At 43.5% G+C, this 72,089-nt stretch overlaps 2 long non-coding RNA genes across 4 annotated transcripts; both read right to left on the reverse strand.

Annotated features, from left to right (window-relative positions):
* Positions 1 to 6,463: 6,463 nt before the first annotated feature.
* LOC148378423 (uncharacterized) lies at positions 6,464 to 9,009 on the reverse strand. 2 transcript variants are annotated; one of them, XR_015855897.1, is made up of 4 exons: positions 8,564 to 9,009; positions 8,340 to 8,382; positions 8,139 to 8,216; positions 6,464 to 6,574 (listed from the first exon to the last, which is right to left on the reverse strand). It is a non-coding gene; the product is annotated as an uncharacterized LOC148378423 (long non-coding RNA). The 2 variants fall into 2 exon arrangements; XR_015855896.1 differs by lacking the exon at positions 8,340 to 8,382 and having other exon boundaries at positions 8,564 to 8,990.
* A 21,156-nt stretch (positions 9,010 to 30,165) lies between these two features.
* Positions 30,166 to 32,712, reverse strand: LOC148378424 (uncharacterized). Of its 2 annotated transcripts, XR_015855900.1 has the most exons (4): positions 32,266 to 32,712; positions 32,042 to 32,084; positions 31,841 to 31,918; positions 30,166 to 30,276 (listed from the first exon to the last, which is right to left on the reverse strand). It is a non-coding gene; the product is annotated as an uncharacterized LOC148378424 (long non-coding RNA). The 2 variants fall into 2 exon arrangements; XR_015855899.1 differs by lacking the exon at positions 32,042 to 32,084 and having other exon boundaries at positions 32,266 to 32,692.
* Positions 32,713 to 72,089: the final 39,377 nt, after the last annotated feature.

The following is a 72,089-nucleotide window of genomic DNA, read 5'->3' on the forward strand; positions in this document are numbered from 1 at the left end:
AGTGCGGCATGGTGTTCAGTGCGGGATGGTGTCTTTCAGTGCGGCATGGTGTCGTTCAGTGCGGCATGGTGTCTTTCAGTGCGGCATGGTGTCGTTCAGTGAGGCATGGTGTTGTTCAGTGCGGCATGGTGTTGTTTAGTGCGGCATGGTGTTGTTCAGTGCGGGATGGTGTTGTTCAGTGTGGCATGGTGTTCAGTGCGGCATGGTGTTGTTCAGTGCGGTATCGTGTTGTTCAGTGCGGTATCGTGTTTCTCAGTGCGGTATCGTGTTGTTCAGTGCAGTATCGTTGTGTTGTTCGTATTGTGTTTAACACTTAGCCTCTAACACTTAGCCTCTAACACTTAGCCTCTAGCATCTAGAAGGTAAATAAATAGGAAGGAAGGACTCACCGGTGACGTCTTCGCCCACGTCCAAGCGTTGTACTTTGTATTTTCATCCTTCTGACAGTGGAAAACATAGCCAACAAACACCGTGGAACCTAAACGAATGAAAGAAAACTATCATTTGGCCACAACCAACATTCACAGATACAACACAATGTGACGTGCGGGGTTGAGGTTAAAGGTTGAGTGAAGGGCCCTCGTTTTAAACTACTTTTTTGAAAAGGATTGGGAACAAGTAAGACGTATTTAATTTATTTAATGGGAAGTAGTAAGAGCTATTGAATTTAATCTATGTATTATATTCTATTGTATTGTATTCTGTTGTATTCTTTTGGATTGTATTCACACTAACCCCACTAAAACTTCAGCCCACAAAAACTCGCCTCTGGCGCCTAGCCTCTGGCACTTAGCCTCTAACACTTAGCCTTTAACACTTAGCCTTTAACACTTAGCCTTTAACACTTAGCCTAGAAGGTGAATAAATAGGGTTAAAGGTTGAGTGAAGGGACCTCGTTTTAAACTACTTTTTTGTAAAGGAGTGGGAACAAGTAAGACGTATTTAATTTATTTAATGGGAAGTAGTAAGACTTATTAAATTTATTTAATCTACTTTTCTTCCCAGGCAAAATTTGATGTGCTGCAATTCCAAATTTCCAAAGTGAATGAAGGAATGAAGTCCTTTAAATTATGATTTTGTATAAATACTAGGCATTAACACAAAATCGACGGCACAAAATGGGCAGACTTTACTTGTTTGAAAAGGACTGGTTACAAGACAGACTTTTTTAATTTATTTAATGGGAAGAAGACTTATTTAGTTTAATTGATCTATTTTTGTTCCCTGGCAAAATTCGATTTGCTGCAATTCCAAATTTCCAAAGTGAATGAAGGAAAGAAGTCGTTTAAATTATGATTTTGTTTAAATACTAGGCATAGACACAAAATCTACGGCACAAAATGGGCAGACTTTACTTGTTTGAAGAGGACTGGTTACAAGACAGACTTTTCTGATTTATTTAATGGGAAGAAGACTTATTTAGTTTATTTAATCTATTTTTGTTCCCTGGCAAAATTGGATTTGCTGAAATTGTATTTTGCCAAATCTTGCCTTGAGACCTGATAGGAAGTATTAAACGCTTAGTTAAATCAATACAAGTTGGTAATAAGAGCGAGTAATGTTGGTTGAACCGATGAATGAAGGTTGAAAGCAATTTAAATTATGACTTTGTATAAATACTAGATATTAACAGAACATCTACTGCGCGAAATGGGCAGAGTTTACTTGTTTGAGAAGGAGTGGCTTATTCAAAACTAAGATTTATTTAATCTGTTTGTTCCCAGGCAAAATTGGATGTGATGCAATTCCAAATTTCACCACATGATGGTGCCCAATTTTGACTTCATAGGACATATTAAACACTTAGCTTGTTATTATGTTCAAGGTAATCAGATTTGTTTATTATTCTAATGGCCTCTTCAAAACTATTCTGGATTACTACTTTGGATCTATTCTACATTACTTGGCAACAACATACTCTGTAACAGATTAGGCAGTATAATCATATCTGTTAACTTGAGAGTGCCCACACTCAATCTACTTATCGTGATGTGTTAAATCAATTACTGTTAGACATTATTTGTCTGATAATCTACCAAATCTTTGAATTGAAGAATTTGTGATTTAATTAATAGCTTGTTGTTATGTTAAGGGTAATCAGACTTGTATATAATTCTAATGGCCTTCTTTTGAAAACTATTCTGAATTACAACTTTGGATCTTATATTACTTTGCAACAATCTACTCCGTGACAGATTAGGCAGTATAATCACATATGTTAACTTCAGTGCCCACACTGTATTTATTTATGGTTATTTGTTAAATCAAGTACTGTTAGACATGAAATAGGAAGTGTTTAACATAAATGTTATGGCTACTCACCATTGTAGCTCGCTCCTGGTCAATGATACGAGCCTCTTCTTGCAGTGGAAAACTTGCAGCCAACAAACACCGTGGAACCTAAAGGAATGAAATTAAACATTAACATTTCGCCTCGACCAATTTTCACACGTACAACGCAACGCGGCTACACTTCTGCTATTACAAACGTAAATCTCCTTAACCACAATGAGTGTTACTTACCGTGTACGCTCTAGACGGTCCAGTTGCAAGCAGAAAATAAAGATATTTCTGTTGATAATCGTCGCTGCTCAGTGGCTCACGGCCATCGCGCCAACAGATTTGAATTTTGGCGGAGGTTCGGGCAATTACGTCATATCCACGGCACATGACTGCGACGTAATACCCGCTTATCTGAAACGGCAGTTAAAAGTAGAGTTACATCAAGTTTTCTTGGAACCTAAACGAATGAAAGAAAACTATCATTTGGCCACAACCAACATTCACAGATACAACACAACGTGCGGGGTTGGGGTTAAAGATTGAGTGAAGGGCCCTCGTTTTAAACTACTGTTTTGAAAAGGAGTGGGAACAAGTAAGACGTATTTAATTTATTTAATGGGAAGTAGTAAGATTTATTAAATTTATTTAATCTACTTTTCTTCCCAGGCAAAATTTGATGTGCTGCAATTCCAAATTTCCAAAGTGAATGAAGGAATGAAGTCCTTTAAATTATGATTTTGTATAAATACTAGGCATTAACACAAAATCGACGGCACAAAATGGGCAGACTTTACTTGTTTGAAAAGGACTGGTTACAAGACAGACTTTTTTAATTTATTTAATGGGAAGAAGACTTATTTAGTTTAATTGATCTATTTTTGTTCCCTGGCAAAATTCGATTTGCTGCAATTCCAAATTTCCAAAGTGAATGAAGGAAAGAAGTCGTTTAAATTATGATTTTGTTTAAATACTAGGCATAGACACAAAATCTACGGCACAAAATGGGCAGACTTTACTTGTTTGAAGAGGACTGGTTACAAGACAGACTTTTCTGATTTATTTAATGGGAAGAAGACTTATTTAGTTTATTTAATCTATTTTTGTTCCCTGGCAAAATTGGATTTGCTGAAATTGTATTTTGCCAAATCTTGCCTTGAGACCTGATAGGAAGTATTAAACGCTTAGTTAAATCAATACAAGTTGGTAATAAGAGCGAGTAATGTTGGTTGAACCGATGAATGAAGGTTGAAAGCAATTTAAATTATGACTTTGTATAAATACTAGATATTAACAGAACATCTACTGCGCGAAATGGGCAGAGTTTACTTGTTTGAGAAGGAGTGGCTTATTCAAAACTAAGATTTATTTAATCTGTTTGTTCCCAGGCAAAATTGGATGTGATGCAATTCCAAATTTCACCACATGATGGTGCCCAATTTTGACTTCATAGGACATATTAAACACTTAGCTTGTTATTATGTTCAAGGTAATCAGATTTGTTTATTATTCTAATGGCCTCTTCAAAACTATTCTGGATTACTACTTTGGATCTATTCTACATTACTTGGCAACAACATACTCTGTAACAGATTAGGCAGTATAATCATATCTGTTAACTTGAGAGTGCCCACACTCAATCTACTTATCGTGATGTGTTAAATCAATTACTGTTAGACATTATTTGTCTGATAATCTACCAAATCTTTGAATTGAAGAATTTGTGATTTAATTAATAGCTTGTTGTTATGTTAAGGGTAATCAGACTTGTATATAATTCTAATGGCCTTCTTTTGAAAACTATTCTGAATTACAACTTTGGATCTTATATTACTTTGCAACAATCTACTCCGTGACAGATTAGGCAGTATAATCACATATGTTAACTTCAGTGCCCACACTGTATTTATTTATGGTTATTTGTTAAATCAAGTACTGTTAGACATGAAATAGGAAGTGTTTAACATAAATGTTATGGCTACTCACCATTGTAGCTCGCTCCTGGTCAATGATACGAGCCTCTTCTTGCAGTGGAAAACTTGCAGCCAACAAACACCGTGGAACCTAAAGGAATGAAATTAAACATTAACATTTCGCCTCGACCAATTTTCACACGTACAACGCAACGCGGCTACACTTCTGCTATTACAAACGTAAATCTCCTTAACCACAATGAGTGTTACTTACCGTGTACGCTCTAGACGGTCCAGTTGCAAGCAGAAAATAAAGATATTTCTGTTGATAATCGTCGCTGCTCAGTGGCTCACGGCCATCGCGCCAACAGATTTGAATTTTGGCGGAGGTTCGGGCAATTACGTCATATCCACGGCACATGACTGCGACGTAATACCCGCTTATCTGAAACGGCAGTTAAAAGTAGAGTTACATCAAGTTTTCTTGGAACCTAAACGAATGAAAGAAAACTATCATTTGGCCACAACCAACATTCACAGATACAACACAAGGTGCGGGGTTGGGGTTAAAGATTGAGTGAAGGGCCCTCGTTTTAAACTACTGTTTTGAAAAGGAGTGGGAACAAGTAAGACGTATTTAATTTATTTAATGGGAAGTAGTAAGACTTATTAAATTTATTTAATCTACTTTTCTTCCCAGGCAAAATTTGATGTGCTGCAATTCCAAATTTCCAAAGTGAATGAAGGAATGAAGTCCTTTAAATTATGATTTTGTATAAATACTAGGCATTAACACAAAATCGACGGCACAAAATGGGCAGACTTTACTTGTTTGAAAAGGACTGGTTACAAGACAGACTTTTTTAATTTATTTAATGGGAAGAAGACTTATTTAGTTTAATTGATCTATTTTTGTTCCCTGCCAAAATTCGATTTGCTGCAATTCCAAATTTCCAAAGTGAATGAAGGAAAGAAGTCGTTTAAATTATGATTTTGTTTAAATACTAGGCATAGACACAAAATCTACGGCACAAAATGGGCAGACTTTACTTGTTTGAAGAGGACTGGTTACAAGACAGACTTTTCTGATTTATTTAATGGGAAGAGGACTTATTTAGTTTATTTAATCTATTTTTGTTCCCTGGCAAAATTGGATTTGCTGAAATTGTATTTTGCCAAATCTCGATTTGAGACCTGATAGGAAGTATTAAACGCTTAGTTAAATCAATACAAGTTGGTAATAAGAGCGAGTAATGTTGGTTGAACCGATGAATGAAGGTTGAAAGCAATTTAAATTATGACTTTGTATAAATACTAGATATTAACAGAACATCTACTGCGCAAAATGGGCAGAGTTTACTTGTTTGAGAAGGAGTGGCTTATTCAAAACTAAGATTTATGTAATCTGTTTGTTCCCAGGCAAAATTGGATGTGATGCAATTCCAAATTTCACCACATGATGGTGCCCAATTTTGACTTCATAGGACATATTAAACACTTAGCTTGTTATTATGTTCAAGGTAATCAGATTTGTTTATCATTCTAATGGCCTCTTCAAAACTATTCTGGATTACTACTTTGGATCTATTCTACATTACTTGGCAACAACATACTCTGTAACAGATTAGGCAGTATAATCACATATGTTAACTTGAGAGTGCCCACACTCAATCTACTTATCGTGATGTGTTAAATCAATTACTGTTAGACATTATTTGTCTGATAATCTACCAAATCTTTGAATTGAAGAATTTGTGATTTAATTAATAGCTTGTTCAGGGTAATCAGACTTGTATATAATTCTAATGGCCTTCTTTTGAAAACTATTCTGAATTACAACTTTGGATCTTATATTACTTTGCAACAATCTACTCCGTGACAGATTAGGCAGTATAATCACATATGTTAACTTCAGTGCCCACACTGTATTTATTTATGGTTATTTGTTAAATCAAGTACTGTTAGACATGAAATAGGAAGTGTTTAACATAAATGTTATGGCTACTCACCATTGTAGCTCGCTCCTGGTCAATGATACGAGCCTCTTCTTGCAGTGGAAAACTTGCAGCCAACAAACACCGTGGAACCTAAAGGAATGAAATTAAACATTAACATTTCGCCTCGACCAATTTTCACACGTACAACGCAACGCGGCTACACTTCTGCTATTACAAACGTAAATCTCCTTAAACACAATGAGTGTTACTTACCGTGTACGCTCTAGACGGTCCAGTTGCAAGCAGAAAATAAAGATATTTCTGTTGATAATCGTCGCTGCTCAGTGGCTCACGGCCATCGCGCCAACAGATTTGAATTTTGGCGGAGGTTCGGGCAATTACGTCATATCCGCGGCATTTGACTGCGACGTAATACCCGCTTATCTGAAACGGCAGTTAAAAGTAGAGTTACATCAAGTTTTCTTGGAACCTAAACGAATGAAAGAAAACTATCATTTGGCCACAACCAACATTCACAGATACAACACAACGTGCGGGGTTGAGGTTAAAGATTGAGTGAAGGACCCTCGTTTTAAACTACTGTTTTGAAAAGGAGTGGGAACAAGTAAGACGTATTTAATTTATTTAATGGGAAGTAGTAAGACTTATTAAATTTATTTAATCTACTTTTCTTCCCAGGCAAAATTTGATGTGCTGCAATTCCAAATTTCCAAAGTGAATGAAGGAATGAAGTCCTTTAAATTATGATTTTGTATAAATACTAGGCATTAACACAAAATCGACGGCACAAAATGGGCAGACTTTACTTGTTTGAAAAGGACTGGTTACAAGACAGACTTTTTTAATTTATTTAATGGGAAGAAGACTTATTTAGTTTAATTGATCTATTTTTGTTCCCTGCCAAAATTCGATTTGCTGCAATTCCAAATTTCCAAAGTGAATGAAGGAAAGAAGTCGTTTAAATTATGATTTTGTTTAAATACTAGGCATAGACACAAAATCTACGGCACAAAATGGGCAGACTTTACTTGTTTGAAGAGGACTGGTTACAAGACAGACTTTTCTGATTTATTTAATGGGAAGAGGACTTATTTAGTTCATTTAATCTATTTTTGTTCCCTGGCAAAATTGGATTTGCTGAAATTGTATTTTGCCAAATCTCGATTTGAGACCTGATAGGAAGTATTAAACGCTTAGTTAAATCAATACAAGTTGGTAATAAGAGCGAGTAATGTTGGTTGAACCGATGAATGAAGGTTGAAAGCAATTTAAATTATGACTTTGTATAAATACTAGATATTAACAGAACATCTACTGCGCAAAATGGGCAGAGTTTACTTGTTTGAGAAGGAGTGGCTTATTCAAAACTAAGATTTATGTAATCTGTTTGTTCCCAGGCAAAATTGGATGTGATGCAATTCCAAATTTCACCACATGATGGTGCCCAATTTTGACTTCATAGGACATATTAAACACTTAGCTTGTTATTATGTTCAAGGTAATCAGATTTGTTTATTATTCTAATGGCCTCTTCAAAACTATTCTGGATTACTACTTTGGATCTATTCTACATTACTTGGCAACAACATACTCTGTAACAGATTAGGCAGTATAATCACATATGTTAACTTGAGAGTGCCCACACTCAATCTACTTATCGTGATGTGTTAAATCAATTACTGTTAGACATTATTTGTCTGATAATCTACCAAATCTTTGAATTGAAGAATTTGTGATTTAATTAATAGCTTGTTCAGGGTAATCAGACTTGTATATAATTCTAATGGCCTTCTTTTGAAAACTATTCTGAATTACAACTTTGGATCTTATATTACTTTGCAACAATCTACTCGGTGACAGATTAGGCAGTATAATCACATATGTTAACTTCAGTGCCCACACTGTATTTATTTATGGTTATTTGTTAAATCAAGTACTGTTAGACATGAAATAGGAAGTGTTTAACATAAATGTTATGGCTACTCACCATTGTAGCTCGCTCCTGGTCAATGATATGAGCCTCTTCTTGCAGTGGAAAACTTGCAGCCAACAAACACCGTGGAACCTAAAGGAATGAAATTAAACATTAACATTTCGCCCGGACCAACATTCACACGTACAACGCAACGCGGCTACACTTCTGCTATTACAAACGTAAATCTCCTTAAACACAACGAGTGTTACTTACCGTGTACGCTCTAGGCAAAATTGGATGTGATGCAATTCCAAATCTATCTGAAACGGCAGTTAAAAGTAGAGTTACATCAAGTTTTCTTTTTTAATCAACACAATCATTTACAACCGTTGACCAGAAAGAATCGTCGAAATTCGACGTCCCCCACAAACGCCACGCTCACTCGCTTTTCAGGGCAACAAAAGTACTTCTTTTTAAAAACGATGAGTTGTACTTACCGTGTACGCTCTGGACGGTCCAGTTGCAAGCAGAAAATAAAAATATTTCTCTTGTTAGTCGTATGTTACCATCCGCTGTGTCTTTGTCAACATCGCCGCCATTTTCCTACTTCCTGCTGCGAGCCACGCCCACGGATTTAAATTTGGGCGGAAGCTCTTTCCATTGGCGTCGTTTTCGCGTATAGCAAATCCGATTGGTTGGGAAGGGGGCACGGTTATGCAGCCGAGGGGTCCTGTGATCGGTGGGATGTAAAGTAGGCGTCGACGTCACGTCCGCGTCACGTGACCACGACGTGGCAGACGTCAAATAGCAACCGCTGTTTTGTTTAGTAGACTTACAGTTGTTATGCATTGACATAATGGCGCACACACCAAATAGATTTAAATAAATTAAATAATTCTTCTGCCCACTCTCTTTTAAACAAGTTAACTCTCCCCGCGGATTTGAATTCCGGCGAAAGTTACGCCCATCGACGTCACGTATGTCACGTGACCACGACGTGGCAGATGTCATATAGCAACCGCTGTTTTGTTTAGTAGATTTACAGTTGTTATGCATTGGCATAATGGTGTGCACTCAAAATAGATTTAAATAAATTAAATATTTCTTCTGCCTACTCCCTTTTAAACAAGTTAACTCTGCCCACGTCCATTGACGTCTTGTCTGCGTCACGTGACCACGACGTAGCGACGTCATATAGTAACCGCTGTTTTGACCAGTAGACTTAGTTATTATGCGTTGACATAATGGCGCACTGGTTAGCATGGCCACCTCTTAAGCATGATGATGCGGGTTCGACGCCTGATCAATGTTAGCATGGAGTGAGCTGAAGTGCATGGCGCTGAAGATTTGAATCTTTGAAATGCGCTGAGGTCTGACATATCAGGCAGAATGGTTTGCCATCACGTTCAACAAAAAATAGAAACTTTCCCACTCTGATTAAAACGTCCTGTGTTCATCTACGTATTTTCGTTTTGCTGTGCATCTTTTCCCTGCCATTTCGAGAGCCCAATTGACACTCATAGTTTAAAGAAATGTGTTTGCCCATCCTACTTTGTGGAATTTCACCACATGCGCTTTTGACCAAAATACCAAATTGAACTCAAGTGAAGCCAACACGCACAACCCCCCCCCCCCCCACACACACACACACACACACAAATGTTGATATGAACATAAAAGAGCCGCATGCGGTTCGGGAGTTGCGGCTTGGCCAAACCTGTACTATACAACTTTATTTGTATAAAATTTTCACAACAGCTGTCACACAAACAAAGCGGGAAAAACCGAAGACGTGCGTGTTCCGCCCACGCTGGATTTATTTGCACCTTTGAAAAGACACCGTATTGCCGCAGATGTGGCAAAGAGTACTTTTGGGCATCTGAGACGGAAGGATGTCCAAAGCATCACGTCACCTGCTCTGGTAGGCATGGTGGTGGGACGTTGAGGTCAACCGCTTTGGGGTTGGCTGACTCTTTGATCGCAGGATGCCACACACTTGAAGACAGAAGCAGAAAAGCAGAGCTAAATGCAAAATGTACTCACCGGTGACTCCAATTTTTTTCCCCCCTGAAGAAACAGCTGGACGGGTGGCCCCGGCTGGCCAGTGGGACTCTTGTTATTCTGACCCTTTTTAGTGCGCGTTTGGGGCAACAACCGTTTTTTTGTGGCGCTCTCTTCTGGTTCAAAAGTGCCCTGCATGTGAATTTGCTTTTCCTGCCTTCTGATTGGATGAGCGCCGGTGTGACGCGGTGCCTCTGTCACCGTGGCGGGGGGTATACGTTGGCATCGGAGCGTCTGCCAACGTCTGAGACCGGCTGGCAGTGTATCGGAGGTGTCGAGTGCGGTGCCGCTGGAGCTCACTCACCAGCTGGTGTTAGGGCCACAGAATGAAGGCCAAGGAGAAGAATAGAAAGAGAAACAGAAACTTCTCCTCCAATTGTTTGATTTGTCTCTTCTGAGCTTCGATGAATTCTTTCAGCTCTTTGTTCCTCTAGGACGGACAAATGGAAAGTGGCATTCAAAAGCCAGTAAGCGTGCAAGTAAGTGCCGGGCTGGCTTTGGGCCCTTACCTGTTGCGCGCTGTGCAGCAGATCCATTCTCTCTTGGAGGATGCAAGCGTCGCGCTCCCTCAACTCGCACATCAGGGCTCGCTTCCATTGGTCCACGGCGCTCCTAAGCTCTTCTCTCTGATCCGCCGTCAGCACGTCATTCACGCCAGCGTGGCTGGCTTTTTCGCCGTCCGTGGCGGGGCAGTCCCGCTGCGGTAGCGCCTCGTACAACATGGCCTCCAGCTCCAGGATCCTCTGGGCCGCAATCCTCGTCCATCAGTGGTCCGGCGGGAGATTTGAGGGCGGCTTACCTTATGAGCCTGGTCCATGGAACACTTCCTGAAGTCCAACTCTTCATCCAGGTAGCCCTTCTGCTTGCAGAACATATCCTAGCACAGCTCAAGGTCAGAATTGTTGGGGCACATTGCCGGAGTTCCCCTTGGCTGATGTCGCGTGTCTGTCTACCTTCTCACTTTCAATGTCCAACATCTTCTGTTGAAGTGCTGACTTGGTCACTTTGATGTATTCTAACCACTGAGGAAAGGCTGCTGTCACATAAGCAGAATGCGAGAGCGTGCGTGGACGTGCGCGTTACCTTCTCGGCTAGGGTGAGAAGGGTCCTGGCGTGAATCACGACCACCTGCTCCTCGTTGGTGAGATTCTGCAAGAGCCCAAAGGCGCAGCGTCAACAAGCTTCTTTCAGCGCAAAGCCTTCCAAAAGTCACATTTGAGCCGCCGAGTCTCGTGGAGTGCGAACATAAGGAGTTCGACATACACTTACGGCGTTATAGCCCAGGATGTCCAGCTTCTTCATCAGATCACTGATGACGATGTCCGGGGGAAAGGCGCAAGGAGCAATGTAAGGTGTTCTGGGACCTCGGGTTAAGGTTAGGGTTGCGAGGGACGCCTTACGTACGCTCACGCCCTCGGCCTCGCAGTAGATCTGCAAAGGGCTGAGGCCGTCTGGGAAACGGACTTGCAGAAACTTCAAGACGGGGGAGCGCCACTCCCTCTCCTGAAAGGCAGAGGCATGCATCCGTCCGTCCGTCCGTCCGTCCGTCCGTCACATCTCTGGCCTCAACACGCTTGTGCGAGTCTTCCCACCTCCAGCTCCAGGATGCGGAACTCAAGGAGTTCGTTTTGGTCTCGGATATCCTGGATGTGCTCTTTCAGACGCGCTTCTTCCGCCTCCATCCGCCTGACCTGAAAAGACAGTCAGACCTCATCTGCGGGGCTTCCCGACAAGTGTGACGCCAAGCGACTCCGCCCAGCGCCTTTCTTTCCGTCACCTTTTCGGCCAACTGCTGATTGCTCTGACGCAGCAGCTGCTTCTCCTCCACCCACTTGACATTCTAGAAGAGACAAACGCGTGGACAGCTTTGGAATGTTGTGTCATTTTCATCCACAAATTCTTTGGTTGACTGGAAAATGACATTTGCTTTTCTCCGCATTTTCCCAGCCACGTTCGGGGGGGGGGGGGGGGGGTTGGTCCAGTAATGCCAGACGGATGAGTGACTGAAGAATGTAGCTATTTTGTCTGAGAAAAAGGTGTGCTCATTGATGAGCTTACCTGTCCTTGTTGCTTCAGCGCTGACTCCAGATCTGCTACTCTGCTTTGATAGTGACCCATTTCTACCATCAGCTTTTCTCTGGTCTGAAAGGAGGAGGAGGGAGGCTCCTCCTCCTCCTTTCAGACCAGAGAACACCCGAGGCTGGGTGAGAACGGGGAGGCTGCGACCCGGCCGGGGGTTGCGGGAAGGGGCGCCACCTTGATCTCCTTCTCGGCGTCGTAGTCCCCTTCGCTGGTCTGGGCTAGCAGAGCGTAGGCTCGTTGCAGCGCTTGATATTCTTGCGTCAGCTGGCGGTAGCGAAGCTCTGCCTCTTCATGCACACACCAATGCAACACAGCACTAGTACCAGAATCAGTCAGACCGGCGACAAAGCACCCGCGACGCAAAGACGAGTCCGATTCCAGGCTGAAGAGGAATGTTTGGTGCCAATACGCTGGCAGAAATGGCGGGCTACCTCTTCGGGTTCCGTGTCGGGGGTTCTGTCGGTGTGAAAAGACAAGGACGATCCGTCCGAGTCCACCAACACGTCTTCGTCGTAGCCGTAAAATGTTTCGATGACCTGCGGGCGCGGAAGCAAACATCTCTCTGAACAAACTGAAGCGACACCTCACGATGAATCGACGAGAGGAACGATAGCGAGAAAAAGGCCATTTCATCTTGCGCAACACCAAGCAGCCGCAAACAAACAGACTCACCTTGCAGGACCTCACGCTTTGTTCCTCCTCAGAGATTCTCGACGTCGGTATCGTAGCATCAAATCTCTCTCCTGTCGACACAAATAATCCGCCTTTGAGATTCTTTGGATGCAAAGGGAACGAACGGCTCCGGCGCAGAAACAAACGCGACTCACAATGACATTTCTGACATGAGCTCCTGTCTCCAGAGCCTGAAAAACACGTCACCGGCGATGATTGGAGGGACGCTCGTCTTTTCCAAAAGTGACAACTACAGGGTGTGTCAGGGTTTTCCAGATTATCTTTATCGTATCATTGTGTTGCTTTGACTTTGACTGCGACCTGTAATAAATAATATTATTTATCCCTTATTTATCCCTATCGCTTATCCCTTCCTACACAAAGTCGTAAAACACCCCTTGCTATGTTTTGACTAGAGGTCAAGGGCTTCCTCTATTCAATCCACTCTTACACCCACCCTGTTTCTCTTAATTAAAATGCTCGTGCAGGAGCCGAGAGTCAGACTTCATTCGTACAACGGATGGACTCTCCACCTGCAGGTGTCCAAAAGAACTTACTTGTCTCCCGTGTGGTTCTTGCAAAATAAGTTGGAGCGAGCGCAACTCTAACAGGGTGCATTTTGCCACTAGCTGCCTACGGACAATGACGTCGCGCTCGCGGCTCATGGTTGACGGGCTGAGCAGCCGGGCAAGTCCGTCGTTTTCAGCGCACAGCGAGTGGCAAAGGCGCTGACAAAACGGGAGCTTTGAGCTGCTGAAAACGGCAAAACAAGTCTAAAGCGTGTTCAAACGCGTGCGCACAATGCTCCTGCTTGAAAGGTCGGAATTTAAGGGGCCAATTTTTTGGATGGCGGCCGCCGGCCAAGCTTTGGACGGAAAAGGTTTCCTGGCGACAGCGAGCGAGCGCGGCGCTGCCGTACGTGCACCGAGTCGCCTGCCTGAAGACCTTGGACAAGTCGTCGATGATGTGCCGCTGCTCCACAACTTGAAGGAACTCCATTTCACCGTCCTGCTGGCCGCAACCGCGGTCCAGGTCATTGAGCGAACTAGGCCTTCTCTGTGGAACACAAATGCAGTGGACTCTGTTGGCACGCCGCCGTTGTCCGCGTCGACTTACCAAGCTTGCCATCTCCTCGTTCTCCTGGGTGACAAAGCGCACTTTGTTTTCAAGGCGACACAGCACCAGCGAGAGTTCTTCATTCTTCCTGCTCAGGCGTTTGTTTTTGTACAGGAGTGGCAGAAACTGGCTTTCTGTTTCTCTCAGTCGCTTTAGCTGCAAGCATGAAGTGCGGGATGTGAAAGACGCACAACACGCGGGCCAGAACGTATCCATTCCTTTTGCATCGGTTTGAACGGAATCGTGGCTTTGGCTCCCAATAAAAGACATCTACCAGGCAACCGACTCGCCGCGCCGCTCAACTAATAAGCAAGCGCAATGGGTGCCTCGCTGGATGGCGCGCATCAAACGTAGCGCAAACCTTCAAGCGTGCCGTCAATAAATTACCAGTTCATTGCGCTCTTCAGAAAGCAGGGCGTTTCGATCCTCCAGTTTCCTGATGACTGCGCTGAGCTCAGCGATTTTCAGATGAAACCGTCGCGTGTCCCGATCCTCCTGAGACTGAAAACGCCCCGCAACACACACACACAAGCACTCGTTCAAAGTTCAAAACTGTTTTTGTGCTACCTTCCTCCAGCAACGAACTAAGTCATGCGTACTGCAAGTGTGTGATGAGGTGGCTTACGCAATGAAGAGGATTGCTAGTAGCGGCGTTGACCCCACTTCCAGGGTAGTTTAGGCCCGCCCTTTGGGAATCCCTCAGGGCAGCGATCTGCTGCTCGGCAGCCTGAGTCTGCAGCTGAAGGCGGTGGACGTGGCCGGCCCCAGGGCTTCATCCAAAACACTAACCGCTCTGTCTTTCAGCTTGATCTCATCCGTCTGGATGTACAAACGGGGAGCGCTCAGGCAGGCGGGCAAACTCATTTGCCAGAATTGTGACAAAAACAAAGAGAGCAACCGGCCAATTTTTTTCTTGAATCGACTAGAACACCTTTGCTGTGACAAAAGCGAAGCGAGCAACCGGACATTTTCTTCTTGTGAAATAGAATAGAATAGAATGCCTTAGGTGTCATTGCACTGCAGGTATACAACGAAATTGGGAACATAGCCACGCACCGCGCATCTGATCAGTCCTACCAGTCGGCGGATCTCCCTCTCGCAGTCTCTCTTGGTTCGGCTCAGCTCCTCCCGATGCTGGTGATGAGCCGATCGGAGCTCGGCCGCTCGGGACTGCCAGGCCTGCTGGGCCGCTGCCAGGGCTTCTTCCGCGCTCCTGGTGGAGGCGACACCGCTCGGTCTCCCGACACCGCCGCGTCTCCTCCACCTCCGCCAGCAAAGCGCCCCCCCTCCTCACCTGAGCAGACATTGCGCCACACCGGGCCGTTGAGACCGCAACGGAGCGCCGCGACGCTTACTGGGGACAAGCTACACAATACGGTAGCGGCCGCATCGAAGCCCGACGTGGCGTGCGGATAGTCAGACACGGATAGAGCGGATCACCTTGTCCATGGAGCCGTCCCTCAGGCTGAGGACCAAGGCATTCAGTCGCTGGATCTCTCCATCTTTGATTTTGATCACTCTCATCAGCTCCATTTCATGCTGCCGCAGTAATGTCTCCCTGGTAATGGCTAACTCTTTCTGCTTCTCCTCATGGAGTTTGCTTTTGAGTTCCGTCATGGCGGCGGTGGCACGGTGGTGCTCCGCCCGCAGGTCCTGACTTCTCTCTCTCTCCAGACAGCTGACCTGATATGACTTAGACTTAGACTTAGACAAACTTTATTGTCATCTTGTCTGCACATGGTGCATACAAAACGAAATTCCGTTGCATACGTCTTACAACAAAGTAGTGATATTGCAGTTGAATAGAAGTAACATACCCTATGAAAATATATATATATACATATATACTATATATATATATATATATATATATATATATATATATATTAAAAATAAGTATAAAGTGCAGCAGTGATAATTATGCAATAGTGCAAGTAGGCAAAACAGTATTCAAGAGTGTGCAGAGGAATGCTAAACCATGTATTAAACTTCTATTTAAAGGGTTTATACAAGTTCAGTAAAGTTGGTAGTGCGAGATAGTGCAAGATAGAGGTCCGTAGTGTCATAAAGTACAGTTCTGTGAATGTGTGATGCAGAGTTCAGTTTAGAGCTCAACAGTTCTAGTGTTCAACAGTCTGATGACAGCAGGGAAAAAGCTGTTGCAGAACCTGGTGGACCTGCAGCGGATGCTGCAAACCTCTTCCCAGAGGGCAGCAGGGAGAACAGTCCATGGTGGGGGTGTGATGGGTCATTGATGATGTTACGGGCACGGGACATGCAGCGCTGAGATGAAATGTCCTGAATGGAGGGAAGAGGAGCCCCTATGATCCTCTCTGCTGTCCTCACCACTCTCCTCACGTTCTTCCAATCGGAGGCGGTGCAGCCTCCACACCACACAGAGAGACAGCTTGTCAGAATGCTCTCTATGGTGCTCCTGTAGAACGTCCTCATGATGGGTGGGGGCAGGTGGGCTCTCCTCATCCTCCGCAGGAAGTACAAGCGCTTCTGTGCCCTCTTGACCAGTGCCGTAGTGTTCATAGTCCAGGTGAGGTCTTCTGTGATGTGGACCCCCAGGAATTTGGTGGTGCTGACCACCTCCACAGCTGAGCTGTTGATGATCAGTGGAGCGTGGTGAGGCTGTTTTTTCCTGAAGTCGACGATGATCTCCTTCATCTTCTCCTCATTCAGGATCAGGCTGTTTTCTCTGCACCAGCCCACCAGCTGCTCCACCTCCTCTCTGTAGTCCAGGTCGTTGTTGTCTCTGATGAGCCCCACCACCGTTGTGTCGTCTGCTGACTTCACGATGTGATTGGTGGTGAACCTGAGGACGCAGTCGTGTGTCATCAGGGTGCACAGCAGGGGGCTCAGGACGCAGCCCTGAAGGGAGCCTGTGCTGAGGGTGATGACATCAGAGGTGTTCTGTCCGACCCGGACTGACTGAGGTCTGTTGGTGAGGAAGTCTAGCAGCCAGTTGCGAAGGGGGGTGTTGAAGCCCAGGTGTTCCAATTTTCCTACCAGATGCTGTGGGATGATGGTGTTAAACGCTGAGCTGAAGTCCAGGAACAGCCTCCGCACATGGGTGTTCTTCTCCTCCAGGTGAGCCAGGCTCAGGTGAAGAACGGAGGAGATGGCGTCCTGAGTGGAGCGGTTTTGCCGGTCGGCAAACTGGAACGGGTCAAATAATAGGGGGAGTCTGGAAACGATGTGACCTTTAAGCAGCCTTTCGAAGCACTTCATCATAACCGGAGTCAGTGCAACAGGCCGGTAATCATTAAATGAGGTGATTTGAGGTTTCTTCGGCACCGGAATGATGGAGGCAGTCTTAAAGCACGCCGGCACTGTGGCTTGGCCCAGCGAGGTGTTAAAAATGTCTGTGATGACCCCAGCCAGATGACTTGCACATTCCCTGAACACACGCCCAGGAATGTTGTCGGGGCCAGGGGCCTTACAGGGGTTGACTCTCCTCAGGGTCTTCAACACATCGGCGGAGTCAAGGCAGAGTACCGCCTCTTCCTGATGGGGGACAGTTTTAACTGCTGGAGTGCCGTTTAGTGCCTCGAACCTCCCAAAGAAGTTATTTAGACCATTTAGAAAGTCAGCATCAACTACACCCACCGGGGGGGGGGGGAGGGTGAGTTGTAGTCTGTAATCGCCCGTATGCCTTGCCACATACTCCTGATGTTTTTGACGTCGTGGAAACGATCCTGAAATTTTCGACTGCGGTCTCGCTTCGCTATCCTGATGGCACGGTTCAAGTTGGCTCTCGCTGTCCTCAGTGTCTCCTTGTCGCCAGACTTGAAGGCAGAGTTCCGCGCTCGTAGCGTTTGACGTACCTCCTCAGTCATCCAGGGTCGTTGGTTGCCCCGGGTGATGATATTCTTAGTGGTGCTGACGTCCTCGGTGCATTTGTTGATGTAGGCTGACACAGTCATGGCACACGCATGTCTAATCTACATCGGGAAAACTGGGAGGGAGGGAGGCAGGCAGGGAGGCAGGCAGGGAGGCAGGCAGGGAGGCAGGCAGTGTCTGTCTGTTGAGGTTTTCACCTTGTTCTTCTCCTGCTGAAGTTCTAACTGGACGTCCATCAGTTTGGTTCTCAGCTCGTCATTGGCGGCCTGAAGGGCGTCCGTTCGCTCCGCCTTGGCCCGCCCTGCCGGAGCTCGTTTGGACATCTCTTACTCGAGTCTCGCCCGGTCGTCAGTCAGAGATCACAACATTTGTACCTGGAGAGCACAAACGCAGCGCTGTTTTCCACTGGCTTCGAACTCAACTTCAATCGGTACCGTAACTTACAACATCATAAACATAGAACTAGCTTGACTTAGTCATTGAATAAATGCATTTGGTTCTTCAAAACTGCATCACGCAACATAGCGTGACCGAGACGGCCGTTATCCACCTGCGTGAAGTTATTTGGTGAAATGAATGAGATGTTTAAGACACCATCGTTCTGTCTCTATGTAGATGAAGGTAAATAATCGATTGCTGAAGGTCCAAAGGTGTTGTGATAAACAAATAAACATATTAGTGATTAGTGACATATTTGTGATAAACATATTAGGCAGGATAATCACACATGTTAACGTGACTGCCCACACTGTATTTATTTATGGTTATTTGTTAAATCGAGTACTGTTAGACATGAAATAGGAAGTGTTTAACATAAATGGAAGACGAAAGGGGTACTCACCATTGTAGCTCCTGCTGGTCAATGATACGAGCCTCTTCTTGCAGTGGAAAACATACAGCCAACAAACACCGTGGAACCTAAAGGAATGAAATTAAACATTAACATTTAGCCTCAACCAACATTCACAGATACAACGCAACGCAAACTACACAAACGTAAATCTTTTTAAACACAATGAGTTGTACTTACCGTGTACGCTCTAGACGGTCCACTTGCAAGCGGAAAATAAAGATATTTCTGTTGATAATCGTCGTGTTTGTATCCGGTGTCTCGCTCAAGGCCATTGCGCCCACAGATTTGAATTTTGGCGAGAGTTCAGCCTATTGACGTCATTTCCGCGGTGTAATACCCGCATATCTGAAACGGCAAAGTTAAGAGTAGAGTTAAATAAAGTTTTTAGTCAACGCAATAATTTACAACCGTTGACCAGTCGAAATAATCGTCGAAATTTGGCGTCTGTGGCTGGAAGCAGACGCCGAGTTCGACATTCCTCCCAAACGCCACACTCCCTCGCTTTTCAGGGCTAAAAAAAAACAGTTGTAATTACCTTGTACGCTCTAGACGGTCAAGTTGCAAGCTGAAAACAAAAATATTTGCCTTGTTAGTCATCGTGTTACTAACAGCTGTGTCTTGTTTGCCAGAACTGCCGCTTTCCTACTTCCTGTTGCAAGCCACGCCCACGGATTATAATTTTGCCGTGAGTTCCGCCTATTGACGTCATGTCCGCGTCACATGACTGCGACGTAATATTATCTAAAACTGTTTGTGCGGTATTGTGTTGTTCTGTGCGGTATTGTGTTATTCTGTGCGGCGTCGTGTTGTTCTGTGCGGCGTCGTGTTGTTCAGTGCGACGTCGTGTTGTTCAGTGCGGCATGGTGTTGTTCAGTGCGGCATGGTGTTGTTCAGTGCGGCATGGTGTTGTTCAGTGCGGCATAATGTTGTTCAGTGCGGCATAATGTTGTTCAGTGCGGCATGGTGTTGTTCAGTGCGGCATGGTGTTGTTCAGTGCGGCATGGTGTTGTTCAGTGCGGCATAATGTTGTTCAGTGCGCCATAATGTTGTTCAGTGCGGCATGGTGTTGTTCAGTGCGGGATGGTGTTGTTCAGTGCAGGATGGTGTTGTTCAGTGCGGCATGGTGTTGTTCAATGCGGCATGGTGTTGTTCAGTGCGGGATGGTGTTGTTCAGTGCGGCATGGTGTTGTTCAATGCGGCATGGTGTTGTTCAGTGCGGGATGGTGTTGTTCAGTGCAGGATGGTGTTGTTCAGTGCGGCATGGTGTTGTTCAGTGCGGAATGGTGTTGTTCAGTGCGGCATGGTGTTGTTCAGTGCGGCATGGTGTTGTTCAGTGCAGGATGGTGTTGTTCAATGCGGGATCGTGTTGTTCAGTGCGGCATGGTGTTGTTCAGTGCGGCATGGTGTTGTTCAGTGCGGCATAATGTTGTTCAGTGCGGCATGGTGTTGTTCAGTGCGGCATGGTGTTGTTCAGTGCGGCATGGTGTTGTTCAGTGCGGCATGGTATTGTTCAGTGCGGCATAATGTTGTCCAGTGCGCCATAATGTTGTTCAGTGCGGCATGGTGTTGTTTAGTGCGGGATGGTGTTGTTCAGTGCAGGATGGTGTTGTTCAGTGCGGCATGGTGTTGTTCAATGCGGCATGGTGTTGTTCAGTGCGGGATGGTGTTGTTCAGTGCGGCATGGTGTTGTTCAGTGCGGCATAATGTTGTTCAGTGCGGCATGGTGTTGTTCAGTGCGGCATGGTGTTGTTCAGTGCGGCATGGTGTTGTTCAGTGCGGGATGGTGTTCAATGCGGGATCGTGTTGTTCAGTGCGGGGTGGTGTTGTTCAGTGCAGGATGGTGTTGTTCAATGCGGGATCGTGTTGTTCAGTGCGGGGTGGTGTTGTTCAGTGCAGGATGGTGTTGTTCAGTGCAGGATGGTGTTGTTCAGTGCGGCATGGTGTTGTTCAATGCAGGATCGTGTTGTTCAGTGCAGCATAATGTTGTTCAGTGCAGCATGGTGTTGTTCAGTGCGGCATGGTGTTGTTCAGTGCGGCATGGTGTTGTTCAGTGCGGGATGGTGTTGTTCAGTGCGGCATGGTGTTGTTCAGTGCAGGATGGTGTTGTTCAGTGCGGCATGGTGTTGTTTAATGCGGCATGGTGTTGTTCAGTGCGGCATGGTGTTGTTCAGTGCGGCATGGTGTTGTTCAGTGCGGCATGGTGTTGTTCAGTGCAGGATGGTGTTGTTCAGTGCAGGATGGTGTTGTTCAATGCGGCATGGTGTTGTTCAGTGCGGGATGGTGTTGTTCAGTGCAGGATGGTGTTGTTCAGTGCGGCATGGTGTTGTTCAGTGCGGAATGGTGTTGTTCAGTGCGGCATGGTGTTGTTCAGTGCGGCATGGTGTTGTTCAGTGCAGGATGGTGTTGTTCAATGCGGGATGGTGTTGTTCAGTGCGGGATGGTGTTGTTCAGTGCAGGATGGTGTTGTTCAGTGCGGCATGGTGTTGTTCAATGCGGGATGGTGTTGTTCAGTGCAGGATGGTGTTGTTCAGTGCGGCATGGTGTTGTTCAATGCGGCATGGTGTTGTTCAGTGCGGCATGGTGTTGTTCAGTGCGGAATGGTGTTGTTCAGTGCGGCATGGTGTTGTTCAGTGCAGCGTGGTGTTGTTCAGTGCGGCATGGTGTTGCTCAGTGCGGCATGGTGTTGTTCAGTGCGGGATGGTGTTGTTCATTGCGGCATGGTGTTGTTCAGTGCGGCATGGTGTTGCTCAGTGCGGCATGGTGTTGTTCAGTGCGGCATAATGTTGTTCAGTGCGCCATAATGTTGTTCAGTGCGGCATGGTGTTGTTCAGTGCGGGATGGTGTTGTTCAGTGCGGCATAATGTTGTTCAGTGCGCCATAATGTTGTTCAGTGCGGCATGGTGTTGTTCAGTGCGGGATGGTGTTGTTCAGTGCAGGATGGTGTTGTTCAGTGCGGCATGGTGTTGTTCAGTGCGGCATAATGTTGTTCAGTGCGGCATAATGTTGTTCAGTGCGGCATAATGTTGTTCAGTGCGGGATGGTGTTGTTCATTGCGGCATGGTGTTGTTCAGTGCGGCATGGTGTTGTTCAGTGCGGCATGGTGTTGTTCAGTGCGGGATGGTGTTGTTCAGTGCAGGATGGTGTTGTTCAGTGCGGCATGGTGTTGTTCAGTGCGGCATGGTGTTGTTCATTTCGGCATAATGTTGTTCAGTGCGGCATAATGTTGTTTAGTGCGGCATGGTGTTGTTCAGTGCGGGATGGTGTTGTTCAGTGCGTTATAATGTTGTTCAGTGCGGCATGGTGTTGTTCAGTGCGGCATGGTGTTGTTCAGTGCGGCATGGTGTTGTTCAGTGCGGCATAATGTTGTTCAGTGCGGCATAATGTTGTTCAGTGCGGCATGGTGTTGTTCAGTGCGGGATGGTGTTGTTCAGTGCGGCATGGTGTTGTTCAGTGCGGCATGGTGTTGTTCAGTGCGGCATGGTGTTGTTCAGTGCGGCATGGTGTTGTTCAGTGCGGCATGGTGTTGTTCAGTGCAGGATGGTGTTGTTCAGTGCAGGATGGTGTTGTTCAATGCGGCATGGTGTTGTTCAGTGCGGGATGGTGTTGTTCAGTGCAGGATGGTGTTGTTCAGTGCGGCATGGTGTTGTTCAGTGCGGAATGGTGTTGTTCAGTGCGGCATGGTGTTGTTCAGTGCGGCATGGTGTTGTTCAGTGCAGGATGGTGTTGTTCAATGCGGGATGGTGTTGTTCAGTGCGGGATGGTGTTGTTCAGTGCAGGATGGTGTTGTTCAGTGCGGCATGGTGTTGTTCAATGCGGGATGGTGTTGTTCAGTGCAGGATGGTGTTGTTCAGTGCGGCATGGTGTTGTTCAATGCGGCATGGTGTTGTTCAGTGCGGCATGGTGTTGTTCAGTGCGGAATGGTGTTGTTCAGTGCGGCATGGTGTTGTTCAGTGCAGCGTGGTGTTGTTCAGTGCGGCATGGTGTTGCTCAGTGCGGCATGGTGTTGTTCAGTGCGGGATGGTGTTGTTCATTGCGGCATGGTGTTGTTCAGTGCGGCATGGTGTTGCTCAGTGCGGCATGGTGTTGTTCAGTGCGGCATAATGTTGTTCAGTGCGCCATAATGTTGTTCAGTGCGGCATGGTGTTGTTCAGTGCGGGATGGTGTTGTTCAGTGCGGCATAATGTTGTTCAGTGCGCCATAATGTTGTTCAGTGCGGCATGGTGTTGTTCAGTGCGGGATGGTGTTGTTCAGTGCAGGATGGTGTTGTTCAGTGCGGCATGGTGTTGTTCAGTGCGGCATAATGTTGTTCAGTGCGGCATAATGTTGTTCAGTGCGGCATAATGTTGTTCAGTGCGGGATGGTGTTGTTCATTGCGGCATGGTGTTGTTCAGTGCGGCATGGTGTTGTTCAGTGCGGCATGGTGTTGTTCATTTCGGCATAATGTTGTTCAGTGCGGCATAATGTTGTTTAGTGCGGCATGGTGTTGTTCAGTGCGGGATGGTGTTGTTCAGTGCGTTATAATGTTGTTCAGTGCGGCATGGTGTTGTTCAGTGCGGCATGGTGTTGTTCAGTGCGGCATGGTGTTGTTCAGTGCGGCATAATGTTGTTCAGTGCGGCATAATGTTGTTCAGTGCGGCATGGTGTTGTTCAGTGCGGGATGGTGTTGTTCAGTGCGGGATGGTGTTGTTCAGTGCGGCATGGTGTTCAATGCGGAATGGTGTTGTTCAGTGCAGGATGGTGTTGTTCAGTGCGGCATGGTGTTGTTCAGTGCGGCATAATGTTGTTCAGTGCGGCATGGTGTTGTTCAGTGCGGCATGGTGTTGTTCAGTGCGGCATGGTGTTGTTCAGTGCGGCATAATGTTGTTCAGTGCGGCATGGTGTTGTTCAGTGCGGCATGGTGTTGTTCAGTGCGGCATAATGTTCAGTGCGGCATAATGTTGTTCAGTGCGGCATGGTGTTGTTCAGTGCGGGATGGTGTTGTTCAGTGCAGGATGGTGTTGTTCAGTGCGGCATGGTGTTCAGTGCGGGATGGTGTCTTTCAGTGCGGCATGGTGTCGTTCAGTGCGGCATGGTGTCTTTCAGTGCGGCATGGTGTCGTTCAGTGAGGCATGGTGTTGTTCAGTGCGGCATGGTGTTGTTTAGTGCGGCATGGTGTTGTTCAGTGCGGGATGGTGTTGTTCAGTGTGGCATGGTGTTCAGTGCGGCATGGTGTTGTTCAGTGCGGTATCGTGTTGTTCAGTGCGGTATCGTGTTTCTCAGTGCGGTATCGTGTTGTTCAGTGCAGTATCGTTGTGTTGTTCGTATTGTGTTTAACACTTAGCCTCTAACACTTAGCCTCTAACACTTAGCCTCTAGCATCTAGAAGGTAAATAAATAGGAAGGAAGGACTCACCGGTGACGTCTTCGCCCACGTCCAAGCGTTGTACTTTGTATTTTCATCCTTCTGACAGTGGAAAACATAGCCAACAAACACCGTGGAACCTAAACGAATGAAAGAAAACTATCATTTGGCCACAACCAACATTCACAGATACAACACAATGTGACGTGCGGGGTTGAGGTTAAAGGTTGAGTGAAGGGCCCTCGTTTTAAACTACTTTTTTGAAAAGGATTGGGAACAAGTAAGACGTATTTAATTTATTTAATGGGAAGTAGTAAGAGCTATTGAATTTAATCTATGTATTATATTCTATTGTATTGTATTCTGTTGTATTCTTTTGGATTGTATTCACACTAACCCCACTAAAACTTCAGCCCACAAAAACTCGCCTCTGGCGCCTAGCCTCTGGCACTTAGCCTCTAACACTTAGCCTTTAACACTTAGCCTTTAACACTTAGCCTTTAACACTTAGCCTAGAAGGTGAATAAATAGGGTTAAAGGTTGAGTGAAGGGACCTCGTTTTAAACTACTTTTTTGTAAAGGAGTGGGAACAAGTAAGACGTATTTAATTTATTTAATGGGAAGTAGTAAGACTTATTAAATTTATTTAATCTACTTTTCTTCCCAGGCAAAATTTGATGTGCTGCAATTCCAAATTTCCAAAGTGAATGAAGGAATGAAGTCCTTTAAATTATGATTTTGTATAAATACTAGGCATTAACACAAAATCGACGGCACAAAATGGGCAGACTTTACTTGTTTGAAAAGGACTGGTTACAAGACAGACTTTTTTAATTTATTTAATGGGAAGAAGACTTATTTAGTTTAATTGATCTATTTTTGTTCCCTGGCAAAATTCGATTTGCTGCAATTCCAAATTTCCAAAGTGAATGAAGGAAAGAAGTCGTTTAAATTATGATTTTGTTTAAATACTAGGCATAGACACAAAATCTACGGCACAAAATGGGCAGACTTTACTTGTTTGAAGAGGACTGGTTACAAGACAGACTTTTCTGATTTATTTAATGGGAAGAAGACTTATTTAGTTTATTTAATCTATTTTTGTTCCCTGGCAAAATTGGATTTGCTGAAATTGTATTTTGCCAAATCTTGCCTTGAGACCTGATAGGAAGTATTAAACGCTTAGTTAAATCAATACAAGTTGGTAATAAGAGCGAGTAATGTTGGTTGAACCGATGAATGAAGGTTGAAAGCAATTTAAATTATGACTTTGTATAAATACTAGATATTAACAGAACATCTACTGCGCGAAATGGGCAGAGTTTACTTGTTTGAGAAGGAGTGGCTTATTCAAAACTAAGATTTATTTAATCTGTTTGTTCCCAGGCAAAATTGGATGTGATGCAATTCCAAATTTCACCACATGATGGTGCCCAATTTTGACTTCATAGGACATATTAAACACTTAGCTTGTTATTATGTTCAAGGTAATCAGATTTGTTTATTATTCTAATGGCCTCTTCAAAACTATTCTGGATTACTACTTTGGATCTATTCTACATTACTTGGCAACAACATACTCTGTAACAGATTAGGCAGTATAATCATATCTGTTAACTTGAGAGTGCCCACACTCAATCTACTTATCGTGATGTGTTAAATCAATTACTGTTAGACATTATTTGTCTGATAATCTACCAAATCTTTGAATTGAAGAATTTGTGATTTAATTAATAGCTTGTTGTTATGTTAAGGGTAATCAGACTTGTATATAATTCTAATGGCCTTCTTTTGAAAACTATTCTGAATTACAACTTTGGATCTTATATTACTTTGCAACAATCTACTCCGTGACAGATTAGGCAGTATAATCACATATGTTAACTTCAGTGCCCACACTGTATTTATTTATGGTTATTTGTTAAATCAAGTACTGTTAGACATGAAATAGGAAGTGTTTAACATAAATGTTATGGCTACTCACCATTGTAGCTCGCTCCTGGTCAATGATACGAGCCTCTTCTTGCAGTGGAAAACTTGCAGCCAACAAACACCGTGGAACCTAAAGGAATGAAATTAAACATTAACATTTCGCCTCGACCAATTTTCACACGTACAACGCAACGCGGCTACACTTCTGCTATTACAAACGTAAATCTCCTTAACCACAATGAGTGTTACTTACCGTGTACGCTCTAGACGGTCCAGTTGCAAGCAGAAAATAAAGATATTTCTGTTGATAATCGTCGCTGCTCAGTGGCTCACGGCCATCGCGCCAACAGATTTGAATTTTGGCGGAGGTTCGGGCAATTACGTCATATCCACGGCACATGACTGCGACGTAATACCCGCTTATCTGAAACGGCAGTTAAAAGTAGAGTTACATCAAGTTTTCTTGGAACCTAAACGAATGAAAGAAAACTATCATTTGGCCACAACCAACATTCACAGATACAACACAACGTGCGGGGTTGGGGTTAAAGATTGAGTGAAGGGCCCTCGTTTTAAACTACTGTTTTGAAAAGGAGTGGGAACAAGTAAGACGTATTTAATTTATTTAATGGGAAGTAGTAAGATTTATTAAATTTATTTAATCTACTTTTCTTCCCAGGCAAAATTTGATGTGCTGCAATTCCAAATTTCCAAAGTGAATGAAGGAATGAAGTCCTTTAAATTATGATTTTGTATAAATACTAGGCATTAACACAAAATCGACGGCACAAAATGGGCAGACTTTACTTGTTTGAAAAGGACTGGTTACAAGACAGACTTTTTTAATTTATTTAATGGGAAGAAGACTTATTTAGTTTAATTGATCTATTTTTGTTCCCTGCCAAAATTCGATTTGCTGCAATTCCAAATTTCCAAAGTGAATGAAGGAAAGAAGTCGTTTAAATTATGATTTTGTTTAAATACTAGGCATAGACACAAAATCTACGGCACAAAATGGGCAGACTTTACTTGTTTGAAGAGGACTGGTTACAAGACAGACTTTTCTGATTTATTTAATGGGAAGAAGACTTATTTAGTTTATTTAATCTATTTTTGTTCCCTGGCAAAATTGGATTTGCTGAAATTGTATTTTGCCAAATCTTGCCTTGAGACCTGATAGGAAGTATTAAACGCTTAGTTAAATCAATACAAGTTGGTAATAAGAGCGAGTAATGTTGGTTGAACCGATGAATGAAGGTTGAAAGCAATTTAAATTATGACTTTGTATAAATACTAGATATTAACAGAACATCTACTGCGCGAAATGGGCAGAGTTTACTTGTTTGAGAAGGAGTGGCTTATTCAAAACTAAGATTTATTTAATCTGTTTGTTCCCAGGCAAAATTGGATGTGATGCAATTCCAAATTTCACCACATGATGGTGCCCAATTTTGACTTCATAGGACATATTAAACACTTAGCTTGTTATTATGTTCAAGGTAATCAGATTTGTTTATTATTCTAATGGCCTCTTCAAAACTATTCTGGATTACTACTTTGGATCTATTCTACATTACTTGGCAACAACATACTCTGTAACAGATTAGGCAGTATAATCATATCTGTTAACTTGAGAGTGCCCACACTCAATCTACTTATCGTGATGTGTTAAATCAATTACTGTTAGACATTATTTGTCTGATAATCTACCAAATCTTTGAATTGAAGAATTTGTGATTTAATTAATAGCTTGTTGTTATGTTAAGGGTAATCAGACTTGTATATAATTCTAATGGCCTTCTTTTGAAAACTATTCTGAATTACAACTTTGGATCTTATATTACTTTGCAACAATCTACTCCGTGACAGATTAGGCAGTATAATCACATATGTTAACTTCAGTGCCCACACTGTATTTATTTATGGTTATTTGTTAAATCAAGTACTGTTAGACATGAAATAGGAAGTGTTTAACATAAATGTTATGGCTACTCACCATTGTAGCTCGCTCCTGGTCAATGATACGAGCCTCTTCTTGCAGTGGAAAACTTGCAGCCAACAAACACCGTGGAACCTAAAGGAATGAAATTAAACATTAACATTTCGCCTCGACCAATTTTCACACGTACAACGCAACGCGGCTACACTTCTGCTATTACAAACGTAAATCTCCTTAACCACAATGAGTGTTACTTACCGTGTACGCTCTAGACGGTCCAGTTGCAAGCAGAAAATAAAGATATTTCTGTTGATAATCGTCGCTGCTCAGTGGCTCACGGCCATCGCGCCAACAGATTTGAATTTTGGCGGAGGTTCGGGCAATTACGTCATATCCACGGCACATGACTGCGACGTAATACCCGCTTATCTGAAACGGCAGTTAAAAGTAGAGTTACATCAAGTTTTCTTGGAACCTAAACGAATGAAAGAAAACTATCATTTGGCCACAACCAACATTCACAGATACAACACAAGGTGCGGGGTTGGGGTTAAAGATTGAGTGAAGGGCCCTCGTTTTAAACTACTGTTTTGAAAAGGAGTGGGAACAAGTAAGACGTATTTAATTTATTTAATGGGAAGTAGTAAGACTTATTAAATTTATTTAATCTACTTTTCTTCCCAGGCAAAATTTGATGTGCTGCAATTCCAAATTTCCAAAGTGAATGAAGGAATGAAGTCCTTTAAATTATGATTTTGTATAAATACTAGGCATTAACACAAAATCGACGGCACAAAATGGGCAGACTTTACTTGTTTGAAAAGGACTGGTTACAAGACAGACTTTTTTAATTTATTTAATGGGAAGAAGACTTATTTAGTTTAATTGATCTATTTTTGTTCCCTGCCAAAATTCGATTTGCTGCAATTCCAAATTTCCAAAGTGAATGAAGGAAAGAAGTCGTTTAAATTATGATTTTGTTTAAATACTAGGCATAGACACAAAATCTACGGCACAAAATGGGCAGACTTTACTTGTTTGAAGAGGACTGGTTACAAGACAGACTTTTCTGATTTATTTAATGGGAAGAGGACTTATTTAGTTTATTTAATCTATTTTTGTTCCCTGGCAAAATTGGATTTGCTGAAATTGTATTTTGCCAAATCTCGATTTGAGACCTGATAGGAAGTATTAAACGCTTAGTTAAATCAATACAAGTTGGTAATAAGAGCGAGTAATGTTGGTTGAACCGATGAATGAAGGTTGAAAGCAATTTAAATTATGACTTTGTATAAATACTAGATATTAACAGAACATCTACTGCGCAAAATGGGCAGAGTTTACTTGTTTGAGAAGGAGTGGCTTATTCAAAACTAAGATTTATGTAATCTGTTTGTTCCCAGGCAAAATTGGATGTGATGCAATTCCAAATTTCACCACATGATGGTGCCCAATTTTGACTTCATAGGACATATTAAACACTTAGCTTGTTATTATGTTCAAGGTAATCAGATTTGTTTATCATTCTAATGGCCTCTTCAAAACTATTCTGGATTACTACTTTGGATCTATTCTACATTACTTGGCAACAACATACTCTGTAACAGATTAGGCAGTATAATCACATATGTTAACTTGAGAGTGCCCACACTCAATCTACTTATCGTGATGTGTTAAATCAATTACTGTTAGACATTATTTGTCTGATAATCTACCAAATCTTTGAATTGAAGAATTTGTGATTTAATTAATAGCTTGTTCAGGGTAATCAGACTTGTATATAATTCTAATGGCCTTCTTTTGAAAACTATTCTGAATTACAACTTTGGATCTTATATTACTTTGCAACAATCTACTCCGTGACAGATTAGGCAGTATAATCACATATGTTAACTTCAGTGCCCACACTGTATTTATTTATGGTTATTTGTTAAATCAAGTACTGTTAGACATGAAATAGGAAGTGTTTAACATAAATGTTATGGCTACTCACCATTGTAGCTCGCTCCTGGTCAATGATACGAGCCTCTTCTTGCAGTGGAAAACTTGCAGCCAACAAACACCGTGGAACCTAAAGGAATGAAATTAAACATTAACATTTCGCCTCGACCAATTTTCACACGTACAACGCAACGCGGCTACACTTCTGCTATTACAAACGTAAATCTCCTTAAACACAATGAGTGTTACTTACCGTGTACGCTCTAGACGGTCCAGTTGCAAGCAGAAAATAAAGATATTTCTGTTGATAATCGTCGCTGCTCAGTGGCTCACGGCCATCGCGCCAACAGATTTGAATTTTGGCGGAGGTTCGGGCAATTACGTCATATCCGCGGCATTTGACTGCGACGTAATACCCGCTTATCTGAAACGGCAGTTAAAAGTAGAGTTACATCAAGTTTTCTTGGAACCTAAACGAATGAAAGAAAACTATCATTTGGCCACAACCAACATTCACAGATACAACACAACGTGCGGGGTTGAGGTTAAAGATTGAGTGAAGGACCCTCGTTTTAAACTACTGTTTTGAAAAGGAGTGGGAACAAGTAAGACGTATTTAATTTATTTAATGGGAAGTAGTAAGACTTATTAAATTTATTTAATCTACTTTTCTTCCCAGGCAAAATTTGATGTGCTGCAATTCCAAATTTCCAAAGTGAATGAAGGAATGAAGTCCTTTAAATTATGATTTTGTATAAATACTAGGCATTAACACAAAATCGACGGCACAAAATGGGCAGACTTTACTTGTTTGAAAAGGACTGGTTACAAGACAGACTTTTTTAATTTATTTAATGGGAAGAAGACTTATTTAGTTTAATTGATCTATTTTTGTTCCCTGCCAAAATTCGATTTGCTGCAATTCCAAATTTCCAAAGTGAATGAAGGAAAGAAGTCGTTTAAATTATGATTTTGTTTAAATACTAGGCATAGACACAAAATCTACGGCACAAAATGGGCAGACTTTACTTGTTTGAAGAGGACTGGTTACAAGACAGACTTTTCTGATTTATTTAATGGGAAGAGGACTTATTTAGTTCATTTAATCTATTTTTGTTCCCTGGCAAAATTGGATTTGCTGAAATTGTATTTTGCCAAATCTCGATTTGAGACCTGATAGGAAGTATTAAACGCTTAGTTAAATCAATACAAGTTGGTAATAAGAGCGAGTAATGTTGGTTGAACCGATGAATGAAGGTTGAAAGCAATTTAAATTATGACTTTGTATAAATACTAGATATTAACAGAACATCTACTGCGCAAAATGGGCAGAGTTTACTTGTTTGAGAAGGAGTGGCTTATTCAAAACTAAGATTTATGTAATCTGTTTGTTCCCAGGCAAAATTGGATGTGATGCAATTCCAAATTTCACCACATGATGGTGCCCAATTTTGACTTCATAGGACATATTAAACACTTAGCTTGTTATTATGTTCAAGGTAATCAGATTTGTTTATTATTCTAATGGCCTCTTCAAAACTATTCTGGATTACTACTTTGGATCTATTCTACATTACTTGGCAACAACATACTCTGTAACAGATTAGGCAGTATAATCACATATGTTAACTTGAGAGTGCCCACACTCAATCTACTTATCGTGATGTGTTAAATCAATTACTGTTAGACATTATTTGTCTGATAATCTACCAAATCTTTGAATTGAAGAATTTGTGATTTAATTAATAGCTTGTTCAGGGTAATCAGACTTGTATATAATTCTAATGGCCTTCTTTTGAAAACTATTCTGAATTACAACTTTGGATCTTATATTACTTTGCAACAATCTACTCGGTGACAGATTAGGCAGTATAATCACATATGTTAACTTCAGTGCCCACACTGTATTTATTTATGGTTATTTGTTAAATCAAGTACTGTTAGACATGAAATAGGAAGTGTTTAACATAAATGTTATGGCTACTCACCATTGTAGCTCGCTCCTGGTCAATGATATGAGCCTCTTCTTGCAGTGGAAAACTTGCAGCCAACAAACACCGTGGAACCTAAAGGAATGAAATTAAACATTAACATTTCGCCCGGACCAACATTCACACGTACAACGCAACGCGGCTACACTTCTGCTATTACAAACGTAAATCTCCTTAAACACAACGAGTGTTACTTACCGTGTACGCTCTAGGCAAAATTGGATGTGATGCAATTCCAAATCTATCTGAAACGGCAGTTAAAAGTAGAGTTACATCAAGTTTTCTTTTTTAATCAACACAATCATTTACAACCGTTGACCAGAAAGAATCGTCGAAATTCGACGTCCCCCACAAACGCCACGCTCACTCGCTTTTCAGGGCAACAAAAGTACTTCTTTTTAAAAACGATGAGTTGTACTTACCGTGTACGCTCTGGACGGTCCAGTTGCAAGCAGAAAATAAAAATATTTCTCTTGTTAGTCGTATGTTACCATCCGCTGTGTCTTTGTCAACATCGCCGCCATTTTCCTACTTCCTGCTGCGAGCCACGCCCACGGATTTAAATTTGGGCGGAAGCTCTTTCCATTGGCGTCGTTTTCGCGTATAGCAAATCCGATTGGTTGGGAAGGGGGCACGGTTATGCAGCCGAGGGGTCCTGTGATCGGTGGGATGTAAAGTAGGCGTCGACGTCACGTCCGCGTCACGTGACCACGACGTGGCAGACGTCAAATAGCAACCGCTGTTTTGTTTAGTAGACTTACAGTTGTTATGCATTGACATAATGGCGCACACACCAAATAGATTTAAATAAATTAAATAATTCTTCTGCCCACTCTCTTTTAAACAAGTTAACTCTCCCCGCGGATTTGAATTCCGGCGAAAGTTACGCCCATCGACGTCACGTATGTCACGTGACCACGACGTGGCAGATGTCATATAGCAACCGCTGTTTTGTTTAGTAGATTTACAGTTGTTATGCATTGGCATAATGGTGTGCACTCAAAATAGATTTAAATAAATTAAATATTTCTTCTGCCTACTCCCTTTTAAACAAGTTAACTCTGCCCACGTCCATTGACGTCTTGTCTGCGTCACGTGACCACGACGTAGCGACGTCATATAGTAACCGCTGTTTTGACCAGTAGACTTAGTTATTATGCGTTGACATAATGGCGCACTGGTTAGCATGGCCACCTCTTAAGCATGATGATGCGGGTTCGACGCCTGATCAATGTTAGCATGGAGTGAGCTGAAGTGCATGGCGCTGAAGATTTGAATCTTTGAAATGCGCTGAGGTCTGACATATCAGGCAGAATGGTTTGCCATCACGTTCAACAAAAAATAGAAACTTTCCCACTCTGATTAAAACGTCCTGTGTTCATCTACGTATTTTCGTTTTGCTGTGCATCTTTTCCCTGCCATTTCGAGAGCCCAATTGACACTCATAGTTTAAAGAAATGTGTTTGCCCATCCTACTTTGTGGAATTTCACCACATGCGCTTTTGACCAAAATACCAAATTGAACTCAAGTGAAGCCAACACGCACAACCCCCCCCCCCCCCCACACACACACACACACACAAATGTTGATATGAACATAAAAGAGCCGCATGCGGTTCGGGAGTTGCGGCTTGGCCAAACCTGTACTATACAACTTTATTTGTATAAAATTTTCACAACAGCTGTCACACAAACAAAGCGGGAAAAACCGAAGACGTGCGTGTTCCGCCCACGCTGGATTTATTTGCACCTTTGAAAAGACACCGTATTGCCGCAGATGTGGCAAAGAGTACTTTTGGGCATCTGAGACGGAAGGATGTCCAAAGCATCACGTCACCTGCTCTGGTAGGCATGGTGGTGGGACGTTGAGGTCAACCGCTTTGGGGTTGGCTGACTCTTTGATCGCAGGATGCCACACACTTGAAGACAGAAGCAGAAAAGCAGAGCTAAATGCAAAATGTACTCACCGGTGACTCCAATTTTTTTCCCCCCTGAAGAAACAGCTGGACGGGTGGCCCCGGCTGGCCAGTGGGACTCTTGTTATTCTGACCCTTTTTAGTGCGCGTTTGGGGCAACAACCGTTTTTTTGTGGCGCTCTCTTCTGGTTCAAAAGTGCCCTGCATGTGAATTTGCTTTTCCTGCCTTCTGATTGGATGAGCGCCGGTGTGACGCGGTGCCTCTGTCACCGTGGCGGGGGGTATACGTTGGCATCGGAGCGTCTGCCAACGTCTGAGACCGGCTGGCAGTGTATCGGAGGTGTCGAGTGCGGTGCCGCTGGAGCTCACTCACCAGCTGGTGTTAGGGCCACAGAATGAAGGCCAAGGAGAAGAATAGAAAGAGAAACAGAAACTTCTCCTCCAATTGTTTGATTTGTCTCTTCTGAGCTTCGATGAATTCTTTCAGCTCTTTGTTCCTCTAGGACGGACAAATGGAAAGTGGCATTCAAAAGCCAGTAAGCGTGCAAGTAAGTGCCGGGCTGGCTTTGGGCCCTTACCTGTTGCGCGCTGTGCAGCAGATCCATTCTCTCTTGGAGGATGCAAGCGTCGCGCTCCCTCAACTCGCACATCAGGGCTCGCTTCCATTGGTCCACGGCGCTCCTAAGCTCTTCTCTCTGATCCGCCGTCAGCACGTCATTCACGCCAGCGTGGCTGGCTTTTTCGCCGTCCGTGGCGGGGCAGTCCCGCTGCGGTAGCGCCTCGTACAACATGGCCTCCAGCTCCAGGATCCTCTGGGCCGCAATCCTCGTCCATCAGTGGTCCGGCGGGAGATTTGAGGGCGGCTTACCTTATGAGCCTGGTCCATGGAACACTTCCTGAAGTCCAACTCTTCATCCAGGTAGCCCTTCTGCTTGCAGAACATATCCTAGCACAGCTCAAGGTCAGAATTGTTGGGGCACATTGCCGGAGTTCCCCTTGGCTGATGTCGCGTGTCTGTCTACCTTCTCACTTTCAATGTCCAACATCTTCTGTTGAAGTGCTGACTTGGTCACTTTGATGTATTCTAACCACTGAGGAAAGGCTGCTGTCACATAAGCAGAATGCGAGAGCGTGCGTGGACGTGCGCGTTACCTTCTCGGCTAGGGTGAGAAGGGTCCTGGCGTGAATCACGACCACCTGCTCCTCGTTGGTGAGATTCTGCAAGAGCCCAAAGGCACAGCGTCAACAAGCTTCTTTCAGCGCAAAGCCTTCCAAAAGTCACATTTGAGCCGCCGAGTCTCGTGGAGTGCGAACATAAGGAGTTCGACATACACTTACGGCGTTATAGCCCAGGATGTCCAGCTTCTTCATCAGATCACTGATGACGATGTCCGGGGGAAAGGCGCAAGGAGCAATGTAAGGTGTTCTGGGACCTCGGGTTAAGGTTAGGGTTGCGAGGGACGCCTTACGTACGCTCACGCCCTCGGCCTCGCAGTAGATCTGCAAAGGGCTGAGGCCGTCTGGGAAACGGACTTGCAGAAACTTCAAGACGGGGGAGCGCCACTCCCTCTCCTGAAAGGCAGAGGCATGCATCCGTCCGTCCGTCCGTCCGTCCGTCCGTCACATCTCTGGCCTCAACACGCTTGTGCGAGTCTTCCCACCTCCAGCTCCAGGATGCGGAACTCAAGGAGTTCGTTTTGGTCTCGGATATCCTGGATGTGCTCTTTCAGACGCGCTTCTTCCGCCTCCATCCGCCTGACCTGAAAAGACAGTCAGACCTCATCTGCGGGGCTTCCCGACAAGTGTGACGCCAAGCGACTCCGCCCAGCGCCTTTCTTTCCGTCACCTTTTCGGCCAACTGCTGATTGCTCTGACGCAGCAGCTGCTTCTCCTCCACCCACTTGACATTCTAGAAGAGACAAACGCGTGGACAGCTTTGGAATGTTGTGTCATTTTCATCCACAAATTCTTTGGTTGACTGGAAAATGACATTTGCTTTTCTCCGCATTTTCCCAGCCACGTTCGGGGGGGGGGGGGGGGGGGTTGGTCCAGTAATGCCAGACGGATGAGTGACTGAAGAATGTAGCTATTTTGTCTGAGAAAAAGGTGTGCTCATTGATGAGCTTACCTGTCCTTGTTGCTTCAGCGCTGACTCCAGATCTGCTACTCTGCTTTGATAGTGACCCATTTCTACCATCAGCTTTTCTCTGGTCTGAAAGGAGGAGGAGGGAGGCTCCTCCTCCTCCTTTCAGACCAGAGAACACCCGAGGCTGGGTGAGAACGGGGAGGCTGCGACCCGGCCGGGGGTTGCGGGAAGGGGCGCCACCTTGATCTCCTTCTCGGCGTCGTAGTCCCCTTCGCTGGTCTGGGCTAGCAGAGCGTAGGCTCGTTGCAGCGCTTGATATTCTTGCGTCAGCTGGCGGTAGCGAAGCTCTGCCTCTTCATGCACACACCAATGCAACACAGCACTAGTACCAGAATCAGTCAGACCGGCGACAAAGCACCCGCGACGCAAAGACGAGTCCGATTCCAGGCTGAAGAGGAATGTTTGGTGCCAATACGCTGGCAGAAATGGCGGGCTACCTCTTCGGGTTCCGTGTCGGGGGTTCTGTCGGTGTGAAAAGACAAGGACGATCCGTCCGAGTCCACCAACACGTCTTCGTCGTAGCCGTAAAATGTTTCGATGACCTGCGGGCGCGGAAGCAAACATCTCTCTGAACAAACTGAAGCGACACCTCACGATGAATCGACGAGAGGAACGATAGCGAGAAAAAGGCCATTTCATCTTGCGCAACACCAAGCAGCCGCAAACAAACAGACTCACCTTGCAGGACCTCACGCTTTGTTCCTCCTCAGAGATTCTCGACGTCGGTATCGTAGCATCAAATCTCTCTCCTGTCGACACAAATAATCCGCCTTTGAGATTCTTTGGATGCAAAGGGAACGAACGGCTCCGGCGCAGAAACAAACGCGACTCACAATGACATTTCTGACATGAGCTCCTGTCTCCAGAGCCTGAAAAACACGTCACCGGCGATGATTGGAGGGACGCTCGTCTTTTCCAAAAGTGACAACTACAGGGTGTGTCAGGGTTTTCCAGATTATCTTTATCGTATCATTGTGTTGCTTTGACTTTGACTGCGACCTGTAATAAATAATATTATTTATCCCTTATTTATCCCTATCGCTTATCCCTTCCTACACAAAGTCGTAAAACACCCCTTGCTATGTTTTGACTAGAGGTCAAGGGCTTCCTCTATTCAATCCACTCTTACACCCACCCTGTTTCTCTTAATTAAAATGCTCGTGCAGGAGCCGAGAGTCAGACTTCATTCGTACAACGGATGGACTCTCCACCTGCAGGTGTCCAAAAGAACTTACTTGTCTCCCGTGTGGTTCTTGCAAAATAAGTTGGAGCGAGCGCAACTCTAACAGGGTGCATTTTGCCACTAGCTGCCTACGGACAATGACGTCGCGCTCGCGGCTCATGGTTGACGGGCTGAGCAGCCGGGCAAGTCCGTCGTTTTCAGCGCACAGCGAGTGGCAAAGGCGCTGACAAAACGGGAGCTTTGAGCTGCTGAAAACGGCAAAACAAGTCTAAAGCGTGTTCAAACGCGTGCGCACAATGCTCCTGCTTGAAAGGTCGGAATTTAAGGGGCCAATTTTTTGGATGGCGGCCGCCGGCCAAGCTTTGGACGGAAAAGGTTTCCTGGCGACAGCGAGCGAGCGCGGCGCTGCCGTACGTGCACCGAGTCGCCTGCCTGAAGACCTTGGACAAGTCGTCGATGATGTGCCGCTGCTCCACAACTTGAAGGAACTCCATTTCACCGTCCTGCTGGCCGCAACCGCGGTCCAGGTCATTGAGCGAACTAGGCCTTCTCTGTGGAACACAAATGCAGTGGACTCTGTTGGCACGCCGCCGTTGTCCGCGTCGACTTACCAAGCTTGCCATCTCCTCGTTCTCCTGGGTGACAAAGCGCACTTTGTTTTCAAGGCGACACAGCACCAGCGAGAGTTCTTCATTCTTCCTGCTCAGGCGTTTGTTTTTGTACAGGAGTGGCAGAAACTGGCTTTCTGTTTCTCTCAGTCGCTTTAGCTGCAAGCATGAAGTGCGGGATGTGAAAGACGCACAACACGCGGGCCAGAACGTATCCATTCCTTTTGCATCGGTTTGAACGGAATCGTGGCTTTGGCTCCCAATAAAAGACATCTACCAGGCAACCGACTCGCCGCGCCGCTCAACTAATAAGCAAGCGCAATGGGTGCCTCGCTGGATGGCGCGCATCAAACGTAGCGCAAACCTTCAAGCGTGCCGTCAATAAATTACCAGTTCATTGCGCTCTTCAGAAAGCAGGGCGTTTCGATCCTCCAGTTTCCTGATGACTGCGCTGAGCTCAGCGATTTTCAGATGAAACCGTCGCGTGTCCCGATCCTCCTGAGACTGAAAACGCCCCGCAACACACACACACAAGCACTCGTTCAAAGTTCAAAACTGTTTTTGTGCTACCTTCCTCCAGCAACGAACTAAGTCATGCGTACTGCAAGTGTGTGATGAGGTGGCTTACGCAATGAAGAGGATTGCTAGTAGCGGCGTTGACCCCACTTCCAGGGTAGTTTAGGCCCGCCCTTTGGGAATCCCTCAGGGCAGCGATCTGCTGCTCGGCAGCCTGAGTCTGCAGCTGAAGGCGGTGGACGTGGCCGGCCCCAGGGCTTCATCCAAAACACTAACCGCTCTGTCTTTCAGCTTGATCTCATCCGTCTGGATGTACAAACGGGGAGCGCTCAGGCAGGCGGGCAAACTCATTTGCCAGAATTGTGACAAAAACAAAGAGAGCAACCGGCCAATTTTTTTCTTGAATCGACTAGAACACCTTTGCTGTGACAAAAGCGAAGCGAGCAACCGGACATTTTCTTCTTGTGAAATAGAATAGAATAGAATGCCTTAGGTGTCATTGCACTGCAGGTATACAACGAAATTGGGAACATAGCCACGCACCGCGCATCTGATCAGTCCTACCAGTCGGCGGATCTCCCTCTCGCAGTCTCTCTTGGTTCGGCTCAGCTCCTCCCGATGCTGGTGATGAGCCGATCGGAGCTCGGCCGCTCGGGACTGCCAGGCCTGCTGGGCCGCTGCCAGGGCTTCTTCCGCGCTCCTGGTGGAGGCGACACCGCTCGGTCTCCCGACACCGCCGCGTCTCCTCCACCTCCGCCAGCAAAGCGCCCCCCCTCCTCACCTGAGCAGACATTGCGCCACACCGGGCCGTTGAGACCGCAACGGAGCGCCGCGACGCTTACTGGGGACAAGCTACACAATACGGTAGCGGCCGCATCGAAGCCCGACGTGGCGTGCGGATAGTCAGACACGGATAGAGCGGATCACCTTGTCCATGGAGCCGTCCCTCAGGCTGAGGACCAAGGCATTCAGTCGCTGGATCTCTCCATCTTTGATTTTGATCACTCTCATCAGCTCCATTTCATGCTGCCGCAGTAATGTCTCCCTGGTAATGGCTAACTCTTTCTGCTTCTCCTCATGGAGTTTGCTTTTGAGTTCCGTCATGGCGGCGGTGGCACGGTGGTGCTCCGCCCGCAGGTCCTGACTTCTCTCTCTCTCCAGACAGCTGACCTGACATGACTTAGACTTAGACAAACTTTATTGTCATCTTGTCTGCACATGGTGCATACAAAACGAAATTCCGTTGCATACGTCTTACAACAAAGTAGTGATATTGCAGTTGAATAGAAGTAACATATCCTATGAAAATATATATATATACATATATACTATATATATATATATATATATATATATTAAAAATAAGTATAAAGTGCAGCAGTGATAATTATGCAATAGTGCAAGTAGGCAAAACAGTATTCAAGAGTGTGCAGAGGAATGCTAAACCATGTATTAAACTTCTATTTAAAGGGTTTATACAAGTTCAGTAAAGTTGGTAGTGCGAGATAGTGCAAGATAGAGGTCCGTAGTGTCATAAAGTACAGTTCTGTGAATGTGTGATGCAGAGTTCAGTTTAGAGCTCAACAGTTCTAGTGTTCAACAGTCTGATGACAGCAGGGAAAAAGCTGTTGCAGAACCTGGTGGACCTGCAGCGGATGCTGCAAACCTCTTCCCAGAGGGCAGCAGGGAGAACAGTCCATGGTGGGGGTGTGATGGGTCATTGATGATGTTACGGGCACGGGACATGCAGCGCTGAGATGAAATGTCCTGAATGGAGGGAAGAGGAGCCCCTATGATCCTCTCTGCTGTCCTCACCACTCTCCTCACGTTCTTCCAATCGGAGGCGGTGCAGCCTCCACACCACACAGAGAGACAGCTTGTCAGAATGCTCTCTATGGTGCTCCTGTAGAACGTCCTCATGATGGGTGGGGGCAGGTGGGCTCTCCTCATCCTCCGCAGGAAGTACAAGCGCTTCTGTGCCCTCTTGACCAGTGCCGTAGTGTTCATAGTCCAGGTGAGGTCTTCTGTGATGTGGACCCCCAGGAATTTGGTGGTGCTGACCACCTCCACAGCTGAGCTGTTGATGATCAGTGGAGCGTGGTGAGGCTGTTTTTTCCTGAAGTCGACGATGATCTCCTTCATCTTCTCCTCATTCAGGATCAGGCTGTTTTCTCTGCACCAGCCCACCAGCTGCTCCACCTCCTCTCTGTAGTCCAGGTCGTTGTTGTCTCTGATGAGCCCCACCACCGTTGTGTCGTCTGCTGACTTCACGATGTGATTGGTGGTGAACCTGAGGACGCAGTCGTGTGTCATCAGGGTGCACAGCAGGGGGCTCAGGACGCAGCCCTGAAGGGAGCCTGTGCTGAGGGTGATGACATCAGAGGTGTTCTGTCCGACCCGGACTGACTGAGGTCTGTTGGTGAGGAAGTCTAGCAGCCAGTTGCGAAGGGGGGTGTTGAAGCCCAGGTGTTCCAATTTTCCTACCAGATGCTGTGGGATGATGGTGTTAAACGCTGAGCTGAAGTCCAGGAACAGCCTCCGCACATGGGTGTTCTTCTCCTCCAGGTGAGCCAGGCTCAGGTGAAGAACGGAGGAGATGGCGTCCTGAGTGGAGCGGTTTTGCCGGTCGGCAAACTGGAACGGGTCAAATAATAGGGGGAGTCTGGAAACGATGTGACCTTTAAGCAGCCTTTCGAAGCACTTCATCATAACCGGAGTCAGTGCAACAGGCCGGTAATCATTAAATGAGGTGATTTGAGGTTTCTTCGGCACCGGAATGATGGAGGCAGTCTTAAAGCACGCCGGCACTGTGGCTTGGCCCAGCGAGGTGTTAAAAATGTCTGTGATGACCCCAGCCAGATGACTTGCACATTCCCTGAACACACGCCCAGGAATGTTGTCGGGGCCAGGGGCCTTACAGGGGTTGACTCTCCTCAGGGTCTTCAACACATCGGCGGAGTCAAGGCAGAGTACCGCCTCTTCCTGATGGGGGACAGTTTTAACTGCTGGAGTGCCGTTTAGTGCCTCGAACCTCCCAAAGAAGTTATTTAGACCATTTAGAAAGTCAGCATCAACTACACCCACCGGGGGGGGGGGGAGGGTGAGTTGTAGTCTGTAATCGCCCGTATGCCTTGCCACATACTCCTGATGTTTTTGACGTCGTGGAAACGATCCTGAAATTTTCGACTGCGGTCTCGCTTCGCTATCCTGATGGCACGGTTCAAGTTGGCTCTCGCTGTCCTCAGTGTCTCCTTGTCGCCAGACTTGAAGGCAGAGTTCCGCGCTCGTAGCGTTTGACGTACCTCCTCAGTCATCCAGGGTCGTTGGTTGCCCCGGGTGATGATATTCTTAGTGGTGCTGACGTCCTCGGTGCATTTGTTGATGTAGGCTGACACAGTCATGGCACACGCATGTCTAATCTACATCGGGAAAACTGGGAGGGAGGGAGGCAGGCAGGGAGGCAGGCAGGGAGGCAGGCAGGGAGGCAGGCAGTGTCTGTCTGTTGAGGTTTTCACCTTGTTCTTCTCCTGCTGAAGTTCTAACTGGACGTCCATCAGTTTGGTTCTCAGCTCGTCATTGGCGGCCTGAAGGGCGTCCGTTCGCTCCGCCTTGGCCCGCCCTGCCGGAGCTCGTTTGGACATCTCTTACTCGAGTCTCGCCCGGTCGTCAGTCAGAGATCACAACATTTGTACCTGGAGAGCACAAACGCAGCGCTGTTTTCCACTGGCTTCGAACTCAACTTCAATCGGTACCGTAACTTACAACATCATAAACATAGAACTAGCTTGACTTAGTCATTGAATAAATGCATTTGGTTCTTCAAAACTGCATCACGCAACATAGCGTGACCGAGACGGCCGTTATCCACCTGCGTGAAGTTATTTGGTGAAATGAATGAGATGTTTAAGACACCATCGTTCTGTCTCTATGTAGATGAAGGTAAATAATCGATTGCTGAAGGTCCAAAGGTGTTGTGATAAACAAATAAACATATTAGTGATTAGTGACATATTTGTGATAAACATATTAGGCAGGATAATCACACATGTTAACGTGACTGCCCACACTGTATTTATTTATGGTTATTTGTTAAATCGAGTACTGTTAGACATGAAATAGGAAGTGTTTAACATAAATGGAAGACGAAAGGGGTACTCACCATTGTAGCTCCTGCTGGTCAATGATACGAGCCTCTTCTTGCAGTGGAAAACATACAGCCAACAAACACCGTGGAACCTAAAGGAATGAAATTAAACATTAACATTTAGCCTCAACCAACATTCACAGATACAACGCAACGCAAACTACACAAACGTAAATCTTTTTAAACACAATGAGTTGTACTTACCGTGTACGCTCTAGACGGTCCACTTGCAAGCGGAAAATAAAGATATTTCTGTTGATAATCGTCGTGTTTGTATCCGGTGTCTCGCTCAAGGCCATTGCGCCCACAGATTTGAATTTTGGCGAGAGTTCAGCCTATTGACGTCATTTCCGCGGTGTAATACCCGCATATCTGAAACGGCAAAGTTAAGAGTAGAGTTAAATAAAGTTTTTAGTCAACGCAATAATTTACAACCGTTGACCAGTCGAAATAATCGTCGAAATTTGGCGTCTGTGGCTGGAAGCAGACGCCGAGTTCGACATTCCTCCCAAACGCCACACTCCCTCGCTTTTCAGGGCTAAAAAAAAACAGTTGTAATTACCTTGTACGCTCTAGACGGTCAAGTTGCAAGCTGAAAACAAAAATATTTGCCTTGTTAGTCATCGTGTTACTAACAGCTGTGTCTTGTTTGCCAGAACTGCCGCTTTCCTACTTCCTGTTGCAAGCCACGCCCACGGATTATAATTTTGCCGTGAGTTCCGCCTATTGACGTCATGTCCGCGTCACATGACTGCGACGTAATATTATCTAAAACTGTTTGTGCGGTATTGTGTTGTTCTGTGCGGTATTGTGTTATTCTGTGCGGCGTCGTGTTGTTCTGTGCGGCGTCGTGTTGTTCAGTGCGACGTCGTGTTGTTCAGTGCGGCATGGTGTTGTTGTGCGGCATGGTGTTGTTCAGTGCGGCATGGTGTTGTTCAGTGCGGCATAATGTTGTTCAGTGCGGCATAATGTTGTTCAGTGCGGCATGGTGTTGTTCAGTGCGGCATGGTGTTGTTCAGTGCGGCATGGTGTTGTTCAGTGCGGCATAATGTTGTTCAGTGCGCCATAATGTTGTTCAGTGCGGCATGGTGTTGTTCAGTGCGGGATGGTGTTGTTCAGTGCAGGATGGTGTTGTTCAGTGCGGCATGGTGTTGTTCAATGCGGCATGGTGTTGTTCAGTGCGGGATGGTGTTGTTCAGTGCGGCATGGTGTTGTTCAATGCGGCATGGTGTTGTTCAGTGCGGGATGGTGTTGTTCAGTGCAGGATGGTGTTGTTCAGTGCGGCATGGTGTTGTTCAGTGCGGAATGGTGTTGTTCAGTGCGGCATGGTGTTGTTCAGTGCGGCATGGTGTTGTTCAGTGCAGGATGGTGTTGTTCAATGCGGGATCGTGTTGTTCAGTGCGGCATGGTGTTGTTCAGTGCGGCATGGTGTTGTTCAGTGCGGCATAATGTTGTTCAGTGCGGCATGGTGTTGTTCAGTGCGGCATGGTGTTGTTCAGTGCGGCATGGTGTTGTTCAGTGCGGCATGGTGTTGTTCAGTGCGGCATAATGTTGTCCAGTGCGCCATAATGTTGTTCAGTGCGGCATGGTGTTGTTTAGTGCGGGATGGTGTTGTTCAGTGCAGGATGGTGTTGTTCAGTGCGGCATGGTGTTGTTCAATGCGGCATGGTGTTGTTCAGTGCGGGATGGTGTTGTTCAGTGCGGCATGGTGTTGTTCAGTGCGGCATAATGTTGTTCAGTGCGGCATGGTGTTGTTCAGTGCGGCATGGTGTTGTTCAGTGCGGCATGGTGTTGTTCAGTGCGGCATGGTGTTGTTCAGTGCGGAATGGTGTTGTTCAGTGCGGCATGGTGTTGTTCAGTGCGGGATGGTGTTGTTCAATGCGGGATTGTGTTGTTCAGTGCGGGGTGGTGTTGTTCAGTGCAGGATGGTGTTGTTGAGTGCAGGATGGTGTTGTTCAGTGCGGCATGGTGTTGTTCAATGCAGGATCGTGTTGTTCAGTGCAGCATAATGTTGTTCAGTGCAGCATGGTGTAGGGTTAGGGTTAGGGTTAGGGTTAGGGTTAGGGTTAGGGTTAGGTAAAGAGTTCCTCCCCCGAAGGAGAGGAACAAAGGCACGGTCCTACCATCCTGGCCCGCACCCCACAACCAGCTCCAGAGCATCCTGCCCGTTGCGGCCGCACCCGCCATGCTGGCCAGGACCAATTAGGGCTTAATAAAGATCGTTTGTGACCTTGAACACGTGTTTGTGCTTATTGTAAGTTTGTTTCTTGATTGCACTTTACCTATCCGGTCGCCTTTGTTATATAATTAATAAGTGAGTCTCGATTTGGCATGTAAGATTGACAGCTGCGCTTGCGTTCAACTAAATATTCGTACCTCGCACCTAATTCATCGACTCCCCTATCTGGGTGGAGCGAGAGCATCTTGCTCTGTGCGGCATCCATGCGCTCTCCTATTTGGGTAGAGCGTGGGTAAATTACTATTTGTTTCCAATTGGTTTTGTACCGGCGTCATTTTGCGCTAAATTTTGTTCATCTGTGTGGCCATCGACAACGTTTCGGCACCTTTTGTGCCTTCTTCAGGTCTGGCACACAGGAATTGCATCTAAATTTAGTTTAGTTTCATCACATGGGGAGCTGCTTCCCCTTCCACGGCCGCATCGAGACTGAGAGCTCCTGCTCCGAACGGTGCTTATATACACTCCTCCAAGTGGGCGGAGCCAGCGATTTGCGCTTGTTTCTTTAACATGGTAACTTGTTTTCTTGCAGGCACCGATTGGGCGTGGATTTGTGATCTCCGGAATAGGTAAGTATATTTTTTTGTTTTGGGTAAGTATTATGGTTTTAATTAAGGTAAGTATTTTACTTTTAACTGCTTTTTTTGCTTTTTTTGTCCCAAATAATGCTTATTTGCAATTGTTTACATTCAATTTGATAGTATTATGGTTTTAATTAAGGTAAGTATTTTACTTTTAACTGCTTTTTTTGCTTTTTTTTGTCCCAAATAATGCTTATTTGCAATTGTTTACATTCAATTTGATAGGTATGCACATTTTTTTTGTTTTGGGTGAGTATTGTGGTTTTATTTGAGGTAAGTATTTACTTTTAACTGCATTTTGGTCTCAAATAGTGCTTATTTGCCATTATTTTTTGTTCAAATTTGTGTTTACGTTCAGATTTTGACTTGTTTATTTTCAAATTTAACTTGCAGGTTGACGTTTTTGTCTTGTCGGTAAATGGGGTATTTTTTTGTTTTGGGTAAGTATTATGGTTTTAATTAAGGTAAGTATTTTACTTTTAACTGCTTTTTTTGCTTTTTTTTTTTTGTCCCAAATAATGCTTATTTGCAATTGTTTACATTCAATTTGATAGGTATGCACATTTTTTGTTTTTGTTTTGGGTGAGTATTGTGGTTTTATTTGAGGTAAGTATTTACTTTTAACTGCCTTTTGGTCTCAAATAGTGCTTATTTGGCATTATTGTTCAAATTTGTGTTTACGTTCAGATTTTGACTTGTTTATTTTCAAATTTAACTTGCAGGTTGACGTTTTTGTCTTGTCGGGAAATGGGGTCAGGTTAGGGTTAGGGTTAGGGTTAGGGTTAAGGTTAGGATTAGGGTTAGGGTTAGGGTTAGGGTTAAGGTTAGGGTTAGGGTTAGGGTTAGGGTTAGGGTTAGGGTTAGGGTTAGGTTTTGAGTACAGAGACCCACTCCAAAAGGAGCGAGGAGGTGCACGGACCTCCCGGTCCCAGGATCCCCTATCCTCCCTGTCCAAAAAATTGGGCGGTTGACGTGGGTTAGGGTTAGGGTTAGGGTTAGGGTTAGGGTTAGGGTTAGGGTTAGGTAAAGAGTTCCTCCCCCGAAGGAGAGGAACAAAGGCACGGTCCTACCATCCTGGCCCGCACCCCACAACCAGCTCCAGAGCATCCTGCCCGTTGCGGCCGCACCCGCCATGCTGGCCAGGACCAATTAGGGCTTAATAAAGATCGTTTGTGACCTTGAACACGTGTTTGTGCTTATTGTAAGTTTGTTTCTTGATTGCACTTTACCTATCCGGTCGCCTTTGTTATATAATTAATAAGTGAGTCTTGATTTGGCATGTAAGATTGGCAGCTGCGCTTGCGTTCAACTAAATATTCGTACCTCGCACCTAATTCATCGACTCCCCTATCTGGGTGGAGCGAGAGCATCTTGCTCTGTGCGGCATCCATGCGCTCTCCTATTTGGGTAGAGCGTGGGTAAATTACTATTTGTTTCCAATTGGTTTTGTACCGGCGTCATTTTGCGCTAGGTTTTGTTCATCTGTGTGGCCATCGACAACGTTTCGGCACCTTTTGTGCCTTCTTCAGGTCTGGCACACAGGAATTGCATCTAAATTTAGTTTAGTTTCATCACATGGGGAGCTGCTTCCCCTTCCACGGCCGCATCGAGACTGAGAGCTCCTGCTCCGAACGGTGCTTATATACACTCCTCCAAGTGGGCGGAGCCAGCGATTTGCGCTTGTTTCTTTAACATGGTAACTTGTTTTCTTGCAGGCACCGATTGGGCGTGGATTTGTGATCTCCGGAATAGGTAAGTATATTTTTTTGTTTTGGGTAAGTATTATGGTTTTAATTAAGGTAAGTATTTTACTTTTAACTGCTTTTTTTGCTTTTTTTGTCCCAAATAATGCTTATTTGCAATTGTTTACATTCAATTTGATAGTATTATGGTTTTAATTAAGGTAAGTATTTTACTTTTAACTGCTTTTTTTGCTTTTTTTGCTTTTTTTTGTCCCAAATAATGCTTATTTGCAATTGTTTACATTCAATTTGATAGGTATGCACATTTTTTTTGTTTTGGGTGAGTATTGTGGTTTTATTTGAGGTAAGTATTTACTTTTAACTGCATTTTGGTCTCAAATAGTGCTTATTTGCCATTATTTTTTGTTCAAATTTGTGTTTACGTTCAGATTTTGACTTGTTTATTTTCAAATTTAACTTGCAGGTTGACGTTTTTGTCTTGTCGGTAAATGGGGTATTTTTTTGTTTTGGGTAAGTATTATGGTTTTAATTAAGGTAAGTATTTTACTTTTAACTGCTTTTTTTGCTTTTTTTTGTCCCAAATAATGCTTATTTGCAATTGTTTACATTCAATTTGATAGGTATGCACATTTTTTGTTTTTGTTTTGGGTGAGTATTGTGGTTTTATTTGAGGTAAGTATTTACTTTTAACTGCCTTTTGGTCTCAAATAGTGCTTATTTGCCATTATTGTTCAAATTTGTGTTTACGTTCAGATTTTGACTTGTTGATTTTCAAATTTAACTTGCAGGTTGACGTTTTTGTCTTGTCGGGAAATGGGGTCAGGTTAGGGTTAGGGTTAGGGTTAGGGTTAAGGTTAGGGTTAGGGTTAGGGTTAGGATTAGGGTTAGGGTCGGGGGTTAGGTTAGGATGGGGGATAGGTTAGGATTAGGGCTGGGATAAGACCAGTTTAGGGGACAGCACACAGACGTAACAGGAGCTCGATGGAAACCGGAAACGTGGGGGGGGCGCACTGGAGGTGGCACAGGCGAGTTAGGATTAGGTAAAGAGTTCCTCCCCCGAAGGAGAGGAACAAAGGCACGGTCCTACCATCCTGGCCCGCACCCCACAACCAGCTCCAGAGCATCCTGCCCGTTGCGGCCGCACCCGCCATGCTGGCCAGGACCAATTAGGGCTTAATAAAGATCGTTTGTGACCTTGAACACGTGTTTGTGCTTATTGTAAGTTTGTTTCTTGATTGCACTTTACCTATCCGGTCGCCTTTGTTATATAATTAATAAGTGAGTCTTGATTTGGCATGTAAGATTGGCAGCTGCGCTTGCGTTCAACTAAATATTCGTACCTCGCACCTAATTCATCGACTCCCCTATCTGGGTGGAGCGAGAGCATCTTGCTCTGTGCGGCATCCATGCGCTCTCCTATTTGGGTAGAGCGTGGGTAAATTACTATTTGTTTCCAATTGGTTTTGTACCGGCGTCATTTTGCGCTAGGTTTTGTTCATCTGTGTGGCCATCGACAACGTTTCGGCACCTTTTGTGCCTTCTTCAGGTCTGGCACACAGGAATTGCATCTAAATTTAGTTTAGTTTCATCACATGGGGAGCTGCTTCCCCTTCCACGGCCGCATCGAGACTGAGAGCTCCTGCTCCGAACGGTGCTTATATACACTCCTCCAAGTGGGCGGAGCCAGCGATTTGCGCTTGTTTCTTTAACATGGTAACTTGTTTTCTTGCAGGCACCGATTGGGCGTGGATTTGTGATCTCCGGAATAGGTAAGTATATTTTTTTGTTTTGGGTAAGTATTATGGTTTTAATTAAGGTAAGTATTTTACTTTTAACTGCTTTTTTTGCTTTTTTTGTCCCAAATAATGCTTATTTGCAATTGTTTACATTCAATTTGATAGTATTATGGTTTTAATTAAGGTAAGTATTTTACTTTTAACTGCTTTTTTTGCTTTTTTTGCTTTTTTTTGTCCCAAATAATGCTTATTTGCAATTGTTTACATTCAATTTGATAGGTATGCACATTTTTTTTGTTTTGGGTGAGTATTGTGGTTTTATTTGAGGTAAGTATTTACTTTTAACTGCATTTTGGTCTCAAATAGTGCTTATTTGCCATTATTTTTTGTTCAAATTTGTGTTTACGTTCAGATTTTGACTTGTTTATTTTCAAATTTAACTTGCAGGTTGACGTTTTTGTCTTGTCGGTAAATGGGGTATTTTTTTGTTTTGGGTAAGTATTATGGTTTTAATTAAGGTAAGTATTTTACTTTTAACTGCTTTTTTTGCTTTTTTTTGTCCCAAATAATGCTTATTTGCAATTGTTTACATTCAATTTGATAGGTATGCACATTTTTTGTTTTTGTTTTGGGTGAGTATTGTGGTTTTATTTGAGGTAAGTATTTACTTTTAACTGCCTTTTGGTCTCAAATAGTGCTTATTTGCCATTATTGTTCAAATTTGTGTTTACGTTCAGATTTTGACTTGTTTATTTTCAAATTTAACTTGCAGGTTGACGTTTTTGTCTTGTCGGGAAATGGGGTCAGGTTAGGGTTAGGGTTAGGGTTAGGGTTAAGGTTAGGGTTAGGGTTAGGGTTAGGATTAGGGTTAGGGTCGGGGGTTAGGTTAGGATGGGGGATAGGTTAGGATTAGGGCTGGGATAAGACCAGTTTAGGGGACAGCACACAGACGTAACAGGAGCTCGATGGAAACCGGAAACGTGGGGGGGGCGCACTGGAGGTGGCACAGGCGAGTTAGGATTAGGTAAAGAGTTCCTCCCCCGAAGGAGAGGAACAAAGGCACGGTCCTACCATCCTGGCCCGCACCCCACAACCAGCTCCAGAGCATCCTGCCCGTTGCGGCCGCACCCGCCATGCTGGCCAGGACCAATTAGGGCTTAATAAAGATCGTTTGTGACCTTGAACACGTGTTTGTGCTTATTGTAAGTTTGTTTCTTGATTGCACTTTACCTATCCGGTCGCCTTTGTTATATAATTAATAAGTGAGTCTTGATTTGGCATGTAAGATTGGCAGCTGCGCTTGCGTTCAACTAAATATTCGTACCTCGCACCTAATTCATCGACTCCCCTATCTGGGTGGAGCGAGAGCATCTTGCTCTGTGCGGCATCCATGCGCTCTCCTATTTGGGTAGAGCGTGGGTAAATTACTATTTGTTTCCAATTGGTTTTGTACCGGCGTCATTTTGCGCTAGGTTTTGTTCATCTGTGTGGCCATCGACAACGTTTCGGCACCTTTTGTGCCTTCTTCAGGTCTGGCACACAGGAATTGCATCTAAATTTAGTTTAGTTTCATCACATGGGGAGCTGCTTCCCCTTCCACGGCCGCATCGAGACTGAGAGCTCCTGCTCCGAACGGTGCTTATATACACTCCTCCAAGTGGGCGGAGCCAGCGATTTGCGCTTGTTTCTTTAACATGGTAACTTGTTTTCTTGCAGGCACCGATTGGGCGTGGATTTGTGATCTCCGGAATAGGTAAGTATATTTTTTTGTTTTGGGTAAGTATTATGGTTTTAATTAAGGTAAGTATTTTACTTTTAACTGCTTTTTTTGCTTTTTTTGTCCCAAATAATGCTTATTTGCAATTGTTTACATTCAATTTGATAGTATTATGGTTTTAATTAAGGTAAGTATTTTACTTTTAACTGCTTTTTTTGCTTTTTTTGCTTTTTTTTGTCCCAAATAATGCTTATTTGCAATTGTTTACATTCAATTTGATAGGTATGCACATTTTTTTTGTTTTGGGTGAGTATTGTGGTTTTATTTGAGGTAAGTATTTACTTTTAACTGCATTTTGGTCTCAAATAGTGCTTATTTGCCATTATTTTTTGTTCAAATTTGTGTTTACGTTCAGATTTTGACTTGTTTATTTTCAAATTTAACTTGCAGGTTGACGTTTTTGTCTTGTCGGTAAATGGGGTATTTTTTTGTTTTGGGTAAGTATTATGGTTTTAATTAAGGTAAGTATTTTACTTTTAACTGCTTTTTTTGCTTTTTTTTGTCCCAAATAATGCTTATTTGCAATTGTTTACATTCAATTTGATAGGTATGCACATTTTTTGTTTTTGTTTTGGGTGAGTATTGTGGTTTTATTTGAGGTAAGTATTTACTTTTAACTGCCTTTTGGTCTCAAATAGTGCTTATTTGCCATTATTGTTCAAATTTGTGTTTACGTTCAGATTTTGACTTGTTTATTTTCAAATTTAACTTGCAGGTTGACGTTTTTGTCTTGTCGGGAAATGGGGTCAGGTTAGGGTTAGGGTTAGGGTTAGGGTTAAGGTTAGGGTTAGGGTTAGGGGTTAGGGTTAGGGTTAGGGTTAGGGTTAGGGTTAGGGTTAGGGTTAGGTAAAGAGTTCCTCCCCCGAAGGAGAGGAACAAAGGCACGGTCCTACCATCCTGGCCCGCACCCCACAACCAGCTCCAGAGCATCCTGCCCGTTGCGGCCGCACCCGCCATGCTGGCCAGGACCAATTAGGGCTTAATAAAGATCGTTTGTGACCTTGAACACGTGTTTGTGCTTATTGTAAGTTTGTTTCTTGATTGCACTTTACCTATCCGGTCGCCTTTGTTATATAATTAATAAGTGAGTCTCGATTTGGCATGTAAGATTGACAGCTGCGCTTGCGTTCAACTAAATATTCGTACCTCGCACCTAATTCATCGACTCCCCTATCTGGGTGGAGCGAGAGCATCTTGCTCTGTGCGGCATCCATGCGCTCTCCTATTTGGGTAGAGCGTGGGTAAATTACTATTTGTTTCCAATTGGTTTTGTACCGGCGTCATTTTGCGCTAAATTTTGTTCATCTGTGTGGCCATCGACAACGTTTCGGCACCTTTTGTGCCTTCTTCAGGTCTGGCACACAGGAATTGCATCTAAATTTAGTTTAGTTTCATCACATGGGGAGCTGCTTCCCCTTCCACGGCCGCATCGAGACTGAGAGCTCCTGCTCCGAACGGTGCTTATATACACTCCTCCAAGTGGGCGGAGCCAGCGATTTGCGCTTGTTTCTTTAACATGGTAACTTGTTTTCTTGCAGGCACCGATTGGGCGTGGATTTGTGATCTCCGGAATAGGTAAGTATATTTTTTTGTTTTGGGTAAGTATTATGGTTTTAATTAAGGTAAGTATTTTACTTTTAACTGCTTTTTTTGCTTTTTTTTGTCCCAAATAATGCTTATTTGCAATTGTTTACATTCAATTTGATAGTATTATGGTTTTAATTAAGGTAAGTATTTTACTTTTAACTGCTTTTTTTTGCTTTTTTTGTCCCAAACAATGCTTATTTGCAATTGTTTACATTCAATTTGATAGGTATGCACATTTTTTTTGTTTTGGGTGAGTATTGTGGTTTTATTTGAGGTAAGTATTTACTTTTAACTGCATTTTGGTCTCAAATAGTGCTTATTTGCCATTATTTTTTGTTCAAATTTGTGTTTACGTTCAGATTTTGACTTGTTTATTTTCAAATTTAACTTGCAGGTTGACGTTTTTGTCTTGTCGGGAAATGGGGTATTTTTTTGTTTTGGGTAAGTATTATGGTTTTAATTAAGGTAAGTATTTTACTTTTAACTGCTTTTTTTTGCTTTTTTTTGTCCCAAATAATGCTTATTTGCAATTGTTTACATTCAATTTGATAGGTATGCACATTTTTTGTTTTTGTTTTGGGTGAGTATTGTGGTTTTATTTGAGGTAAGTATTTACTTTTAACTGCCTTTTGGTCTCAAATAGTGCTTATTTGCCATTATTGTTCAAATTTGTGTTTACGTTCAGATTTTGACTTGTTTATTTTCAAATTTAACTTGCAGGTTGACGTTTTTGTCTTGTCGGGAAATGGGGTCAGGTTAGGGTTAGGGTTAGGGTTAGGGTTAAGGTTAGGGTTAGGGTTAGGGTTAGGATTAGGGTTAGGGTCGGGGGTTAGGTTAGGATGGGGGATAGGTTAGGATTAGGGCTGGGATAAGACCAGTTTAGGGGACAGCACACAGACGTAACAGGAGCTCGATGGAAACCGGAAACGTGGGGGGGGGCGCACTGGAGGTGGCACAGGCGAGTTAGGATTAGGTAAAGAGTTCCTCCCCCGAAGGAGAGGAACAAAGGCACGGTCCTACCATCCTGGCCCGCACCCCACAACCAGCTCCAGAGCATCCTGCCCGTTGCGGCCGCACCCGCCATGCTGGCCAGGACCAATTAGGGCTTAATAAAGATCGTTTGTGACCTTGAACACGTGTTTGTGCTTATTGTAAGTTTGTTTCTTGATTGCACTTTACCTATCCGGTCGCCTTTGTTATATAATTAATAAGTGAGTCTCGATTTGGCATGTAAGATTGACAGCTGCGCTTGCGTTCAACTAAATATTCGTACCTCGCACCTAATTCATCGACTCCCCTATCTGGGTGGAGCGAGAGCATCTTGCTCTGTGCGGCATCCATGCGCTCTCCTATTTGGGTAGAGCGTGGGTAAATTACTATTTGTTTCCAATTGGTTTTGTACCGGCGTCATTTTGCGCTAAATTTTGTTCATCTGTGTGGCCATCGACAACGTTTCGGCACCTTTTGTGCCTTCTTCAGGTCTGGCACACAGGAATTGCATCTAAATTTAGTTTAGTTTCATCACATGGGGAGCTGCTTCCCCTTCCACGGCCGCATCGAGACTGAGAGCTCCTGCTCCGAACGGTGCTTATATACACTCCTCCAAGTGGGCGGAGCCAGCGATTTGCGCTTGTTTCTTTAACATGGTAACTTGTTTTCTTGCAGGCACCGATTGGGCGTGGATTTGTGATCTCCGGAATAGGTAAGTATATTTTTTTGTTTTGGGTAAGTATTATGGTTTTAATTAAGGTAAGTATTTTACTTTTAACTGCTTTTTTTGCTTTTTTTTGTCCCAAATAATGCTTATTTGCAATTGTTTACATTCAATTTGATAGTATTATGGTTTTAATTAAGGTAAGTATTTTACTTTTAACTGCTTTTTTTTGCTTTTTTTGTCCCAAACAATGCTTATTTGCAATTGTTTACATTCAATTTGATAGGTATGCACATTTTTTTTGTTTTGGGTGAGTATTGTGGTTTTATTTGAGGTAAGTATTTACTTTTAACTGCATTTTGGTCTCAAATAGTGCTTATTTGCCATTATTTTTTGTTCAAATTTGTGTTTACGTTCAGATTTTGACTTGTTTATTTTCAAATTTAACTTGCAGGTTGACGTTTTTGTCTTGTCGGGAAATGGGGTATTTTTTTGTTTTGGGTAAGTATTATGGTTTTAATTAAGGTAAGTATTTTACTTTTAACTGCTTTTTTTTGCTTTTTTTTGTCCCAAATAATGCTTATTTGCAATTGTTTACATTCAATTTGATAGGTATGCACATTTTTTGTTTTTGTTTTGGGTGAGTATTGTGGTTTTATTTGAGGTAAGTATTTACTTTTAACTGCCTTTTGGTCTCAAATAGTGCTTATTTGCCATTATTGTTCAAATTTGTGTTTACGTTCAGATTTTGACTTGTTTATTTTCAAATTTAACTTGCAGGTTGACGTTTTTGTCTTGTCGGGAAATGGGGTCAGGTTAGGGTTAGGGTTAGGGTTAGGGTTAAGGTTAGGGTTAGGGTTAGGGTTAGGATTAGGGTTAGGGTCGGGGGTTAGGTTAGGATGGGGGATAGGTTAGGATTAGGGCTGGGATAAGACCAGTTTAGGGGACAGCACACAGACGTAACAGGAGCTCGATGGAAACCGGAAACGTGGGGGGGGGCGCACTGGAGGTGGCACAGGCGAGTTAGGATTAGGTAAAGAGTTCCTCCCCCGAAGGAGAGGAACAAAGGCACGGTCCTACCATCCTGGCCCGCACCCCACAACCAGCTCCAGAGCATCCTGCCCGTTGCGGCCGCACCCGCCATGCTGGCCAGGACCAATTAGGGCTTAATAAAGATCGTTTGTGACCTTGAACACGTGTTTGTGCTTATTGTAAGTTTGTTTCTTGATTGCACTTTACCTATCCGGTCGCCTTTGTTATATAATTAATAAGTGAGTCTCGATTTGGCATGTAAGATTGACAGCTGCGCTTGCGTTCAACTAAATATTCGTACCTCGCACCTAATTCATCGACTCCCCTATCTGGGTGGAGCGAGAGCATCTTGCTCTGTGCGGCATCCATGCGCTCTCCTATTTGGGTAGAGCGTGGGTAAATTACTATTTGTTTCCAATTGGTTTTGTACCGGCGTCATTTTGCGCTAAATTTTGTTCATCTGTGTGGCCATCGACAACGTTTCGGCACCTTTTGTGCCTTCTTCAGGTCTGGCACACAGGAATTGCATCTAAATTTAGTTTAGTTTCATCACATGGGGAGCTGCTTCCCCTTCCACGGCCGCATCGAGACTGAGAGCTCCTGCTCCGAACGGTGCTTATATACACTCCTCCAAGTGGGCGGAGCCAGCGATTTGCGCTTGTTTCTTTAACATGGTAACTTGTTTTCTTGCAGGCACCGATTGGGCGTGGATTTGTGATCTCCGGAATAGGTAAGTATATTTTTTTGTTTTGGGTAAGTATTATGGTTTTAATTAAGGTAAGTATTTTACTTTTAACTGCTTTTTTTGCTTTTTTTTGTCCCAAATAATGCTTATTTGCAATTGTTTACATTCAATTTGATAGTATTATGGTTTTAATTAAGGTAAGTATTTTACTTTTAACTGCTTTTTTTTGCTTTTTTTGTCCCAAACAATGCTTATTTGCAATTGTTTACATTCAATTTGATAGGTATGCACATTTTTTTTGTTTTGGGTGAGTATTGTGGTTTTATTTGAGGTAAGTATTTACTTTTAACTGCATTTTGGTCTCAAATAGTGCTTATTTGCCATTATTTTTTGTTCAAATTTGTGTTTACGTTCAGATTTTGACTTGTTTATTTTCAAATTTAACTTGCAGGTTGACGTTTTTGTCTTGTCGGGAAATGGGGTATTTTTTTGTTTTGGGTAAGTATTATGGTTTTAATTAAGGTAAGTATTTTACTTTTAACTGCTTTTTTTTGCTTTTTTTTGTCCCAAATAATGCTTATTTGCAATTGTTTACATTCAATTTGATAGGTATGCACATTTTTTGTTTTTGTTTTGGGTGAGTATTGTGGTTTTATTTGAGGTAAGTATTTACTTTTAACTGCCTTTTGGTCTCAAATAGTGCTTATTTGCCATTATTGTTCAAATTTGTGTTTACGTTCAGATTTTGACTTGTTTATTTTCAAATTTAACTTGCAGGTTGACGTTTTTGTCTTGTCGGGAAATGGGGTCAGGTTAGGGTTAGGGTTAGGGTTAGGGTTAAGGTTAGGGTTAGGGTTAGGGTTAGGATTAGGGTTAGGGTCGGGGGTTAGGTTAGGATGGGGGATAGGTTAGGATTAGGGCTGGGATAAGACCAGTTTAGGGGACAGCACACAGACGTAACAGGAGCTCGATGGAAACCGGAAACGTGGGGGGGGGCGCACTGGAGGTGGCACAGGCGAGTTAGGATTAGGTAAAGAGTTCCTCCCCCGAAGGAGAGGAACAAAGGCACGGTCCTACCATCCTGGCCCGCACCCCACAACCAGCTCCAGAGCATCCTGCCCGTTGCGGCCGCACCCGCCATGCTGGCCAGGACCAATTAGGGCTTAATAAAGATCGTTTGTGACCTTGAACACGTGTTTGTGCTTATTGTAAGTTTGTTTCTTGATTGCACTTTACCTATCCGGTCGCCTTTGTTATATAATTAATAAGTGAGTCTCGATTTGGCATGTAAGATTGACAGCTGCGCTTGCGTTCAACTAAATATTCGTACCTCGCACCTAATTCATCGACTCCCCTATCTGGGTGGAGCGAGAGCATCTTGCTCTGTGCGGCATCCATGCGCTCTCCTATTTGGGTAGAGCGTGGGTAAATTACTATTTGTTTCCAATTGGTTTTGTACCGGCGTCATTTTGCGCTAAATTTTGTTCATCTGTGTGGCCATCGACAACGTTTCGGCACCTTTTGTGCCTTCTTCAGGTCTGGCACACAGGAATTGCATCTAAATTTAGTTTAGTTTCATCACATGGGGAGCTGCTTCCCCTTCCACGGCCGCATCGAGACTGAGAGCTCCTGCTCCGAACGGTGCTTATATACACTCCTCCAAGTGGGCGGAGCCAGCGATTTGCGCTTGTTTCTTTAACATGGTAACTTGTTTTCTTGCAGGCACCGATTGGGCGTGGATTTGTGATCTCCGGAATAGGTAAGTATATTTTTTTGTTTTGGGTAAGTATTATGGTTTTAATTAAGGTAAGTATTTTACTTTTAACTGCTTTTTTTGCTTTTTTTTGTCCCAAATAATGCTTATTTGCAATTGTTTACATTCAATTTGATAGTATTATGGTTTTAATTAAGGTAAGTATTTTACTTTTAACTGCTTTTTTTTGCTTTTTTTGTCCCAAACAATGCTTATTTGCAATTGTTTACATTCAATTTGATAGGTATGCACATTTTTTTTGTTTTGGGTGAGTATTGTGGTTTTATTTGAGGTAAGTATTTACTTTTAACTGCATTTTGGTCTCAAATAGTGCTTATTTGCCATTATTTTTTGTTCAAATTTGTGTTTACGTTCAGATTTTGACTTGTTTATTTTCAAATTTAACTTGCAGGTTGACGTTTTTGTCTTGTCGGGAAATGGGGTATTTTTTTGTTTTGGGTAAGTATTATGGTTTTAATTAAGGTAAGTATTTTACTTTTAACTGCTTTTTTTTGCTTTTTTTTGTCCCAAATAATGCTTATTTGCAATTGTTTACATTCAATTTGATAGGTATGCACATTTTTTGTTTTTGTTTTGGGTGAGTATTGTGGTTTTATTTGAGGTAAGTATTTACTTTTAACTGCCTTTTGGTCTCAAATAGTGCTTATTTGCCATTATTGTTCAAATTTGTGTTTACGTTCAGATTTTGACTTGTTTATTTTCAAATTTAACTTGCAGGTTGACGTTTTTGTCTTGTCGGGAAATGGGGTCAGGTTAGGGTTAGGGTTAGGGTTAGGGTTAAGGTTAGGGTTAGGGTTAGGGTTAGGATTAGGGTTAGGGTCGGGGGTTAGGTTAGGATGGGGGATAGGTTAGGATTAGGGCTGGGATAAGACCAGTTTAGGGGACAGCACACAGACGTAACAGGAGCTCGATGGAAACCGGAAACGTGGGGGGGGGCGCACTGGAGGTGGCACAGGCGAGTTAGGATTAGGTAAAGAGTTCCTCCCCCGAAGGAGAGGAACAAAGGCACGGTCCTACCATCCTGGCCCGCACCCCACAACCAGCTCCAGAGCATCCTGCCCGTTGCGGCCGCACCCGCCATGCTGGCCAGGACCAATTAGGGCTTAATAAAGATCGTTTGTGACCTTGAACACGTGTTTGTGCTTATTGTAAGTTTGTTTCTTGATTGCACTTTACCTATCCGGTCGCCTTTGTTATATAATTAATAAGTGAGTCTCGATTTGGCATGTAAGATTGACAGCTGCGCTTGCGTTCAACTAAATATTCGTACCTCGCACCTAATTCATCGACTCCCCTATCTGGGTGGAGCGAGAGCATCTTGCTCTGTGCGGCATCCATGCGCTCTCCTATTTGGGTAGAGCGTGGGTAAATTACTATTTGTTTCCAATTGGTTTTGTACCGGCGTCATTTTGCGCTAAATTTTGTTCATCTGTGTGGCCATCGACAACGTTTCGGCACCTTTTGTGCCTTCTTCAGGTCTGGCACACAGGAATTGCATCTAAATTTAGTTTAGTTTCATCACATGGGGAGCTGCTTCCCCTTCCACGGCCGCATCGAGACTGAGAGCTCCTGCTCCGAACGGTGCTTATATACACTCCTCCAAGTGGGCGGAGCCAGCGATTTGCGCTTGTTTCTTTAACATGGTAACTTGTTTTCTTGCAGGCACCGATTGGGCGTGGATTTGTGATCTCCGGAATAGGTAAGTATATTTTTTTGTTTTGGGTAAGTATTATGGTTTTAATTAAGGTAAGTATTTTACTTTTAACTGCTTTTTTTGCTTTTTTTTGTCCCAAATAATGCTTATTTGCAATTGTTTACATTCAATTTGATAGTATTATGGTTTTAATTAAGGTAAGTATTTTACTTTTAACTGCTTTTTTTTGCTTTTTTTGTCCCAAACAATGCTTATTTGCAATTGTTTACATTCAATTTGATAGGTATGCACATTTTTTTTGTTTTGGGTGAGTATTGTGGTTTTATTTGAGGTAAGTATTTACTTTTAACTGCATTTTGGTCTCAAATAGTGCTTATTTGCCATTATTTTTTGTTCAAATTTGTGTTTACGTTCAGATTTTGACTTGTTTATTTTCAAATTTAACTTGCAGGTTGACGTTTTTGTCTTGTCGGGAAATGGGGTATTTTTTTGTTTTGGGTAAGTATTATGGTTTTAATTAAGGTAAGTATTTTACTTTTAACTGCTTTTTTTTGCTTTTTTTTGTCCCAAATAATGCTTATTTGCAATTGTTTACATTCAATTTGATAGGTATGCACATTTTTTGTTTTTGTTTTGGGTGAGTATTGTGGTTTTATTTGAGGTAAGTATTTACTTTTAACTGCCTTTTGGTCTCAAATAGTGCTTATTTGCCATTATTGTTCAAATTTGTGTTTACGTTCAGATTTTGACTTGTTTATTTTCAAATTTAACTTGCAGGTTGACGTTTTTGTCTTGTCGGGAAATGGGGTCAGGTTAGGGTTAGGGTTAGGGTTAGGGTTAAGGTTAGGGTTAGGGTTAGGGTTAGGATTAGGGTTAGGGTCGGGGGTTAGGTTAGGATGGGGGATAGGTTAGGATTAGGGCTGGGATAAGACCAGTTTAGGGGACAGCACACAGACGTAACAGGAGCTCGATGGAAACCGGAAACGTGGGGGGGGGCGCACTGGAGGTGGCACAGGCGAGTTAGGATTAGGTAAAGAGTTCCTCCCCCGAAGGAGAGGAACAAAGGCACGGTCCTACCATCCTGGCCCGCACCCCACAACCAGCTCCAGAGCATCCTGCCCGTTGCGGCCGCACCCGCCATGCTGGCCAGGACCAATTAGGGCTTAATAAAGATCGTTTGTGACCTTGAACACGTGTTTGTGCTTATTGTAAGTTTGTTTCTTGATTGCACTTTACCTATCCGGTCGCCTTTGTTATATAATTAATAAGTGAGTCTCGATTTGGCATGTAAGATTGACAGCTGCGCTTGCGTTCAACTAAATATTCGTACCTCGCACCTAATTCATCGACTCCCCTATCTGGGTGGAGCGAGAGCATCTTGCTCTGTGCGGCATCCATGCGCTCTCCTATTTGGGTAGAGCGTGGGTAAATTACTATTTGTTTCCAATTGGTTTTGTACCGGCGTCATTTTGCGCTAAATTTTGTTCATCTGTGTGGCCATCGACAACGTTTCGGCACCTTTTGTGCCTTCTTCAGGTCTGGCACACAGGAATTGCATCTAAATTTAGTTTAGTTTCATCACATGGGGAGCTGCTTCCCCTTCCACGGCCGCATCGAGACTGAGAGCTCCTGCTCCGAACGGTGCTTATATACACTCCTCCAAGTGGGCGGAGCCAGCGATTTGCGCTTGTTTCTTTAACATGGTAACTTGTTTTCTTGCAGGCACCGATTGGGCGTGGATTTGTGATCTCCGGAATAGGTAAGTATATTTTTTTGTTTTGGGTAAGTATTATGGTTTTAATTAAGGTAAGTATTTTACTTTTAACTGCTTTTTTTGCTTTTTTTTGTCCCAAATAATGCTTATTTGCAATTGTTTACATTCAATTTGATAGTATTATGGTTTTAATTAAGGTAAGTATTTTACTTTTAACTGCTTTTTTTTGCTTTTTTTGTCCCAAACAATGCTTATTTGCAATTGTTTACATTCAATTTGATAGGTATGCACATTTTTTTTGTTTTGGGTGAGTATTGTGGTTTTATTTGAGGTAAGTATTTACTTTTAACTGCATTTTGGTCTCAAATAGTGCTTATTTGCCATTATTTTTTGTTCAAATTTGTGTTTACGTTCAGATTTTGACTTGTTTATTTTCAAATTTAACTTGCAGGTTGACGTTTTTGTCTTGTCGGGAAATGGGGTATTTTTTTGTTTTGGGTAAGTATTATGGTTTTAATTAAGGTAAGTATTTTACTTTTAACTGCTTTTTTTTGCTTTTTTTTGTCCCAAATAATGCTTATTTGCAATTGTTTACATTCAATTTGATAGGTATGCACATTTTTTGTTTTTGTTTTGGGTGAGTATTGTGGTTTTATTTGAGGTAAGTATTTACTTTTAACTGCCTTTTGGTCTCAAATAGTGCTTATTTGCCATTATTGTTCAAATTTGTGTTTACGTTCAGATTTTGACTTGTTTATTTTCAAATTTAACTTGCAGGTTGACGTTTTTGTCTTGTCGGGAAATGGGGTCAGGTTAGGGTTAGGGTTAGGGTTAGGGTTAAGGTTAGGGTTAGGGTTAGGGTTAGGATTAGGGTTAGGGTCGGGGGTTAGGTTAGGATGGGGGATAGGTTAGGATTAGGGCTGGGATAAGACCAGTTTAGGGGACAGCACACAGACGTAACAGGAGCTCGATGGAAACCGGAAACGTGGGGGGGGGCGCACTGGAGGTGGCACAGGCGAGTTAGGATTAGGTAAAGAGTTCCTCCCCCGAAGGAGAGGAACAAAGGCACGGTCCTACCATCCTGGCCCGCACCCCACAACCAGCTCCAGAGCATCCTGCCCGTTGCGGCCGCACCCGCCATGCTGGCCAGGACCAATTAGGGCTTAATAAAGATCGTTTGTGACCTTGAACACGTGTTTGTGCTTATTGTAAGTTTGTTTCTTGATTGCACTTTACCTATCCGGTCGCCTTTGTTATATAATTAATAAGTGAGTCTCGATTTGGCATGTAAGATTGACAGCTGCGCTTGCGTTCAACTAAATATTCGTACCTCGCACCTAATTCATCGACTCCCCTATCTGGGTGGAGCGAGAGCATCTTGCTCTGTGCGGCATCCATGCGCTCTCCTATTTGGGTAGAGCGTGGGTAAATTACTATTTGTTTCCAATTGGTTTTGTACCGGCGTCATTTTGCGCTAAATTTTGTTCATCTGTGTGGCCATCGACAACGTTTCGGCACCTTTTGTGCCTTCTTCAGGTCTGGCACACAGGAATTGCATCTAAATTTAGTTTAGTTTCATCACATGGGGAGCTGCTTCCCCTTCCACGGCCGCATCGAGACTGAGAGCTCCTGCTCCGAACGGTGCTTATATACACTCCTCCAAGTGGGCGGAGCCAGCGATTTGCGCTTGTTTCTTTAACATGGTAACTTGTTTTCTTGCAGGCACCGATTGGGCGTGGATTTGTGATCTCCGGAATAGGTAAGTATATTTTTTTGTTTTGGGTAAGTATTATGGTTTTAATTAAGGTAAGTATTTTACTTTTAACTGCTTTTTTTGCTTTTTTTTGTCCCAAATAATGCTTATTTGCAATTGTTTACATTCAATTTGATAGTATTATGGTTTTAATTAAGGTAAGTATTTTACTTTTAACTGCTTTTTTTTGCTTTTTTTGTCCCAAACAATGCTTATTTGCAATTGTTTACATTCAATTTGATAGGTATGCACATTTTTTTTGTTTTGGGTGAGTATTGTGGTTTTATTTGAGGTAAGTATTTACTTTTAACTGCATTTTGGTCTCAAATAGTGCTTATTTGCCATTATTTTTTGTTCAAATTTGTGTTTACGTTCAGATTTTGACTTGTTTATTTTCAAATTTAACTTGCAGGTTGACGTTTTTGTCTTGTCGGGAAATGGGGTATTTTTTTGTTTTGGGTAAGTATTATGGTTTTAATTAAGGTAAGTATTTTACTTTTAACTGCTTTTTTTTGCTTTTTTTTGTCCCAAATAATGCTTATTTGCAATTGTTTACATTCAATTTGATAGGTATGCACATTTTTTGTTTTTGTTTTGGGTGAGTATTGTGGTTTTATTTGAGGTAAGTATTTACTTTTAACTGCCTTTTGGTCTCAAATAGTGCTTATTTGCCATTATTGTTCAAATTTGTGTTTACGTTCAGATTTTGACTTGTTTATTTTCAAATTTAACTTGCAGGTTGACGTTTTTGTCTTGTCGGGAAATGGGGTCAGGTTAGGGTTAGGGTTAGGGTTAGGGTTAAGGTTAGGGTTAGGGTTAGGGTTAGGATTAGGGTTAGGGTCGGGGGTTAGGTTAGGATGGGGGATAGGTTAGGATTAGGGCTGGGATAAGACCAGTTTAGGGGACAGCACACAGACGTAACAGGAGCTCGATGGAAACCGGAAACGTGGGGGGGGGCGCACTGGAGGTGGCACAGGCGAGTTAGGATTAGGTAAAGAGTTCCTCCCCCGAAGGAGAGGAACAAAGGCACGGTCCTACCATCCTGGCCCGCACCCCACAACCAGCTCCAGAGCATCCTGCCCGTTGCGGCCGCACCCGCCATGCTGGCCAGGACCAATTAGGGCTTAATAAAGATCGTTTGTGACCTTGAACACGTGTTTGTGCTTATTGTAAGTTTGTTTCTTGATTGCACTTTACCTATCCGGTCGCCTTTGTTATATAATTAATAAGTGAGTCTCGATTTGGCATGTAAGATTGACAGCTGCGCTTGCGTTCAACTAAATATTCGTACCTCGCACCTAATTCATCGACTCCCCTATCTGGGTGGAGCGAGAGCATCTTGCTCTGTGCGGCATCCATGCGCTCTCCTATTTGGGTAGAGCGTGGGTAAATTACTATTTGTTTCCAATTGGTTTTGTACCGGCGTCATTTTGCGCTAAATTTTGTTCATCTGTGTGGCCATCGACAACGTTTCGGCACCTTTTGTGCCTTCTTCAGGTCTGGCACACAGGAATTGCATCTAAATTTAGTTTAGTTTCATCACATGGGGAGCTGCTTCCCCTTCCACGGCCGCATCGAGACTGAGAGCTCCTGCTCCGAACGGTGCTTATATACACTCCTCCAAGTGGGCGGAGCCAGCGATTTGCGCTTGTTTCTTTAACATGGTAACTTGTTTTCTTGCAGGCACCGATTGGGCGTGGATTTGTGATCTCCGGAATAGGTAAGTATATTTTTTTGTTTTGGGTAAGTATTATGGTTTTAATTAAGGTAAGTATTTTACTTTTAACTGCTTTTTTTGCTTTTTTTTGTCCCAAATAATGCTTATTTGCAATTGTTTACATTCAATTTGATAGTATTATGGTTTTAATTAAGGTAAGTATTTTACTTTTAACTGCTTTTTTTTGCTTTTTTTGTCCCAAACAATGCTTATTTGCAATTGTTTACATTCAATTTGATAGGTATGCACATTTTTTTTGTTTTGGGTGAGTATTGTGGTTTTATTTGGGTTAGGGTTAGGGTTAGGGTTAGGGTTAGGGTTAGGGTTAGGGTTAGGGTTAGGGTAAGGGTTAGGGTTAGGGTTAGGGTTAGGGTTAGGGTTAGGGTTAGGGTTAGGTAAAGAGTTCCTCCCCCGAAGGAGAGGAACAAAGGCACGGTCCTACCATCCTGGCCCGCACCCCACAACCAGCTCCAGAGCATCCTGCCCGTTGCGGCCGCACCCGCCATGCTGGCCAGGACCAATTAGGGCTTAATAAAGATCGTTTGTGACCTTGAACACGTGTTTGTGCTTATTGTAAGTTTGTTTCTTGATTGCACTTTACCTATCCGGTCGCCTTTGTTATATAATTAATAAGTGAGTCTCGATTTGGCATGTAAGATTGGCAGCTGCGCTTGCGTTCAACTAAATATTCGTACCTCGCACCTAATTCATCGACTCCCCTATCTGGGTGGAGCGAGAGCATCTTGCTCTGTGCGGCATCCATGCGCTCTCCTATTTGGGTAGAGCGTGGGTAAATTACTATTTGTTTCCAATTGGTTTTGTACCGGCGTCATTTTGCGCTAAGTTTTGTTCATCTGTGTGGCCATCGACAACGTTTCGGCACCTTTTGTGCCTTCTTCAGGTCTGGCACACAGGAATTGCATCTAAATTTAGTTTAGTTTCATCACATGGGGAGCTGCTTCCCCTTCCACGGCCGCATCGAGACTGAGAGCTCCTGCTCCGAACGGTGCTTATATACACTCCTCCAAGTGGGCGGAGCCAGCGATTTGCGCTTGTTTCTTTAACATGGTAACTTGTTTTCTTGCAGGCACCGATTGGGCGTGGATTTGTGATCTCCGGAATAGGTAAGTATATTTTTTTGTTTTGGGTAAGTATTATGGTTTTAATTAAGGTAAGTATTTTACTTTTAACTGCTTTTTTTGCTTTTTTTTTTTTTTTTTTTTTTTGTCCCAAATAATGCTTATTTGCAATTGTTTACATTCAATTTGATAGTATTATGGTTTTAATTAAGGTAAGTATTTTACTTTTAACTGCTTTTTTTGCTTTTTTTTGTCCCAAATAATGCTTATTTGCAATTGTTTACATTCAATTTGATAGGTATGCACATTTTTTTTGTTTTGGGTGAGTATTGTGGTTTTATTTGAGGTAAGTCTTTACTTTTAACTGCATTTTGGTCTCAAATAGTGCTTATTTGCCATTATTTTTTGTTCAAATTTGTGTTTACGTTCAGATTTTGACTTGTTTATTTTCAAATTTAACTTGCAGGTTGACGTTTTTGTCTTGTCGGTAAATGGGGTATTTTTTTGTTTTGGGTAAGTATTATGGTTTTAATTAAGGTAAGTATTTTACTTTTAACTGCTTTTTTTGCTTTTTTTTGTCCCAAATAATGCTTATTTGCAATTGTTTACATTCAATTTGATAGGTATGCACATTTTTTGTTTTTGTTTTGGGTGAGTATTGTGGTTTTATTTGAGGTAAGTATTTACTTTTAACTGCCTTTTGGTCTCAAATAGTGCTTATTTGCCATTATTGTTCAAATTTGTGTTTACGTTCAGATTTTGACTTGTTTATTTTCAAATTTAACTTGCAGGTTGACGTTTTTGTCTTGTCGGGAAATGGGGTCAGGTTAGGGTTAGGGTTAGGGTTAGGGTTAGGGTTAAGGTTAGGGTTAGGGTTAGGGTTAGGGTTAGGGTTAGGGTCAGGGTTAGGGTTAGGGTTAGGGTTAGGGTTAGGGTTAGGGTTAGGGTTAGGGTTAGGGTTGGATTGTGAAGTCCAACCCCTACCAGGGACAGGGAACTGATGTCCCCCCCTAGCAGAAGAGGACAACGCACGGTCCATCCATCCGTGGCCATACCTCGCCACCCGCTCCCGGGTTGTAGGCTGGCGCTGTCGCCCCCTACGGACAACTGTCCATTCCCCGTTGCAATTAATTGACATATTAAATTTTGGACTTCAAATTTTTATTGTTTTGTCTTATTTGTATATTTTTTATTTTTCAATTTTCAAAGGGTAAAACTTGAATTTTAGACTTTTTATTCTATAACAAATTATCAAATGTCTATTTTTCAAAAAGATTTTTAGTGTCCGAATTGTCCGAATTTAGCAACGTAATTTATTGCAATGAAATAAAATAAATGATTTGTAAATAACTGTAAATAAAATAAACAATAGTAAATTATTAAATTGAATGTAAATAGTAGTGTGCCTTAACTAACAAACTATCAAATGTCTATTTTTCAAAAAGATTTTTAGTGTCCGAATTGTCCGAATTTAGCAACGTAATTTATTGCAATGAAATAAAATAAATGATTTGTAAATAACTGTAAATAAAATAAACAATAGTAAATTATTAAATTGAATGTAAATAGTAGTGTGCCTTAACAACGTTTCGGCTATACTAAGCCTTCTTCAGGTCTGGCACACCCGTATTGAATGAAATATTTTTGTTTCTCATAGGGTACAATGATGTGTCTTGCTCGAAATTCGAATTCGTACTGAAGGTCTTTTGTTTTGTAAATTCTTTTTATTACATCTTTTTGGTTTTTCAAAATTTCGTTCTAGAAACGTAACATGTTTTAGCTTGTATTTGCGTTTTCCAATTGACTTTAATAATAAACTAGTCTTATTCGGTTTAAACGAAAAAATTACAATTAGTCAAATTGAAATAGTATATTTCTATAAAGATAATTTTAATTTTAATTTTTTTTTTTTTTTTTTTTTTTTTTTTTTTTTTTTTTTTTTTTTTTCTCTCCAGCGGTCCAGGGTGCAAGATTGCGGTTCCATCTGCAGGTAAGTAGTTCCATCTATAGGTAAGTAGTGAAGGTAAGTGTGTACATATTTTTTTTTTTTTTTTTTTTTTTTTTTTTTTTTTTCTTTTTTTTCCAGCGGTCCAGGGTGCAAGATTGCGGTTCCATCTGCAGGTAAGTAGTTCCATCTATAGGTAAGTAGTGAAGGTAAGTGTGTACATATTTTTTTTTTTTTTTTTTTTTTTTTTTTTTTTTTTTTTTGTTGTGGGTGAGTATGGGTTAAGGGTTAGGGTTAGGGTTAGGGTTAGGGTTAGGGTTAGGGTTGGGATTAGGGTTAGGGTTAGGGTTAGGGTGGGGTTGGGGTTAGGGTTAGGGTTAGGGTGGGGTTGGGGATAGGTTAGGATTAGGGTTAGGGTGGGGTTGGGGTTAGGATAGGACTGGGGTTAGGGTTGGGTTGGGGTTAGGATAGGACTGGGGTTAGGGTAGGTTTAGGGTAGGAACCTGATAGGGTCTAGGATTGACTGTTACGCCTGCTGAGATGGCATTTCAAGGCTTGCTCTCCAGTATTTCTCTCTATCACACCGCTTGGGGTCTGACCATGCGCTGTTGCGTTCTAAACCTGCTATGTAGAGGGCCTCTGTCCCATGGTGGATGAAATGCTGGATGACCGGTGAACTGCTGTCCATTTTGTGAGTAATTTTATACTTAAGTTGCATAAGTAATGTACCGAGTTTGGTCCTTGTACTCCCTACATGTTTAGTGCCGCATCTCTTGCAAATAACCAGGTAGACTAGATTTCTGGATTCCAGAGTGAAGCCCTCTTGAACCTTAAAAACCATCTTGTCCCGCACCCTCCTGACAAACGACAGACTGGTGAAGTGTGGCCTAAGCGGATGAGGGTCCCTGGGCAATGTAGATGGTAACTTGGCCCGAACAAGTAGGTCCTTGAGGTTTTTGTTTCTTCTGAATGCCGATACCAATCTAGTGGCTTGTGGTTCATCCCCGGAGGCCATGACTTCCCTAAAATTTCTTCTGATTCTGTTGTGTAGGTACTTCATCCCTGATGAGTAGGTGGAAACAAACGGGATAGGGTCACCCACCGCCCTGGTTCTTCCCTTCATCCGGTATGTCTTCAAGCACTTCCTCAGGAAGGAGCGACTGTACCCTCTCTTTCTTAGAGCTCCAAAGAGTACCCTGACTGCATCGTAGAAGTTCTCCGTTCCGGTGCATATGCGGTGGAATCTATATAGCTGCGACTTGACAATCCCCTGAAAGGTATGGGAAGGATGGAAGCTGGACTTGTGTACCAAGGCATGTGTATCAGTGTCTTTGAAATGGACCTTAATATCCAATATTTGGTTTTTGTGGAAATTGGGGCCTTTGAATACCGTAGTATCAAGAAAGTTGATGGAGTTGTGCCCAATTTCTGCCTTGAGGGTAATGGACGGATCGTGGGAATTAAGTAAGTGGAAGAATTCACGGAATTCCGTTTCCGATCCAGCCCATACTCCCCATATGTCGTCCAAGTACCTGACGTATCTTTGTGGTTTCTTCTTGCATTTTGCCAAGGCCTCGTGTTCCCAATGTGCCATAAAAATGTTGGCGTACGCTGGAGCAAACTTCTTCCCCATGGCCGTCCCCTTTATTTGTAGGTAGTACTGACCGTCAAATTCAAAGTCATTTTTGGTCAAGTTGATTTCCAGAAGTTGCAACAGGTAAGAGTCCGGTCTTTTAGGGTCCGGGAACCTTTCCAATACCTTCTTAACACAGTCCATTCCCGCCGCTATCGGGATGTTGGTGTAAAGACTGTCCACGTCCATCGTGAAAAAGAAGGTCTGGTCGGGGTCCATTCGTACGTCCTTCACAATTTGGATGAAATGGTAAGTATCCTTGATATAGGAAGGGTGTTTTGTAGACAGTGGAGTCAGAAAGTATTCCAAGAACTCGGCTGTGGCATATGTTTCACTTCCGCAATCTGAAACAATAGGTCTACCAGGTGGTATTTCATATGGGACGGGCCAGGTTTTTGGATCCTTGTGAATTTTAGGGAGCATATAAAACCGTCGTGGCCTGGGTTCAGAATCTCCAGTCAGGTATTCATGTTGCCTGGATGTGATATATTTCTGTTCCCTCAACCGGTCTACAATCTCGGACACCATTGGTCTTGTGTCCCAAAAGATGGGTTTGTCTAGTGCGGTGTAGTATCTTTCATCCTGAAGCTGTCGCATGGCTTCTTTGGTATACTGTTCTCTGTCCTGGATAACAATAGCCGAGCCTTTGTCCGCCGGTTTGATGACTATCTGTTTGTTGCTCCTCAATTCCCTCAAAGCCTTCTTCTCGTCCTCAGATAGGTTGCTGGTCCCATTAGATCCTACATGGTGTTTCCTGAAGGCCTTGGTGTCCAGTTCCATCAGGTGAGCTACTTCCAATGGTAGGTCACACATCGGGGGAGACCAGGTAGAAGGTTTAACAAATGGTATTAATGTATTTTTACCCCATCCTCCAAAATATGCCCTGATCTTGACCTTGCGATGGTAATTTTGCATGTCGTGTTGAAAGCGCATCACCTGATCCGTGCTCATTCCAACCGATGGGACAAAAGACAAACCCTTACTGAGTAACAATCTTTGATGTCCCGACAGTTTGAAATTTTTCGCCAACACCACCACATCAGAGCCCACTAGTGGGTCGTAGCGTTCAGTGCACCCAACGTGTGGGTCCCGTGCCCCCCCGGCTTGACGGTTCCAAGGGCTTGGGAGTTTAAAAAGGCCTTCCAGTGAGCTAGCATGGCTCTCCCGGTCTCAGGCGTCCAATGAACCATGTCATTTTCAGCTACACGGAATTGACTTTCTGGGAGTGGCGGAATATAATCCATGTTCCTCACAATATGGTCATTAATGGTCTTGAGATTCGCCTTTTCGTCTTCCGGAAGCAATCTCGAGTAGTTTATGATTGGCACCCATACCTTCGCCCCGTGAAACTTGTCCTTTGTGGCCTTAACTGCCTGCTGCAGTGCCTTGACTGCGGTCTCCTTAGGTTTATTCTGTTTTTCACATATGCCAAACGCCAAGATCACCTGCTCGACCCTTAGGTCGTCCAGGACTTCGGCTCTTTGGAAAATGTTTGACACATTTCTGAACCGGCCACCCGGATAACTATCCACCTGCAGGTGGTCATCCAGATCGTCCGGCATCCGGCTTAAATTAGAATCCCCCACTACAACATTCTTCTTTTCTACCCGTAGGCACCATTTTCTCTTCTTCTCTTGACCGCGGTGTCTGGTAACCGTATCGTGTGTAGGGGTCCTCTCCATCCATTTCTGGAAGACATCATCTGTTTCCACCTCGTTCTCTGAAAGGTCATCATCCGATCTCGTATTCCTCCCCCGGGCGTCACTCAAGGTAAGGGATAACCCTTCGCTTCCTGGTGACCCGTGTCCAGGGTGAGTATCTGGTAGGGAGTCCTCGAGTGGTCGCACCTGGGTAATCCCCGATGGCCCAGGAACTCCCGGCGGTACCCAATCAATCGGTCTCAACGTAGTGGTATTTTCCCGTGAATGGTTTGCCTTGGTCCTCGGAGTCTTCCCTCTCAAAATCCTCCGTTGCAAAAGTGGGTCTCGTTGAGGTAGAGGGTGGTTCTCTAATTCCCCAACCCCATCATCACTTGCGGTCTCAAGGTGGAGGACCCTCGTATTGGATTCCTGTTGTGGTTGAGATGCGGGAGGTGGCCCTACTCCCAGATTCCCCGATTCAGGAGGAGGAACCGAGGCAACCCGGTCTGTGGGTTGATATGGGGCTTGTCTTGTCATCTCCAAGTGCCCAGCTATCATAGCTGCGGCTCTGTCCACTACCCCCTGGGTGATACGCGGTACATTCCTCCTGGCCCACCTAACCGCTACTTCGAATGCCGCCCCCCATTCTGTAGTGATGAGCTCCCCTATCTTGGTGAGACTCTCCTTCAGACGATCTTGGTAGTGTTGTTTTAAGGTAATGCAGGTAGTGTGACCCCAGTTCCTTGCATTTCCATCAATCATCCATGTTGTGTCTTCCGAAGGACACGCTGGTTTAATCATGGACGATAAAATAGATACCATCCTGGCTATCATGCGAGGTTGCTGGCCCCCTTCCAGGTTGTATAGATGGTGGGACAATTTTATCACCTTATGCAACTGGCGTACCAGGTATCCAAAATTGGTACTCGCTGGCTGCCACCTGGTACCAGGAGTCCTGGTTTGGGGAAGTTTATTAGCACTAATCGGCTTCTCCCGGCCACGGCGCACCACATCAGCGTAGGTGCGGGGCACGGAGTTCGGATGGCGAGCAGGCCTCGGAGGAGGCACAGGCGGGTTAGGATTGGATTGTGAAGTCCAACCCCTACCAGGGACAGGGAACTGATGTCCCCCCCTAGCAGAAGAGGACAACGCACGGTCCATCCATCCGTGGCCATACCTCGCCACCCGCTCCCGGGTTGTAGGCTGGCGCTGTCGCCCCCTACGGACAACTGTCCATTCCCCGTTGCAATTAATTGACATATTAAATTTTGGACTTCAAATTTTTATTGTTTTGTCTTATTTGTATATTTTTTATTTTTCAATTTTCAAAGGGTAAAACTTGAATTTTAGACTTTTTATTCTATAACAAATTATCAAATGTCTATTTTTCAAAAAGATTTTTAGTGTCCGAATTGTCCGAATTTAGCAACGTAATTTATTGCAATGAAATAAAATAAATGATTTGTAAATAACTGTAAATAAAATAAACAATAGTAAATTATTAAATTGAATGTAAATAGTAGTGTGCCTTAACTAACAAACTATCAAATGTCTATTTTTCAAAAAGATTTTTAGTGTCCGAATTGTCCGAATTTAGCAACGTAATTTATTGCAATGAAATAAAATAAATGATTTGTAAATAACTGTAAATAAAATAAACAATAGTAAATTATTAAATTGAATGTAAATAGTAGTGTGCCTTAACAACGTTTCGGCTATACTAAGCCTTCTTCAGGTCTGGCACACCCGTATTGAATGAAATATTTTTGTTTCTCATAGGGTACAATGATGTGTCTTGCTCGAAATTCGAATTCGTACTGAAGGTCTTTTGTT

Source organism: Syngnathus floridae, unplaced genomic scaffold (assembly GCF_059516105.1).
Source record: "Syngnathus floridae isolate MCC-2025c unplaced genomic scaffold, RoL_Sflo_1.0 HiC_scaffold_46, whole genome shotgun sequence".
NCBI lineage: Eukaryota > Metazoa > Chordata > Actinopteri > Syngnathiformes > Syngnathidae > Syngnathus > Syngnathus floridae.